Here is a 72,089-nt window from a genome sequence, read left to right as displayed (position 1 = left end):
TTAGCTAGTGATGTTAGTGGCAGTGGTTGTAATTTATAGTTTTTGTTATGTCATCTTTTGTAAAATGCATAATTTTATTTATTACAAATAGGTCAACGGTGACTGTTTTGGGATTTCAAAATTGTTCATTGACCTATTTGTAATTTTGAAATGTTTTATTGACTTTTTTGTAAATAGCTCTTTTTTTTTATTGAAACGATATTTACTTTGGACATGTGTCAGCTTCTGATTAGTTGTTGACTTTTTTTTTGTAATTTTTAAAATTAGGATATATTGCTGACATCATCGATGAGTAAGCATTGATTGACCTTTTTGTAATTTATTGAAATTTTCATACGTTAGTTAGTGATGTTAGTGGCAGTGGTTGTAATTTATAGTTTTTGTTATGTCATTTTTGTAAAATGCATAATTTTATTTATTACAAATAGGTCAATGGTGACTGTTTTGGGATTTCAAAATTGTTCATTGACCTATTTGTAATTTTGAAATGTTTTATTGACTTTTTGTAAATAGCTCTTTTTTTTTATTGAAACGATATTATTATTAATTACTTGTTTCAACTTTGAACATTTAAAAAAAAAAATTAGTTTTGCTATATCATATTTAATATCAAATCTATATAATATTAATAATAGAAAACTACTGAAAAAAGAATATAAGATTAGCGAAGATACTTGTTTTGTGCACCTACTAGCTTTTTGTGTGTTTATTTTGTACACCTACTGATTTTTTCATGTTTATTTCGTGCACCTACTAGTTTTTTTAATAATAATAACCTAGACAAATTAATGAACCTATATGAATTAAAACACCTACATTATAATGAACCTACAAACAATTTTTAGCTGTAGGTTCCTTATTTGACTCAATTATATATATCACACGCCTTACATTAACTGTTTTAATGAATTTTAGGGGATTCATTTTCTAGGAAAATTGGAGAATTAATGACAATTAAGGAGTGACACAATTTGAAAACAAATATTAATTACATAATGGCATAATTTGTAAATAGTAGAAATCTAATGGAATATTGTTTTCCTACGTGGAATAAGATTTTAAATATGAGCTTTAATTATTAAAAAAAAAGTAATGGTGTTAGACTCTAAAAAAATGCAATTTAATGGACTAATATCGAAATCACAAAAAAAAAAAAAAAAGACTAAGAGATTTTTCAATACCATAAAAACAAACAAGAGATTTTTGTTAACTCATAACAAGCTGCATGCCAATAGATATTTTTTTATGAGCACTGCTTAGGTACTCAACTTTGAGTACCACTTTTTACTCATTACCAATCATATGAGTTCATAATGGGGTCCATCATGAGAGAGAAGATGATGGACCCCATCATAAACTTATGTGATTGGTGATGAGAACAAAGTTGGTAGTCAAAGTTGAGTACCTCAAGCATTTTCCTTTTTTTATTAGTCATATAAACTCAAAGAAAACAAAAAAAAAAGGTACAATACCTAATCTAAATGGTAATTAGTAATTGCTTAGATTTTGGCCACTGTTTATTATTATTTTTTTTTAACAAATGATATTGTTAGTGGTTCCTCTTTTTTTGGCATGTTTTGTTAGAACATGTTGTTAGTACGGGCTAGACATGAGTTTTTTTGAGGTCGTGGCTTATTAATAAAGATCTCAAAATCTAAAGAGTTCTTTTTTTAAGGTAAACAAAAAAAAAAAATAGCAGAATAGGCTAGCCCAATTACAAAAACACGGTGATAAGTCCATCCACTTTAATGAGCTGAGCACTCAACACAAACCTCGAGCAATTTTTTACTAAATTAATTGGAGACCCACTTTTTAAAAGATTTTAACTTGTAATACAACTGATATACATATTAAGTTCTAGCCCATTCTATTAGTGTTTTACTCTCTCGTTTTATCTGTTCACCCCCTCTCTCTCTCTCTCTCTATTAAAAGATCGAATAAAATTGATACTTATAGATATACTTTTTTACTTATCCTTGCATAAACATGTCAAATGTTAATAAACTAACATAACAGTATAAAACACAAATTCAAGCTTATGGAATTCTCACGTCCCAAAATCCCGATATGTGACAGTGGCACGTACCTTAAGGATCCGAGAGTACAACACCTGATCGACAAGGCATTTTAGTCACAAGTTCCCTAGAATATGTTAAGCCATTTTTAATTAAAAAAGTGTTGGATCAGCTAGAGTTTGATTAGCAGCGGAAGAACAAAATTGTAAATTTAAAACATTTACATCAACCAACCCCACAAGGCTACTTAATGCTTAAGTACGAACCTTGTAGTATTTATACAAACAATTGTTATCATAATCCACTAAAATAATATTTACTTGAATTTTACACGGGCTCACATGAGTCACATCAACCATAGTTTTATCAGCAACAATAGTTTGATTACATTTGTGCCCAGATGTAATAATGGTTGTTACCGCTGAATAGTGACTATTTGCCCAGTACATAAAAAGAAATAATAAAGGACAAGCCGAGTGTTCAACATTCTCAGTTATAACTAACTTATAACGCATGCTTCTTTATCTTCATTTTTAAAAAGGATGGTTAACATTGCAAAATTTAAGTAGATTGATTTATTATTAGTGGGGTAAAATGGATATGCTTTTAAAATTGCCATAAACGCTTCAAATCAATAAAAGTCCTTTTAGTAGCATTTGATAGAAAAAATTAAAAGTGTTTTTGGATTATAAAAACATTTTTAAGTGATATTTTGAGAAACATCCGTTTTTATGTCAAATGTTTCCTCATATTGCACTTATAAGTTATAAAAATTTGTGTCGGCTTCTAACAAAGGCTATTCCAGAAAAATCGCTTCCTATAAAAGTAGTACTAAACATGCACTTATTCATCATTGTTTGAAATTTACTCATTTTCAGTGAAATTTTAATTAACTATGAGTAATGTATAAAATTTTACTTGGGAGTATTTGTTTTATTTATATAGATATAAGAGTAATAATGTAAGGGCTTGTTTGGATTAAAGGATTTTCCCAAATCCAAATCTTCGTATTTGGTTCAATTTCAAAAAAGTGATTTGAATTTGGCTCAAATCCATTAATTCAGGTGGAATTTAGAGGCCAAAATCTATGGTTTTCAAATGACTTATGCAACTAGTTATTTGAAATCTCACCACCACTTTCTATCTCTCTCTCTCTTAATCATATTTCATATTATGTTTAAATTCCTAAACTATAAAAAATATATAATATATATATTCTTAATTTGAAATCCTCAATGAAATTCTCACATTATAAATTTTTTTTATCCAAACAATAAAATTTTAAATTTAAGGATTTCGAATGTATAGATTTGAAATCCAAATCCAAATTCATAAATCTAAATGGGCACGAGTTGGACTAACAAGACAAAATTTAGAAGATAAAAAGACTTTTTTTTTTGTAATTAAAAAGACGATGCTTTTTAATATAGTTGCATATTAATATGGTGTCATGGATCCTTGTGTCAAAAATATAGCATACTAATATATGATTTTTAATATACTCATTGAAACTTATATCAAAATTTTGTAAAAAATATGGTGTCATATATCTTTCTCCTAAATGGAATTCTATAACTAAACTCAATCATTGGAGGCTTTCCTTCTTGTTAATGCTGAGGTGATTGTTTGGCAGCGAAAGGAGTTTTAGTAGAGGTTTGCCATTGTCTATTAGATAGATCATTTTTTGTTCAAGAGAGTGTAATGGTCTGGCTAATAATTTAGGTGTTTTGCTCTTTAGAAAACGTAGGTGAATATTTGGCTAGAAGAAGGTCCAGTGTGGCTCTTTTTCTTTTTGAAGTGAAACAGAAATTTATTGAACTGAAATAGGGCTACAAAGATCATCAAACCAAGTGTCTTGAATAATATTAGTAGAATCCTCATATCAAAAACACAAATAAAACCACTCCATTAACCACACGAAGACACTGGGTGGCTATTAGATTCTATAGGCAATGATGTAATTTCCATTGCCTAAAGGTTTTATTTTTTTTATTTTTAAGGCTGGGCTTAAAGTTTAACTGAATTGTACGACTATAGGTCAAGTGCTCAACTTGGTATAAGATCATGATTCCATGATGTACAATAACTATAGAGGTTGAGTCTTGATTGCTTCATAGAAGGTTTTCTTTTCTTTTAATGTACAATATTATATTATTATACATTATAGTGCAATATTGTATTATTATACATAAGATGCCACAATACATGTAGAACACTACAGGAATGTCCATTGACTTTCATAAAATACCACAACAAAATCATGTCTGTTAAAAAATATGCTTATGTACTAAAATTATATACATACTTCCATAAACATAAAAAAAAATTATATACATACTTTAGAGTTAGGTTTGTACCTCCCACACGACCAAATGAATCAAGATCAGCGCATTCAATAAGTATAAGGAGGTGGTGATGCTCACTTCCTTAATTGTGAGAAAATTTGGTCTCAACAAGACAATCTGAAACCAATCATTCCCTTATGAGCAATGTTAAGGATTCCAAATTTGTATCCCAAATTTAAATCTCAAATGATGTGTCAGTATTTCATTGATTCATACATAACTCACCGTAAGAATTATTTATTTCACAGCAAGTAAAACACTAATATGTGTCATGACAGATCATTTGGGATCCCTAGCATTATTGTTCCCTTATATTTAAAAGCTCAAATCACCATAACGACCCAAGAACTCACAGCATATAAATTTGACACTTCCATTAGGTGCATTCATTGACTTTGCTCTTCAAGTTCTCAACAGACTTCAACTTTTTAACCACAAGAGCACCCCAAATTTACACTATCAACTCTTGGGTCCTTTCACATTTAAATACTTAATTTTCACCAAATCAAATTCTCAATCCCTTCTAAACACCCTCCTAGAAAACCACTAGAACCCCTATTTTTCCAATGCCTAGAATTCCAACTCAGCCCGAAAACCGCCCAATAGCCATATTTTTGTCTTTCAATTGATATTTGGGATTACAATGATGAGTATACCTCAAAATGGTGTCATATGCTTGACATGTGACCATTTTCAATGGAGAATATAACAAATCTCACGACAATGGTCATTTTACTAGTGGAAATGAAGTTCAAGGAGGAATATGAGTGAAATTTGAAGTTGGGGACCAAAATGAACACATACCAAAGTTTAGGGGAGGCCTTCACAAACCAAGTGAATACAAACCAGGAGTGATTAGTAAATAGAAAGTTGAGAAAAGCAAATTATAAGTTGTGATGAAGGATTAGGTTGCTAGACTAACAAGGTTTTCCAACCAACATATAACTCAGAAATTACACATGTTACACAATACATGTACAAACACAGAAGATATATAAACATGTCTGTATTGATAACTTTCATGACATAAAGTAGACGCTTCACATGTAAATTTAATTCTGAATTCTATGTTTATATTACAGGTTGAATAAACACAGCAAGTACAAAACCTAAAGAATCATCTAAGAGGGTCTATATAATTTCCAGGAAAATTACAATAACATATAAGCATTATATCCAAACAACATATGAAAGGAGCTTGAACATCAAATTATATATATAAATAAGTAAACACCCACTTTACCTTCCTCCTTTTGTTGAGTTGGAAACCTCTCTCTATTGGAAAGCATTTGAAACAGAATAAATAAAGTCCAAGAAGCCAGTTCCCTTAAGCAGGCCTTTACCAGTCAAGAGTTCAAAATCTAACAACAATAGGAAGCCAATAACAGCTGCCTTCCCATTTATTATTTCATTCCTCCCAGTGAAACCGAAGGACTCTTCTAAACCCTCATCCACAACCATTTTCACCTGAATCAATTAACAGGTACACAAATCAAACCAAACCAAACCAAACCAAACCAACAGGTTACTGGAATTATATATGTAGTAGCTAGCTACTTACCTCATCCACATTGACATCAGAAGCAGTGACACCAGGTTGAGCCTTCCCACTGAAGAGAATCTCAGCAGCTGCATCGGATGTGACACTGTCTTGCAGGTTGATGTAAATGTTCTGCTCATCAGTTTTGACAGGATAAATGAAAAGGGTCCTGAGAGCAGGAGTCAGAACTCTGAGAACTGGGTTTTTGGGGTACCATTCTTTAATTTTTCCAGTGCGGAGATCGAATGTGCTATCTGTTGTTGGGCAGACTATGCACCCATCTTGTGTGAGCTTGGCATTGAGAAGGCCTTCACTGTAAGCCCCTTCAGCAGGGGACCTATTCTCAATCGCAAACACCTCGTCCTTGTACCACAGCAACAGTATGTTCTCGCCGTCCTGAATTATCACGCGCCGCTCCCCCTTCGGCAGCGCCGCCAGCGGCACCACCGGAACCCAGTTCTCTCCTCCTCCTCCGCCGCCAGACGCCGACGACTCTTCTGCTACTGACACCTCCATCGCCTTGCACCGAGTCGTGCTCCTCATTCTACCATGGGCAGAATGGCAATTTCGCACAACGAATGGTGAAGCAGCAGCATGGTGGAAATTGTAGGGTGGTTTGCGGGAGGTTAGCAGAGGCCGGGAAGATGCCGCAGGGGTAGGAGTGGCATAGAAATTTCGGGGTAATGTGGGGGAGAAAGGTGAGGTGTTGGCCATGGAAGAGTGTTTGGGTAGAGGAGGATAGAGAAAAGAGTAAGGGAGGCGAGGAGGGAGAGAAAGTGATGAAGGGTCAGCATCGTTCGCGATCCACGGCAAGTGGATATTGGATAATGGAGGTAGAACAAAGGTATGGTCCTTGTTCGACCCACAAAACCTAATTTGCCTTTTTTTTTTTTTCGATCAACTCTGTTTTCAATGGATAAGAGAAAAATTAAAAGAAGAATTCGAATCTATTATCAAAGAATTATGGTTTTTAGGATCTATTACCTTGATCTGTATTCAATGGATAAGAGGAAAATTTAAAGGGAGAATTCAAATCTACTATAAAAGAATTAGGCATAAATTCAATTTAAACACATAACTATATATGGCATTTCAACGGGGTCCACAAACTTTAAAATATTTCAAATATACACTCGATTTACTATCTAAATTGAAAAATAGATTTCCGTCTATTGATTTGTTGAGAAATCAGTTAAATGCCAGCTTGGTTTTGCTGATTAGAATCACTTGGAGACGTGTCGGTATTTCAGCAAACCTTTCCCGCCAAATGAGCGACACGGCGACAATTCGACACTTGTCCACCTAACCCCTGACACAGGCCTATAAACCCATCATCTCTTTCTCGCTCGTCGAATACAGGTGAGGGATTTATATTCGAATTTGGGGGAAAACGTGATATTTTTGGGAGACTAAATGGTCAAGAGAGCATTTGACGAGCGGGAAAAAGGTGATGAGTGTATGGGCCTGTGTCAGGTGGACATGTGTCGCTCATTTGGCGGGAAATGTATGCTGAGTTGGAGCCACGTCACCAATTAATCCTAGTCAGCAAAAGCCAAGTTGACATTTAACTGATCTCTCAACAAATCGATCGACGGAAGTCCATTTTCAATTTAGATAATAAATCGGGTGTATATTTGAAATATTTTAAAGTTCGTGGACCCTGTTGAAATGACATATATAGTTATGTGTCTAAATTAAATTTATGCCAAAGAATTATGATTTTTAGGATCTATTACCAAACTTCTAATTTAGGACAAAGCTTTTTAGCTTATTCACATGGTGTCCTTGTTTATTGATAAAGTGATCTATGCTTTTCTAAATGGTGGAGATGTTTTACTTTTGAAATCATGTGAAGCTTTTGTTTTGCCAAAGTTGGATGTATGCAAGGAGTGAAATTTCGAAAATTTAGGAGAAATTTTGCCGAAATTTTCATTTTTTTGGGATCCCGAAATTTTATCACATAACCCTTAATTTTCGGTAATTTTTCGGCGAAATTTCGGCGAAATTTCGATCCCCCTTCAAGTGCATTTCTGTGAAATTTCGTCGAAATTTCGCTGTAAATATTGAAATTTTGTTGTACGACTGTATAGCCTGTACCTCTGTCTTCTCATTTTTCACTCGGATCTCTCTCTCTTTTTCATTTCTCTCTGTCTTCTCCCCTGCCAAAGATTTCTCGCCCCTTGCCTCCTTCTCCGGCGTGACTCTCTCTCTATCTTCACTCTGTAACTTTCTTCCCCGGCGGCAAGACCCTTGCATGGTTTGTACTTTGTACTAATTCATACTTCAATTAATGATGCATTATGGGCAAGACTGCGCATACATCTATAATGGTTCTTGTATCAGTATATATATGCGTGTGTGGTCAGACACTCAGACCAAGCCAAAGCCACACAAGAGTGGATGTCGATCTACTGCAAATTTCTACTCGCATCTTCAATTTTATTATGATATTACAAATACCGTGTATATGTTTTCTTCTTGATGATAATATTGGGCTGATGAAATGCTTAATTATGTTTTTACCACCCAAAGTTTGGGGTGATTCTCACTTTACCACTCAAAACTTTATTTGTCCCACTTTACCACCCAAAGTTTACATTGATTCTCACTTTACCACCCAGAACTTTATCTGTCCTACTTTACCACCCAAAGTTTATATTGATTCCCACTTTACCACCCAAAGTTTACATTGATTCCTACTTTACCTCCTGAATCTAGAGTGACAAAATAGACGGAAAAATGTTAACTGGGACACGAAAAATAGTTTTGAGTGGTAAAGTGGAAATCAATGTAAACTTTGGGTGGTAAAGTGAGACAAATAAATTTCTGGGTGGTAAAGTGAGAATCAATGTAAATTTTGGGTGGTAAAGTGGGACAAATAAAGTTCTGGGTGGTAAAGTGGGAATCAATGTAAACTTTAGGTGGTAAAAACACAATTAAGCCTTTTTAAAATTCAATTACTTCAAGCATTAGATGAACATGGCTGGTCTAGTTTATAGATGATTTCCCTTTTATACATAATTCAGTGACCCTATTGGATAATGGAATAAAAAAAAAGTCAACCGTTATTACTTTTTCAGTATATTCGAAATTTATAAGGCATGAAATTTTTCCTGCCAGTTTTTTGTTTTTTGCTAGAAAATTTTTCTGCCAGTTTTATTATGGTAAAAGGTGCATTTAAATTTGTTGCTAAAATGCTAAGTTCCATGATGTTGGAGAAAAAAAAAAACACGGAAATTTCTATTGAGCACCTAAACTTAAGATAAATTATATAATAATCTAAAACTCTCGATCTAAATTATACTTTTGGCTATTGTAGTTGTTAGTTTAGGGTCAATTATATCCTTATATCTTTAGTTTCAATATATTTTCATTTTTCAATATAAATTTATTTAATACTTATTTAATTCATGATTTAAACCTGCTAGAAACTCTATGTGGTATTGAATACTTATTTAATTCATGATTTAAAATTGTAATATAAATAAATTTGAGGTGTTATTTATATAATTATTAATTAGTGACCCATTTTTTTAACAGTATTTACCACCAGCGCGCATTATATTCATCTTATATTACATAAAACTTACTATATAATTTGGTTTCTTCAATGTTTTTTTATCAATATAGTAAATAATATGTTAAATAAGCATATGGTCAAGTTTCATTCAAAATTTCCGTATTTTGATAGCAATTTCCGTCGTTTTTATCTAATTTTGTTAAAATCGAAATTTTAATCGAAATTTCCACAAAAATTTCCGTCGAAATTTCCATCGAAAATTTCCTCGAAACCGAAATTTTACTCCTTGGATGTATGTGCATGGTATAGCCTTTGTTGCTAAAGAATCAATCTAGTTGTGTTGATAAGATTCCTGCTGAGACTATTATTGCTTGAGTCTGTAGGTGAAAATGCTCCACTATTAGAAGTTGAAAATGTTGGAATATATCCTAATGCAAATCATTTTAATAAACGTATAGTGTATATTTCTAACATTACGGGCAAACTTGTCTTTTATGTTTCATTCTTCATATACAACTATATCCTAATATATGTGTGTATGCATAAAAGAAGTCCAAGATTTGTAGTTAAGAGAATAATGTTTGTTTGTGGATAAATCCACATGGATTCATCAACCAATTACAATCCAACACGTAGCGTATCGAGCCCAATGTTCTACTTTGACCTTTCAACGGTTGACTTGGTCGAATCGTGTCATCCATGTCATCATGCCAACTCAGCAATACGACAGTATATACCATTGGGCTCAACACCAGTGTTCGGATTACACCATCTGATTTGAATCGATATCATGATAGTTCATCAAACTCAAAAGATCATCTTTTAGATATCTTCGGCTCGGCTCAAATCTAAGTGTTATCCTAACGGCTTAACTCTCCAAGCATAGCCATTTCACACTTAGGAGTATTTACAACTTTACATGATTGGTTCGGTTCGGCTCATTCTGATCGCCCCAAAGATCCAACCACTCAAAGGCTTTATATTGACAAATGAAGGTATTAGCATGTATATTCGGCTCAGCTTCATCACTTCACTGCTATTCTAGAAGATCCAATTGAGATGAACCGCCATACTCAAGTACACTTGACATGACATCTGTCAGGTCTGACAATCCAGCTTTTATCCATAACTATTAGGGCATTCCACCATACCAAGCCATGCTTGCATTCAATGCAGCATTGAATGAAAAAGGGGCTTGGTAGTTGTGCTTGCTATTGTTCCTAACCGGTGACGTGACCTCTTATTCTCCTTTCATTTTCATTATAATATCTTTTACCTTATCTTTGTATATATAAACCAACTTATATACATGAAGAATGGGTTCACAAAAACCCTAACTATTACACACAAACACTTGAGAATAACCTAAAAGATCTTACCTTGCTCTTCCATATCCTCCCAAGTTCATTATTTGTTCTTGCTCAAACACTTTCACCTATACTTCACTAATTTTATCATCGGAGCATAGTTAGCTGGTACCACACTGGTGCTACTTTCTTTGATCTTTGTTTATGCAGGAAGACCTCATCAAAGCCAATCAGCAACTCAACAAGTTTTGTTCATTACAAGTCATCATTCTAATCATTTTTCAATAGGGCTTACTCATCAACCAGCTCATCTATTTTAAGTTGTTGCATCACAAGCTGATTTTTGCATCAACAGATTGGCATCGTCTGTGGGAAAAACATTGACAATCATCGTGTTCATTAACTTTATCGCTAAGCTTTTCCCTCTCCCAACAATCTTTACTTGTCCTTTTTCGACAACATGAGTATATTTCAATATGGCAGTTCTTTTTGATATGAGTCGGAGGATGGTCCATGGCTGTCTATCAGTCCCAACACTCCCGGCAAGGAGAAGGCCAATGCAGCTAAACAAGCCAAGATCAATGAGGATTCAACCAAGATCAAAGTTGCAAACAAACTCTTGAAAATGGAAAATCAACAACACCTAGCTGCTAAGAATGAACTCCTTAAGCGGAACAACGAACTCTTGTCCAAACAGGTAGAGCAAGCTGCTGAAATGCAGCGCATCCAAGCTAAGTAGGAAACAAGCGTTCGGATCGGCTACCATACACGGATGATCCGAGCCGTGATAGAGGTTCGCTCTTCAATAAATTCCCCTCAAATCACTCAAACTAACATCGACAATCACCTTGTTCGGCAGAATATTGATTGTGCATTTCCTGGTTTCGAGAATATACTCATGACTGAACAGCTCGAGTTCTAAATGCCACCCAGAAGCAACTGTGTTGAGCCGAGCGGAGAATATGGGACACTAATCATATCCAGACTTGGAACTTCGCTTGAGATTCCAATACTAACTGAACCTATCGAGCAGAGAGCTCCAACCGGGAGCAGACTTGGCTCGCAACCAAATATGGCGGCTGATGAAGAGCCCGAACACTCATCTTCAAGAACACAGATTGGCAGACGATCCGCAAGGAGCCGGCTGGGAGCCACTATGATCATGTCTACTTGTCAACCGGCAAGTGGCATGCTCGCTCGTCCACCTACGAGCCAACGTTTCGGTGATCGAGCTAGAGGATTGGCAAAAACCACTCCAGCCCAAACAACTCCAAATGTGGAGAACTTGGTCTGAGATTTGGTTCAGAACCAAATTCGAAGTGTCCATGGTACACTAGCAGGGAGATTACAATGATTACAATGAATAACTTCTCCTTCTATATACTAATTGGCTACTAAACGCCGAGGTCTCCAGGGACATCAAGCCTCCTATAAAGGATTAGTATAATGGTGTCAAGGATCCATACGACCACCTAGACAGTTTCAGATACGCCATGGAAGCTTGAAGAGCATTTGAAGCTACCAAGTGCAGGATCTTTTCTTCAACTCTGAAGGGATCGGCTAGGGGATGGTTCAGAACCTTGAAACCAAACTCTATTGACTCATTTGCCAACCTTAGAAAAGCCTTCCTGTCAGGATACCAAGTTGTATCCGCACGACTATATAACCTTAACAATCTATCTTTGATCAAACAACAGGAAAGTAAGAGTCTGAAGACTTATCTCATTCGCTTCAATGTTGAGTACACGAAGTGCGATGAGTACGACGATAAAGCCATCCAGAACGCCCTGATGCAAGGGCTGCTAGGTGGTGATCTTAGGTCACATTTGATGAAGAACCTTTTTTCTACTTACGACGAACTTTCTACTGAGGCCACAAAGTGGGCCTGAGCTGAAGAGTGGAACGTTCAGGTGGAATCACTAAAAGACTAACCAAGCGACTTGTAAGAAAAAGGAGGGAAAGACCTCAAGTCCTAAGCCCCAATCTTAGGGAAGAAGACAAAGGCGAAAAAGCCACACTAACTCTTGGGTCAAAAAACCAGATATGTTCAGTACACGGAGTATTCTCCACTGATCGCCAGCCTGGACACGGTCATCTCCAAGATCAAGGACCAATTCCCGGTTGCCAGGAAAATCCGAGGTCCCCTTCCAAATCAGATTAAGGAGGATATCTAATGTAAGTATCATTCTAACCATTGTCATGTCACGAACAACTGCTACTCTCTTCGTGACGTACTGGAAACTCTTGCTCGAGTGGTAAAATCAACAAATTCCTGACTGAGGCCCCAAATATACCTAGGGCTGAGCCAAAAAGGTTCACCAACATTGTTGATACTCGAGATGCTAACGTTGGTTCAATTGGTGGAGGACCAAGCTTTGTTGGGAGTTCTAATCGAGCTCAAAAGGGATATGTTAGATAGGCCGCCCACACCCATGAATCTCACTCAATTCAAGTGGGTAAGCCGAGCATATCCAAAAGGCAACAGAAGGACTAAGCTTCGATTGTCTTTGAGGCTAACAAATACAGCTAGGTCATCTTCCCACACTATGATCCAGTAGTCATAGTCTCTGAAGTAGCAGGGACCACCATCACTCATACCTTTGTTAATGGAGGAAGCTCAGTCAATGTCCTTTACTATTCTACATTTAAGCATATGGGAATTGGCGAGGATAAGATGTTGACTGACACCCCAACTCTGATCGAATTTGGAGGAGAGGTAGTCAGACCTTTGGGGAACATATACCTGTCCCTCTCACTTGGATGAGAACCGATAAAGCTGACTTGCATGACGTACTTCATAGTTTTCAAGAGATCGTCATCTTACAACATCATCATGGGAAAACCAGCCTTGTTTGATATGGATTTTATCATCTATTATGTCAACTTTCTCATCAAATGCCTCATCGACGATGAGTGTGTGGTCATTCAAAAAGTTCATTTGGGGCACATATACCTCTCCCTCTCACTTGGATGAGAACCGATAAAGCTGACTTGCATGACGTACTTCATAGTTTTCAAGAGATCGTCATCTTACAACATCATCATGGGAAAACCAGCCCTGTTTGATATGGATTTTATCATCTATTATGTCAACTTTCTCATCAAATGCCCCATCGACGATCGGTGTGTGGTCATTCAAAGAGTTTAATGCTCGACTCGGTCATGCTATGCTGCTTCTATCAGATAGAAGGGTCAGCTACCAGATTCCCAAAAGCTTGATCCTATAGCAGATGCTAGTAGGTGGCCAAGGGCTGAAACCATTAACTTTGCCCTGATCTGAACTCATCTGCCCGATCTCTTCCTGTCGAAGCTAGATTGGGAAGAAGTCTTAATCTCAGAGGATAGACCAGATCGGCTCATCCGTGGGGACTCGGCTCACCCCTGCTCATCGATTAGCCATACCCGTTTTCCTCCGTGCAAATACTGAGGTGTTTGCCTAGTGTTTTGATGACATTCCAGGCATTGCGTCTGACGTGATCACCCACATGCTTAAGATAGATCCTGACTGCTAACTCGTTTGCCAGAAGAGGAGATCCTGCGATCCCGTGTGAAAAGGATCGAGGCTAAACCTGAGAAGATTAAAGCCTTGATTTATATGAAATCCCCGCGAACAAGCAAGTAGATCCAAAGCCTAACTGGAAGAGTTGCAGCTCTGAACCGGGTATATACTTTAGGGTAGAGATAAATGGTAGAGGATAACACAACATTCTTGATTGTGGACTAGGGTAGAGATGCAGTAGCATCACTAAGGGAAGAACTGTAGACGCGAGAATTAGGATTAAGTTTTTTTTTTTTTTTTTTTTTTTCTACTAGACAAATGATTAGTTTTTTTTCCTGCTCTGATACCAAGTTAGAATCAGGCAGAATCTCTTTCTCCTTTCATTGAATTTATAAACATATTACAATATTCATAATAAAGAAAGTATGAAAGTCAACTGTACTAATAGCTAATATATTACAGCTATCATACAACTAATAGCCAAATTACAGCAGCTAATATACAGCTAATTAACTAATTAGTCTATTCTAGTCTTCACATGCTAACACTATAACTCTAAATTAATTATACAACTCAGATCCCTTTTCACAAGGTTCATATACAGGGTTGTCAAACAATTAGAAGGGGAAAGGTTGAAATTGCTCCGAACTGTCACGACCTGGCAACATAGTTCTTTCTTCAAAATCAACCAAGTTGAATTAATTAAAAAAAAGAAGACATAATATGATGAGCTATATTTGACATACCTTTCAAATCCTGAAGCTTATTAAACAATTTGTGATTTTCTAATTCTAGGCCTTTAACTTTCAGGGCTATCCGAGGTAAAAAAAACATAGATTAGATACCCAACTCAAGAAAAAAGTAAACGTCAAAATCTATTAAGTATCAGTCTTACCTAGACGCTTAACTTCTTGTTTAAGTATTGAAACTTCCTGCAAGCAACAAATAATTGTTCTTAAACAATGAATTGAATTAGGGTAAATTACAATTTAATACCTCAACTTTACCTCGGATTTCAAGTTAGTACCTCAAGTTTAAAAAGTTGCATTTCAGTACCTCAACTTTCATTTTGTTGCAATTACATACCTCCGTTAGCTTTTCCGTCTATCAGACCGTTAAGCGCTTACGTGGCACGGTGACGTGGCTTTAAAAAATGCCACATAGACAAAAAAATAATAAAAAAATAATAAACTTTTTAAAAATAAAATAAATAATTATAAAAAACCCTAATAATTAAATTATAAAAAACCAAAAAAAATTTATTTTATTTATTTCATTTCTCTCCTCTCTCAGCCGCCCCCCCCGACGATTCTGTCACTCAGCCGCCCCCCCTCCCGTTTCTGTCACTCTTTCTCCGGCGCCCATCTCCGGCGAGACCACCCCCCATCTTCTTCCTCTCTCTTTCTCCTGTGACTGGTGGGTCTCGGGTTCCCCCCCTCCGCGATTGTCTCTTCTCTCTCTTCCCGATCTCTTTCTCCGGCGCCTATCTCCAGTGAGACCACCCTCATCTTCTTCCTCTCTCTTTCTCCGGTGACTGGTGGGTCTCGGTTGCTCGGGTTTTGGGGTTTCGGGTGGTGGGTTGATTTGTGTGGCTGGGAGGGAGGGTTGCTTGGGTGGTGGTTCGGCGGCAGGGTGTGTGGCGGGGAAGGAGGAGGGTTGCTCGAGTGGGTCTCAGGTGGTGCCGTTGATTTATGTGGCTGGGAGGGAGGGTTGCTTGGGTGGTGGTTCGGCGGCAGGGTGTGTGGCTGGGAGGGAGGAGGATTGTTCGAGTGGGTCTCGGGTGGTGCGTTGTGGGTCTCTGGTTTTGAGTTGCAGAAGCACAATGGAGGGAGGAGGGTTGATTTATGTGGGTCTCAGGTGGTGGGTTTGGGTTGTGGTTTGGCGGCGGGGTGTGTGGCTGGGAGGGAGGAGGGTTGCTCGGGTTTTGGGGAGTGGATGTTGGTTGGGGCAGGAGAAGGGGTTGCTGGGTGGGGAAGAAGGAGGGGTTGTGGGTTTGGGTGTACTGGAAATGGATTTTGGGTTGATTTGTGTTGATTTATTTTGATGATTTTTGTTGATTTTTTTTATGGTTTTGGGTTGATTTGTTGGGAAAGAAGAAGATTGGGGGGGGAAGGGCGGCGGCGGCTGAGAGACGAGAGAAATGAAATAAATAAAATAAATGTTTTTTGGTTTTTTATAATTTAATTATTAGGGTTTTATAATTATTTATTTTATTTTTAAAAAGTTTTTTATTTTTTTATTTTTTTATTTTTGTCTATGTGGCATTTTTTAAAGCCACGTCACCATGCCACGTAAGCGCTTAACGGTCTGACAGACACAAAACCTAACAGAGGTATGTAATTGCAACAAAATGAAAGTTGAGGTACTGAAATGCAACTTTTTAAACTTGAGGTACTAACTTGAAATCCAAGGTAAAGTTGAGGTATTAAATTGTAATTTACCCATTGAATTATAACTATGCATGGATTCGTGAATGCTTTAACTGTATGACACCACCCATTTATCCTTGTCAACAAACTACCTCTCTTGATTGGATAGGCTCTAGTATGTTATATTCAGGAGGATCTTTCTGAGTGACCTTCGATGCCCTTGAGGAAGAGCTAGGATCACGTCTTTGCTTACTTGGAGTAGCAACCTTCATATGTTTTTTTTTCTTCTAAAATGTCTTCTCAAGCTACTGAATTCTAGGGAGTTGGATTTGAAGTTAAAACTCACTTTGAAATGTTTCTTACAAGCATTGCACTCCCAATTTTTACCATATTTGTCTGGAGACTCAAGCTCCATAAATTCCTTGTAGATATAAGAATCATTCACTAATAGAATTTGTTACATGAAAATGTGATGAACGGACTGAAATGCCTCTGAAAATGTGGTTACTTGCTGTGCATATGACCAGTTTCCATTAAATTTTTCAATAGAAGTTAATGTTTGTACTGTTTTGATACAACTTAAAAAGTTCGTGGACCAAATTGATACTTTTTATAATTAGTGGACCAAATTGAAGTTCACTATAAAGTTTATAAACCATTTATGTATTTAAGCCTATTTTAAAATGTCATCTCTATTGTCATTCCTTAAATAAATAATAGATGAAGTTATAACTGGAAAATTGACACTTTTCATTTCCAATTTCTGCACAACCCAAACATGAGAATGAAAATAAAAAACTAATTTCTGATTTACTTTTTTATGATTACCAAACACAGGAAAAGAAATTTCACATTATTCCCATCTCTCCGGAAAATGCAAAGGAATTAATTTCCTAGGAAATCAATTCCTGTGAACCAAACGGTAATTTATCTTTCTCCCAGAAAATGCAAAGGAATGAACCAAACGGACCTTTAGTGAATATACATTAAGAATGAAGCATATGAAATTTATTAGATGTGAAAAAGGTACATTAATTGAGCAAAATAACATATATTTCATTTATTTTGATTATCCAGCTTTTTAATCCCGAAAAGCACCAAACGTGAGATATTATTTAGTCGACTTATTCAGGCCAGCACAATCTAACATATTACTTAGTAATAGTGCAATCTAACATAATCCAACGTAACAAACCGAGCTCAGAGGTTTATTATTCCCCAAAATTACCTAAACTTGGGGGGAAAGTAAATTAAAGCCATTGATTCACCTATTTGTCAATTAGAGAGAATAGAGAAGGGGGAAACCTTCGAAACCAGGACACCTGGACTCACACACTTGGAACAAAGATCCAGCTCACAAACAAATTCCACCTACAACTCTCTTCCCTCTATTTCTTAAACCCACGACTGTTCTGTTCCTCTAAGCCAAGGCTTGAACTCCAAAGTCCTTACTCTTCCAGACCGGTGCCTTTCTTGAGTTTCTTGAATGTAAGGGGGAGAGAACACCATTGAGAGGTGGTGTGTAGAATAATCACCACTGCTCTACTGCCCTCTTAGAGTACCTACGCTATAAGAGAAAAACTCAATTACTTTGTCCTGTTGATCAACGAATTTAAAAAATAATAATAATAATTTAAAAGTAGAGCAAATTATAATTTACACCTTTGAAGTTTAGGGTGTGTTTGTGAATAAACCCACACCAATCCAACAACCAATCATAGCTCGACACGTGGCTGATCCGATCCATCTTTAGATTTGACTTTTCAAACGGTCAAAACTCGGGTCTCCACGTCACCACATCATCACACAGCTCGGCACCTTCTTTGCCAGCTCGGATTGGCTCGTCATGACGAATCCCTCGCACCTGGTCCGACCCGATTTGAGGATCTTCCAAATGATTGAGTGTTCATCTTTCCTCGGTTATCAGTTCGGTTCGGCTCGGACTTGGGCGAGCATCCTTTCAAACTCTAGTCATAGCCAACTACGACTTGAAAGGATCACTACCTACCGGATCGGCTCGGTTTGGTTGTCCATGTCCAATCCGATCACGCATGGGATTCATGTCTATACATGAAGACATATGTTCGGATCGGCTCGACCTCCCACCGTCATTCTGAGAAGATCACGTTGGGACGAACCGTCATACTCAAGTGTACCTGACATGATCATCTGACAGATGGGATATTCCAGCCCACAGCCATGATTATTGGGGCATTTCACCTGATCTTCCATCCTTGCATTCAATGCAGCATTAAATGCAAAGGAGGTGGGTAGCTGTGCATGCCACTGCTCATGACCGAACGTGTGGATTTTTCTCAACCACTCATCCACATGCAGGTAACTTACTCCCCACAACTTTCTTTATCTATATAAACCAACTTATATGCACAAAATCAGGATCTATCTATCACCAAGCAAACACATACACCAATTTTCATTCACAAAAGGCTTACCAAATACATACTCAACTTGCTGAGAATAAACCCAGAACATTTTACCTTGTTCTTCTCTATTCTCCCAAGTTCATCATCTGTTCTTCATCACTTTCATTCAAACACCTCCAGACATACATCACTGATTTCATCATCGGAGCGTGTTTGGCTGGTACCACACCGGTCCATCTCCTTTGATCTTGTATTTCATACAGGAAGAACTTAAGTCGACATCCACGTCATCATCCAACAAGGCTTCTGATCAGCCAGATCATTATCTCTAAGTTGTTGCATCTATCTTAAGGAAATTTGCATCAACAGATTGGCGTCGTCTGTGGGAAGATCGTCTTCAGCCGTTGTGTTCATCACTACAAATGCTAAGCTCTTCCTTCAAACAAGTCACCATGACTACTATCTTTCATGACAGCAGCTCTTCCTCAGAAGGATCCCAGAATAATGAACAACATGGGCCTGAGACACTTGAGAAGACGAGAAGAGCGCAACCTCCCAAAGCAGCAAAATCCGAAAGTTCCTTGAAGATCTAGGCTCACAAACTCCTCAGGGAGAACCAACGCCACTTAGCCGTTGAGAATGCACTTCTCAAGCAAAACAATGAGCTGCTCGCCAAACAAGCCTAACTGGCTGAGGAGCTCGCGCGTCATCGCGCTCAACTAGAAGTCAGCGGAAGATCGGGATTCCGATCACGTCAGACTCGAACCGAACAAGAGGTTCTTTCACCATCCCCTTCTCGGCAAAATACTCCGGCCGATTTGGACGACCAACCCGCTCGGCAGGACCTGGATTGCACCTTCCCAGGCTTCGAGGACATGCCCCCGGCTGAACAGGCTGAGTTCCTGAACGCCCACCGTCTCCTTCAGCAAAAGCAGGCGGCCTTCAGAAAACATTCTCCCAAAAGCTTGGGGGGAAATCAATCCGAACCCATTGCGGATCGGCGATCTTCAGTACGATCCAGATTGGGGACTGTCAACCCAACTGGCTCAACCGAACCCAGGGTCCCAGCCAGAAGCAGGCTCGGCCCTATCACCGGCCGCAATGCCGGGACCACCTCAAACCTCTCCACGTCGGGAACACATTTGGGGAGACGATCCGTGGGGGACCGACTAGGACCTACCATGGTCATGTCTGACCCGCGTCCGGTATGCGAGAGGATCACTTGTCAACCGATGAACGAGAGACTCGGTGACTGAACCGAGTGCTCAGCAGAGACTGCACCCGAGCCGACCACACCCGACTTGGAAAATCTTGTCCGAACTTTGGTCCAAAACCAAATTTGGAGTGTCCATGATTAGCTCGGCCAGGTCGAAGTCTCCAGAGGATACCTCGGCAGAACTGATCACAGGGAAGAACTCCCCCTCCCATATACCAGCAGGATCATGAATACTGAAGTCTCTCGGGACACCAAACCCCCGAAGATGGATCAGTACGATGGGACTAAGGATCTATATGACCACCTTGACAGCTTCAGAAATGCCATGGAAGCCCGCCAGGCATCTGAAGCAACAAAATGCAGAATTTTCCCTTCGACCTTGAAGGGATCGGCACGGGGTTGGTTCCGCACCCTTCAGCCGAACTCCATCGACTCCTTCTCTGACCTCCGGAGGGCTTTCCTGACGAGATATCGGGTTGTATCTGAACGACTCTACAACTTGAACGATATGTCGCTGATCAAACAACAGGAAGGAGAAAGTCTCAAAACCTATCTGATCCGCTTCAACATTGAATATACGAAGTGCGATGATTGCGACGACCGATCAGCCAAAAATGCTCTCATGCAAGGTCTGCTCGCCGGGGGACTTCGCTTCCATCTGATAAGGAACCCTACTTCCACTTACGACGAGCTCTCCGCCGAAGCCACCAAGTGGGCACGGGCTGAAGATTGGGATGCTCAGGTGGAAGCCTTAAATTCCAAGCCGACCTCGGCCAAGAGGAAGGAGGGAGAGGTTGCAAGCCCCAAGCCTAAGGTCCAAACCTAAAAGACTAGAACTAAGAAACCACGCCAACTTCTGAGCAAGGGGCCTAAATTTGTCCAATACACGGAGTACACCTCTCTTAACGCCAGTCTGGAGACAATCTTCTCCAATGTCAAGGATCAACTCCCAGCTGCTAGGGAGATCAAGGGGCCGCCTCCAGATCAGATCAATGAGGGCATCTTCTGTAAGTACCATTCCAATCATGGCCATGTCACGTGCGATTGCTACGCCCTCCGCGACAGAATTGAAACTCTTGCCCGGGAGGGTAAGATCAATCAATTCCTGACCGGCGGGCCGAGAATACCTAAGGCCGCGCTGAAGAAACCCACCAACACTATTGACGTCCGGGACGCCGCCATCGGATCGATCCCTAAATATTAAAAATTAGGGATTTAAAAATTTTCGTTAATAATATTTTTTTATTTTAGGGCGTAGGGTATCCATTTTATTTAACTTAACTAACACTAACAATGGTGTTTTTCGTAGTTTATTAATGTATGCTCTCCTAAAACTAAAATTGGCATATTCTTCGTATAATTATCTAAAAATGTAAAGGAGGCTTTTATTAATTTAATTGTGTTAAGAGTTAGGAGTTTATATAGTGATAATAATAAAGTTATAAAACACATTTTAAACTTAATCAATTAGTTTAGTTTAAACAACCTCTTCTTTTTTTTCTTTTTATATTTATTAATATAATAAATAATATAATATATAATAATATATTATATTATTTAATAATATTTATAATTTTGTAATATTTATAATTTTGATAACTTATAAATATAATAAAAAAAATTAGACTACTTTTCAAATTAGTCAAATTAGACCCATTCAGATTATTTATTCTATTGTTTGATTATAATTATTTATTTGTCACTATTTGTCACACAAAAAAAAATTTTTGAACTCCCGGTAGAAAGAGATTTCGCTAACGAAAAAGCTTTCAACGCTGCCCAATATCCCTTCCTTTTCCAAATATTTTTACGAATCCGTTTTTTTGAAATAGAGGTGCGTTTTTTTGGAACTGCCATTAAAAAATTATAATAGGTTCTTTAGTTGGATGTGAAAGACATCTATTGTTCAAAATTAATTGTTCTTTACTATCTATTTATTCTCTAAATTATACTCCCTTCATAAAAAAAGGGGGGGTATGAAAAAATCGCATAAAATATTACTAAGAACAATAAGATTTACTATGCAAAATAGAATAGATTGAAATTGATATTGAAATTGATAAAATAAAAAAAAATACAAACAAAAAAGATTGTGCGTTTTCTTTTTATTTTCGTCGTGTTATAGTTATACATGTAATAAAATACATCAAAAATTTAATAACCCAACCAACTACTTTCCCGCTTAATAAAAAAAAACTTCATTTTTTTTTTTACGTAAAATGAAGTCTTGGATATCATAACATTTCCTAAAAATAACCTTTATTGTAATTGTAATGGAAGACAATCAATTAGTTCAAAAATTAATTGGTTAATGATTCTGAATAACCGAACTACAATAAATAGTTTTTATGGGTCAAGTTATGGGCTTTATGATTCATATCAAATATTCTTTTTTGGGGTGTAATTATTTATCCTTGCTCTATAGATTTATAGATATAAATAAATTATTGTAATACTTAATAATTATAATGAAAATTAAATTTTTCATTTTTTATATCTTCATAAAATTTTACTGAAAAATTTAATTTAATATTAACAATTCAATATTCAATAAAAAAATTACGTATTTATTTTTCGCTAGTAACTTGTTCATACCATTTGACCAATTCTAACCTCGTGATTTGAAATATTTAAAGTAGTTTGGAAAAATTCAGAATAATTAAGGCTAGAAATTTATATTTAAGTTTTGTTTATATATCTTAATTTTTTTTTATTAACCGACCCCTTTCAAAAGAAATAAGAACGAGTGAATCAGAAAAAATTAATTAATATAATTTTTTTTTTTTATGGAATATACATATCAATATTCATGGATCATACCTTTCATTCCACTTCCAGTTCCAATGTTAATAGGAGCAGGACTTCTACTTTTTCCAACGTCAACAAAAAATCTTCGCCGTATGTGGGCTTTTCCTAGTGTTTTATTGTTAAGTATAGTTATGATTTTTTCAACCCATTTTTTTACTCAGCAAATAAATAACAATTCTGTCTATCAATATGTATGGTCTTGGACCATCAATAATGATTTTTCTTTAGAATTTGGCTGCTTGGTTGATCCACTTACTTCTATTATGTCAATCTTAATTACTACTGTTGGAATTATGGTTCTTATTTATAGTGACAATTATATGTCTCATGATCAGGGATATTTGAGATTTTTTGCTTATATGAGTTTTTCTAATACTTCGATATTGGGATTAGTTACTAGTTCTAATTTGATACAAATTTATATTTTTTGGGAATTGGTTGGAATGTGTTCTTATCTATTAATAGGTTTTTGGTTCACACGGCCCAGTGCGGCGAATGCTTGTCAAAAAGCGTTTGTAACTAATCGTGTCGGGGATTTTGGTTTATTATTAGGAATTTTAGGTTTTTATTGGATAACGGGTAGTTTAGAATTTAGGGATTTATTTGAAATATTCAATAACTTGGTTTATAATAATCAGGTTAATTTTTTATTTGTTACTTTATGCGCCTTCCTATTATTTGCCGGCGCAGTTGCTAAATCCGCCCAATTTCCCCTTCATGTATGGTTACCTGATGCCATGGAAGGGCCTACTCCTATTTCGGCTCTTATACATGCTGCTACTATGGTAGCAGTGGGAATTTTTCTTGTAGCTCGGCTTCTTCTTCTTTTCATAGTTATACCTTACATAATAAATCTAATAGCTTTGATAGGTATAATAACATTATTTTTAGGAGCCACTTTAGCTCTTGCTCAAAAAGATATTAAGAGAAGCTTGGCTTATTCTACAATATTTAGGGATTTAAAAATCCCTGTCGGATCGATCGCCCATCGGATCGATCGGCGGAGGCCCAACCTTCGTGGGGAGTTCGAACTGATCGCAGAAGGAGTACGTCAGACAGGCGGCGGCCCATGCCCACGAATCCCTGTCGATCCAAGCGGGTCAACCCAGCACTTGCAAAAGACAACGGAAAGACTGGGCACCGGTCACTTTCGAGCCGAACGAATCAAATGAGATCATCTTCCCATACTATGATCCGGTGGTCGGGTTCAGGGGTGAAGTGGTCCAACCCCTCGGACATATCTACATTTCCCTTTCCGATGAAATATGTCATGCAAGTCTTTTTGATCGGCCCTTTCCGGAGCGAAAGGGAAAGGGCCGATCAAAAAGACTTGCATGACATATTTCATCGTCATCAAGCGACCGTCAGCTTACAACATCATCCTGGGCAGACCAGCTCTGGTCGACCTCGACTGCATCGTCCACTACGCCAACCTCCTCATCAAGTGTCCGGTGGGCGATGATTGCATTGTTATCCAAGGAGACCAGTGCCAAACTCCCAGGAACTGGACTCCATTGCTGATTCGGGCAGATGGCCGAAGGCGGAGACGTTCGACTTCACCGCCGAGTTGAACTCAGACTCCTGGCCTCTCCCGGCCGAGGCTTGGGAAGAGGTGCCGATCTCAGAGGACAGCCCGGTTCGGCTCGTCCGAGTGGGGACTCAGCTCACCCCAGCTCAGCGGTCGGCCATACTCGACTTCCTCCGTGCAAATGCGGAAGTGTTCGCCTGGTCTTATGATGACATGCCAGACATATCGTCTGACGTGATCACCCACAGGCTGAACATTGATCCGGGATGCAAACCGGTCCGTCAAAAGAGGAGGTCGTACGATCCGGTTCGGTACACATCCATGGCCGAAGAGGTGACCAAACTACAAAAGAACGGGTTCATCCGGGAAGTCAACTATCCCAACTGGCTCGCCAACGTAGTCATGGTAAAGAAGAACAATGGCAAGTGGATGATGTGTGTGGATTTCACCGATCTGAATAGGGCATGTCCCAAGGACAGTTTCCTACTACCTAGGATAGATCAACTTGTCGATGCGACGGCAAGACACAAGTTCCTTAGCTTCATGGACGCCTATTCTAGGTACAATCAGATCCTCATGCACAAATTTGACCAGGAGAACACATCTTTCATAACCGATCGCGGCATGTACTGCTAAAAAGTTATGCCCTTCGGTCTCAAAAATGCTGGAGCCACCTACCCAAGGTTGGTCAATCACATGTTCAGATTTTCCATAGGCAAATTAGTGGAAGTCTATGTGGATGATATGCTAGTCATGAGCATTAAGGCGGATGAGCACGTCAAAGACCTCTCGGACATGTTCGGAGTCCTAAAGGAATATCAGATGCGGCTAAACCCAGCCAAATGTGTCTTTCAGGTTCGCTCAGTCAAATTTCTTGGCTACCTGGTCAGCCAGAGGGGAATCGAGGCCAATCCGGAGAAGATCCAGGCCCTAATCAACATGAAGTCCCCAAGGACACGTAAGGAAATCCAGAGCTTGACTGGAAGAGTTGCCGCCCTGAACCGGTTCATATCAACATCAACTGACCGGTGCCTCCTTTTTTTCAAAGCTCTGAAGGGAGCAGGGAAGAGCATAGAATGGACCCCCTAATGCGAGCAGGCCTTTCAAGATCTGAAGAGGCACATGGGGGAACCTCTCATCTTATCTAAACTAGAAGAAGGTGAAGAACTTTTTCTTTTATACGAGCCGAGCTCTCGTCGACGCTGAGACCTGATATCCCAAGCTCGAAAAGACGACCCTCGCCTTGGTCAGCTCGGCTCGAAAACTAAGGCCATACTTTCAGGCCCATTCGATCATCGTCTTGACCGACTAGCCACTCAGGCAAATTTTGGCCAAACCCGAGACTTTGAGTCGGCTCATCAAGTGGTCAATCGAACTCGGCGAGTTCGACATTACCTATCGTCCCAGCGGCCGTCAAGGGCCAGGCCATGTCATACTTTATTTATGAGTCCACCATAACAGCGGAAGATCTACTCGGCACCAACGTTACATCAACCACGTCCGATCCGAATGCAAATGGTGCTCGTACCCAAGCTGATCTCTTCACTTGGACCCTGTCTGTAGATGGATCTTCCAACGCGATGGAAAGCGGAGCCGGACTTGTTTTGATCTCCCCAGAACAAATCGTGATGGAGTATGCTCTTCGCTTCAGATTTCAAGCTTCCAATAATGAAGCAGAGTATAAAGCACTTATCGCCGGCCTCAGACTGGCAAAGGAGCTCGGAGCAACCAAGCTAAACATCTTCAGCGACTCTCAACTCATCGTCAATCAGACATTGGGAGAATATGAGACTCGAGAGCCAAGCATGACAGCCTACCTTAAGAAAACCCGCTTACTGCTCGGGAGTTTCCAAGAGTACAAGCTGTCCCAAATCCCGAGGGCAGAAAACTGCAGAGCTGATGCTTTGGCGCGCTTGGCCTCGGCCACAGATACAGAATCTGCTAGGCATGTCCCAATTGAAATCTTGGACAGGCCTAGCACCGCCGATAAAGAGGCTGCCATCATGCAGACCGATGCCGAATCGAACTGGATGACGCCGATCACCAACTACTTGGCCTCCGGGATTCTCCCCCCGGAAAGGGACAAGGCACGTCTCATCAAAACCAGATCGGCTCGGTTTAGCATCATTGACGGTTAGCTCTATAAGAGAAGTTTTTCCTTACCTTACTTACGGTGTATCACACCTCAGGAAGGTCAGGATGTACTAAGAGAAATCCATGAAGGGATATGCGAAAACCATTCCGGAGGAAGAGCCCTTGCCTACAAGACAATCAGACAGGGTTACTTCTGGCCTACGCTGAACAAAGATGTAGATCATATGTCTCGCACTTGTGTTAAATGCCAGCAGTTCGCCTCGGTTCCCTATCAGCCTCCTCAATTACTGACCTCCATATCCAGTCCATGGTCATTCGCGCAGTGGGACTCGATCTAATCGGCCCAATGCCGAAGGCGAAAGGACAAGTCACAATGGCCGTAATAGCAGTCGACTACTTCACCAAGTGGACTGAGGCTGAACCCTTAGCCACTACCACAGCTGAACGGATGAAAACTTTTGTTTGGAAGAACATCATATGTCGGTTCGGCATGCCACACACCATCATCGCGGACAATGGCAAGCAGTTTGACTGCAAAAAATTCAGGAGTTTTTGTTCACGTTTGAACATCAATTTGCGCTTCGCCGCCCTTTACCATCCACAATCAAACGGACAGGTCGAAGCCGTCAACAAGATCATTAAGAAGACCTTGAAGTCCAAACTTGACAATGCCAAGGGAAATTGGCCAGAACTCTTGCCAGAGGTATTATGGTCCTACCGAACTTCCTATCGCAACTCTACGAAGGAAACACCGTACGCACTGGCGTTCGGCGTCGATGCTGTTGTTCCGGTCGAGATGGGGACTCCTTCATTCCGGACCGGAACATACAACCCAGAGGCCAACAACACCGGACTTCGGCTCGGCCTGGACATGATCGAAGAAAGGCGAACCGATGCCAATCTCTGCCGAGCCGCCTACCAACAGAGGGTAGCCAAATACTACAACCAAAGGGTCAAACCCAGAAGCTTCGGACTGGGCAGTCTCGTCATGAAGAACTATCTTGCCATCAAAGAGAGCTCGTTCAATCCGAACTGGACCGGACCCTATAAAATCACAGGCATAGTCAAGCTTGGCACTTACAACTTGGCCACTCTGGCTGGGAAGCCTCTCAAACACAGCTGGAATGCCGAACACCTCAAGACTTATTACCAGTAAATATAGTTAGGATAGGGGATTGTCCGACCTAACATCCTTATAATCAATAAAGAAGAGCACCCTTTTTGACTCATCCACTCTTATTTTTCCAAGTAAACACTGAGAACTCTACTCCTATGCACCCCCAACAAGAGGTAAAGACCTAAGTGTTTCCTTCGAAAAAATAACAAACTGACAGACTCATCAAATCTATAAACTCATGTGCCGAGCTGGCGCGCCATTTTCGGCCCGATGCTCGGCATATTACAGACTCATCAGGTCTATAAACTCATGTGCCGATCTGGCGCGCCATTTTCGGCCCAATGCTCGGCATAGTACAGACTTATCAGGTCTATAAAAATCTATGTCCGAGCCGAAGTGACTTCCTACAGTTCTAACGTTCGACATGATATTTCTAAAAAAGAAAAATGTCTTCAAACTCAAACTCTCATCGTGCATGCCGAGCCGATCTGATAGTAAGTTTGAATATTTTTCTCAAAAACAAAATTCCTAATATCTCAATGGATATACCAAGCTCATCTGGGATCATTAAGGGTTTCTAATTTCTGCTTATTTTCATTATGCTTATCAGGCTGGTCTGAAAAAGTTGTAAATTATCATTACATTTTATTTCATTGCGATCTTCAAGTCAAGCCGATCTCGAAATACCTTTGTTTTTATGATCTATTTTTATTCTTCATCATTTTCTTGCTCATTATTACTTGTTAGTTGTTGCAGATTTAGCCTCATTTCCGAGCTGAACTAACAAACAAATCGAAATAGAAGAAAATACTGAATAAATTCATTACAAGGGATTCAAAAACAAATTGTTCAGAAATATACCAAACCCCAAGCCACACTTTGGCTCGGGGAACAAAACAAAAATAAACAAAACACAGGCTCAGGCGGATCTCTCAGCTGGCCCCTCCAAGATCGGTTCAGTAGACTACTCAGGTGTCTCTTCACCAAGCTGCACCACTTCGACCCCTCCAATCTGCATCTCAGCGTTGAAATCGGCTTCTGGGACCGGAAGGATCGGGATCGGCTCGGCTGTAAGGATCGGGGGATCCTCCTGGATCTGCTCGGCTACAGGCGCAATCACTTCAGCTTCGGCAAGGTGGTCGGGGGCGGGGGAGCTCTTCTTGCTGACCCTCCTAGGTGTCCTCCTCGTCGTCCAGCTCGGCAAGAAAAGACACGTCCCAGTCCGACCTCTTCGCCCTAATTACCCCTAGAAGCTCCTGGTACCCCTCGAACTGGGCTTCACCCAATGCCTGGACGCTCGGAAGCCCAGCTTGACGCCAAGCCTCAATAGCTCTCCGCTCAGCCGCCTCAACGTCTCGCTGGAGCTCATCGGCAATCTGGCCTAAGTTGGTCACCTTCTGCTCTACGACCAGGAGCTCCTTCTCGAGCCGAGCGACTTCTACCTCCCGCTCAGCCAGCTGGGTCCGCAGACTGGTGGACCGCTCGCGCTCTACCCTGACCAAGCGCTCGGCCTCAGTCAGCTTCTCCCTCAGCTCCTGGTTTCTCTCCCGAAGCCGTTTCATTTTCTCCTTGGCATCGACAGCGGCTTGGGCCGCTTCAAACTGCTTAAGGGCGAGCTGCAAAAAACAACAAAAAGAGAAATCATTATTCTGAGCCGAGCGGGTAAACATAAAAATCTGAAACGGAAGATACTTACCACCATGGCCTGGCGGGACGCATTTAGGGCCTTGCTGCCGAAGCTCAGTGCCTCCTGACCAGCCCAGAGCCCCTCCACGATCCTCGGCGTGACCACACGCTTGAAGCCCGCAATGAACGGCTCGATGGAGGGATCCACCTCCACCACTCTGGTAGGAGCCGAGCCAGAGACATCGGCACTGGCACCCCCGGGCTCAGTCCGAGCCCTTTTCTCCACTCGGGCCTCAACCTAGGGACCCTTCCTCTTCTCAGTTTGCCGAGCCGATCTCGGCACAGAGGGCCCAGCCTAGGCTGCAGTCGGAACAGGTGCCTAGACCGGCTCGGCAAGGGCCCGAGCTCTGGCCTTCCTTTGGGCGCTCCTCGCCCCGTTGTTCCTCAAGCAGGCTTCCAGTTCGGCGGGGTCCATTCCTTTCTCAGTCCTTGGGTTCCACCTGGGCACAAATTAGGAGATCCCACTCGATCTGATCTGCGTGGGCCCGAGCAGAAACTTGGTTGACAGATACTCCGGCGGCGACTCTCTTACCGAGGTGATCTGATCCCTGAGCTCGCCCCAAAACTTGTACTTTCCTCAGCTAACTGCAAAAATAGAACAGAAAGAGTTAGTTTTTTCCAAAAAAGAAAATATATATACATATATCATCACAACAATAAAGTATAAGTCATATCCGGATCGGCTCTCCCAGACATCCAATGCCCACCTGGAATCCTAAAAGCTCTAGGGACCCGAGCTGGAGGAGGACTGTTCGGATCAGCGAACTCTCAATTCCTAGAAACAAAGAAGTATCTTCTCTTCCAAGTCTTCTGGGATGAGGGATTCCCAGTGAACAACGGCCCCGAGTACGCCTGGAGGTTGTAGAATCCGAGCTCGGTCTTCTGCTTCGACCTCAACGCATAGGAGTAGATCAGCAGATCCTTGTCTGGCACACACTTGTGCACTTTGTGCCACAAAATGTGCATGGACATGATGATCTTATACACATTCGGATTGAGCTGGTGTGGAGCCGCGCCGATCATCGCTAGCCAGTCCTGCAGAAATGGGTGTATGGGAAGCCGAACCCCATTTTCGAACATCTCGGGGTACATTGTCACTCATCTCTTGGGGGGTCGGCTCGACTTCTCTCCACTATTCGGCAGTCTGGTCAGCACCGAACTCGGGAATCTATACCTTACTCTCAAATCCCTGAGATGAAACTCGGTCATCTCGTTGAGGATCTGGTCAACCTTCCACGCCAACTCCTCGTAGTAGTCTAGGTCGATCAGACACCTTTCACTTGCCGAGCCGAGGTTGATGCATCGTGACCCCTGTCCCTTTCCTCCAAACCCGAGGTGAGCCTTCTTGGAACACTCGAGCTCGGCTCGGCATCTGTGTCTTCTTCGTCATCTTCTTCACCCTATTCTTGTTCCCGATCGGAACTCAATACCTGGGGATCTTCCTCATCCCCTCGAGGTCTGCGTTCCTCTCCTAGATTGTGCTCTAACGCCGAGCCGACCTCGCCCAACTCCTCGGATAGCTCGTCCCAATTTGCCTCACCCCCCGGTGGGCTCCTGCTCAGCTCGGCATCACTGTCCCCTTCAAAAGTATCTCCCGAGCCGAGTCGACCACTCGAATCGGTGGTTGACATCACAAACACTTTTCTATCTTCCCTCTCTTACCTTTTTGGATCAAAAAGCGACTTTTTGAAGAACACTCAAGAACACACACCCAGAAACCCGAAAACACAGAAAACTCAAAAATGAACAGAATCACTTACTGATTTTTCTCCGGCCAAACTCTCCGCCCCCTACGCACTCGGGACCACCTCGCCTACAACCGTGCCTGGTCAAAATCACGACCGGACCGCCACTCAAGCCGCGGGGAGAGAGAGAGAGAGAGAGAGAGAGATTTTTCGGTGAGAGAGGATTTGGAAAGTTTCTGAAAGTAGAGAATGAAAGGAAAAAAATACACTTATGTAATAAAAGCTAATATTACATAGCAGGAGTGGTCAATAAAAGTATGTATAAATATTTATACGAACATATTTTTTTTTCGGCAATAAGTTTTATGTGAATTAAATGACCTTATAAAAATATGTTCGTATAAATATTTATACATACTTTTATTGACCACTCCTGCTATGTAATATTAGCTTTTATTACATAAGTGTATTTAAGAGAAAACACCTTTTATATCCCCATGCAAACTAATCCCAGCCATTCAAAAGTGGCACTTCGGAACCCAGATCATGCCACATGTCTATGTTCAAAATACCCATAAATAAGGTGACCCTTACGTTCCCCCATGCAGACACCAAACGTCCATTCGCATTTTCCCAAGATATTTGGCCAAACACAAGTCATCATTTGTTCGGATCTTTGGGAAAACGGACCTGCCCGGGTCGGACATGGGTATCAGTTCGGCTCGGATCAGGCAACATATCATTTTCCGCAGACCATCACTTTTCAACTTCCAATCCATCATTGTCCATTCGGATTGGAAGCTGGGGGACTCTTGTTTGTGGATAAACCCACACCGATCCAACAGCCAATCATAGCTCGACACGTGGCTGATCCGATCCATTTTCAGGTTTGACTTTTCAAACGGTCAAAACTCGGGTCTCCACATCACCACATCATCACACAGCTCGACACCTTCTTTGCCAGCTCGAATCAGCTCGTCATGACGAATCCTTCGCACCCGGTCCGACCCGATCTGAGGATCTTCCAAAGGATTGAGTGTTCATCTTTCCTCGGTTATCAGTTCGGTTCGGCTTGGACTTGGGCGAGCATCCTTTCAAACTCTAGTCACAGCCAACTATGACTTGAAGGGATCACTACCTACCGGATCGGCTCGGTTCGGTTGTCCATGTCCGATCCGATCATGCATGGGATTCATGTCTACACATGAAGACATATGTTCGGATCGGCTCGACCTCCCATCGCCATTCTGAGAAGATCACGTTGGGACGAACCATCATACTCAAGTGTACCTGACATGATCCTCTGACAGATGGGATATTCCAGCCCACAGCCATGACTATTGGGGCATTCCACCTGATCTTCCATCCTTGCATTCAATGCAGCATTAAATGCAAAGGAGGTGGGTAGCTGTGCATGCCACTGCTCATGATCGAACGTGTGGATTTTCTCAACCACTCATCCACATGCATGTAACTTACTCCCCACAACTTCTTTTGTCTATATAAACCAACTTATATGCATAAAATCAGGATCTTTCTATCACCAAGCAAACGCATACACCAATTTTCATTCACAAAAGGCTTACCAAAGACATACTCAACTTGCTGAGAATAAACCCAGAATATTTTACCTTGTTCTTCTCTATTCTCCGAAGTTCATCATGTGTTCTTCCTCACTTTCATTCAAACACCTCCAAACATACATCACTGATTTCATCATCAGAGCGTGTTTGGCTGGTACCACATCGGTCCATCTCCTTTGATCTTGTATTTCATACAGGAAGAACTCAAGTAGACATCCACGTCATCATCCAACAAGGCTTCTGCTCAGCCAGATCATCATCTCTAAGTTGTTGCATCTATCTTACGGAAATTTGCATCAACATGGTGTTTTACAACTTGCACCCTATAGTTTCAATTTTTTCAATTTTGTATCTAACGTTTTGATTTACTTACAATTCACTACTGTCATATTTTTTTACTGTCCGATTATACGTTAATTGATGACTTAATACTTGCAGATCCCACATTTATGGCAATCTATAAGGCCGAATGACCTCTCTGCATGTGCATTTTCAGACTTTCAGTACATCAAAATTGATATGGATTTTGAGAGGTCATTAAAATATCAAAAATTCATATCAAAATGTGGGACTCGTAACTGTCATGTCAACAATCAATGTTTGATTAAACAGTCAGATAAATAAAAGTAGTGAATTATAAATAAATTAAAATATTAAGTACTAAATTAAAAAAATTGAATCAATATGCTGCAAATTATTAAACCCCAAAAACCTAAAGGTATAAGTTATAATTTGCTCATAAGAGTATGTGTGCCATGAAGCTCAGGGTAATCCAAGCACATCACGAAGCACAACTCTTGAACGAATTGAGCCAACCCGCGGTTGTACACCTCCAAAAGTGAGTGTACAAAAAAATATGGTGTTCAAAAACAAGTATTAGGCGTCTTCCTCTCTTTGAATCCAAGGAGGGAAATCAGTACTTTGCAGCTAATCTGCACCATTTCACCCTGCATTTCAGCTTCACTCTCCACAGTAACAATAAAAGCTATTTACATGTGTTTTATTATTTGACATAGGGTTTAGAAAGGTTTTGGGTCTAGTGGTCTGGGTCTTGGTTTTGTACATTGGATTGTTGGAGCATCTTTTTTGACATTTAACGAGAGATGGGACGGAGCGTATCGAAGTCACCGTCCTATAGCAGAGGGAGAAGCCGAAGGGATCGAAGCCGCTCACCCTACTCCAGGTTAATTCTCAACTCAACTATCTGCTATTTATTTACATGAAATTTCCAATTTTATAAATTTATGGAAAAAATAATCTAATGGGTAATAATTTTTTTTTTTTTTTTTTTTTCTGATTTATTGGGTAAAATTTGGTTTGGGATGTCGACAATTTTGTTGGGAAATGCAGAAGAAATCGTTCTAGTGCCTCCCCACGTCGCCATAGACGCCGTAAGAGTCGTTCTCCGACACCTAGACGACATAGACGACACAGAAGTAGAAGTAGGAGTAGCTCTTTGTCTCCTCCTTTACCCAAGTCTCCTAGTCCACGTCTCACATCAACTGAACGCAAAAATGCTGCTGACAAACTCAAGAAAGAGGAGGAAGAAAAAGCCAGGTAACTTTATCATCTCCCCAATCATTTGTAATTGATAATAAACATTTGTTGGTGTTTATGAGCTATGCTTTCATGTTATAAGGATTACATGGGATGTAGTGTTCTGCATAACATTTCATTTGGGTAGTTTGCGATTTTTTGCTGCCCCATAGATTTTTCTATGGTCTGTTTATTGTCCATTTGGAATGTGATCACCTATCAGGCGTCAACAGGAGGCAGAGCTGAAAAAATTGGAAGAAGAGACTGCAAGGAGACTAGAGGAAGCGATTCGGAAAAATGTAGAGGAGAGGTTGAGTTCCGATGAAGTTAAGTTAGAGATAGAGAGGCGTATAGAAGAAGGGCAGAAGAAATTGTTTGATGATGTCAAAGCTCAACTTGAAAAAGAAAGGGAAGCTGCTCTTGTTGAAGCAAGACAGAAAGAAGTAAGCAACTTAACTTATGGTCATTGTCTTCTCTGTTTTGATCTGGGTCACTATATGCACACAAAATGGAGTCTCAAGGATGGTGTTTATTGCTATATTTGTTTGATCATTGCTTGAATTTTTATGTACTTAGGGTTCATTTGATGATGTTTTTGTTTTTTGTTTTTTATTTTTCTTTTAATTGAGAAAAGAGAGGGAAAGGAAGATGGGAAAGTGAAATCGATGAAAGAGTTGAGAGAGAAGAGAAATAGTACATGGAATTAAAACAAAAATTAAAAACTAAAAACAGTTTTAACTGGTCTTTAGTTTTAAATTTTTAATTGTGTTTATTCTCATTCCTCTGTTTCTCACTTCTCTCGTACTTATTCTTTTTCTCATAAGCAAATGAAAAGAGAAAAGAATAAAAGACCTTATCGAATGGGTCTTTTCTGTTTCTAATGACATAAATGTGTTAACAGAAATTCACTTAGTTGAAGATTCTTTTAGCTTGGACAATGTGACTTTTTGAAGAACATAAAAGAAAGACAAAACAAAATAAAAGACCCAATGAGGTAGTAGAGGAGGTGACGGAAAGGAAGCAGGAATGCTTAGTGTTCAAGATAGACTTTGAGAAAGCACATGATCATGTAGATTGGGAATTTTAGATTTTGTATATGAAGAAAGGGGTTTGGAGCTGTTTGGAGAAAATGGATACTGAGGTGTTTGAAAACAGCAAATTTTTCAATTTTTATTAATGGTAGTAGGAGAAATTTGGAGCCACAAGAGGGTTAAGGGAAGGAGACCCACTTTCACCTTTTTTATTCAGATTAGTGGTGGATGGTTTGAGCAGGTTGATGGAAAGAACAAAGGAGAGGCAATTGATTCATGGTTTGGTTGTTGGGAGAGAAGAGGTAGATCTCACACTTACAGTTTGCGGATGATACTATATTTTTCCTAGCTGGGGAGGAACAACATCTGGGAAACTTACTGATGATATTGGAGGTGTTCTGAACTGAAAATAAACAGGCAGAAATGTTCAGTTGCTGGGATTAATATTCAGGAAGGAAAGATAAAGGAGCTAGCAGAGATTCTGGGGTGTGAGGTGGGAAGCTGGCCTTTAAAGTATTTGGGGCTACCATTAGGGGTTAATCCAAGAGCAGCTGCTTTTTTGGAATCCGGTGGTGGAAAAGGTGGAGAGAAGATTGACGCTTGTTCAATCAGTTTTGAGCAGTTTGCCGATTTATTATTTGTCATTGTTTAAGATTCCTATAAGCTTGGCAAAAAGGTTAGAAGGTTTGATGAGAAACTTTTTGTGGGAAGGGGTGGAGGAAGGTAGGAAGGACCATATGGTGAGATGGGAGGTGGTATTGCAAGTTAAAGAGAAGGTGGCCTAGGAACTGAGAACTTGGTGAAGATAAACCAAGCTCTGCTGGGCAAATGGCTATGGTGGTTTCAGATGGAAACATATACTCTTTGGTATGCTGTCATCAAAAGCAAATATGGACTGCATGATAATGGCTGCGATTCTAACATTGTGATTAGAGGTTCAAGTCGATGCCCTTGGAATGACATCTCCCAAGGCCTAATTCATTTTCAATCATTCTGCAAATTTGGGATGGGGAATGGAGAGAGGGTGAGGTTTTGGGAATAGAGTTGGGTGGGGAACAAAATTTTCTTCTCTATTTCCTAGATTATACAGATTATCACAATCTCATATTGCTTCAGTTGCTAGTTTGTGTATGAATCAATCCTTTCCCTTTTCTTTTCATTTATCTAGGGATTTTGGTTTTCAAAGAAATCTGAATGATCAAGAGGCAGGGGAGTTGGCTGAACTTCTAGTCATTTTTGAAAATGTGGTATTTCCCATCTAGAAAGGATAAAATGATTTGGAAATTGGAATATTCTTGTGCGAGTCTTATTTGTGGCAGTTAGTGGAAGAAAATTCTCTTTCCTTTTTTAATCCCTCAGGCAATTTGGAAGGCTAAAGTACCACCTTAAGTAAAGGTTCTAGCTTGGGTCATTGCTCATGGGATAGTGAATACTTGTGACATGGTGCAAAAGAGGAGACCTAATTGGTGCTTATCTCCTCAATGGTGTGTGATGTGCAGAACAGATGCAGAAAGTGTGAATCATTTATTTCTACATTGTTCTATTGTACATTCCTTGTGGTGGAGGCTGTTTAGGAGGGTGGGTTGAGGTGGGAGACTCCGGATTCTTGTGCTGCTTTGCTGTCGCAGAGATTGAAGTTCTTTGAGGGGAAGAAGAGGGGTGTGGTGTTGGGGAGGTGTGCAGTGATGGCTGTTTTGTGGGTAATCTGGTTGGAGACAAATAGAAGGTTTTTTTATGATGTTGGGGGGGAAGAGGTAGATAATCTGTGGGAGAGAGTTCGTTTTTGGGCTTCATTGTGAACATCAATCACTCCAGCATTCAGGGACTACTCGTTTTATACAATTCTGTCTAATTGAGGGCTGTTGCGTGTTAGGGCTTCATTATTAATGTTGTACTAGGGTCTATTGTTGTACATTGGTCTGGTCTGTATAATATCCTAGAGCTTGTTATTTATGAACTTTTAAGAAGGTGGACACCTTGTCCACTGTATTGTACTATTTACTTATTTATTTTCATTTAATGAAATCATGTTTCTTATAAAAAAAAATTAATAAAAAAAAAACAAAAACAAAAAAAAACTTATTATACCTGAGATGGTCAAAGAATATTAATTTTCAACCAAGATGGCTTCACCTATTTGGTATCCGTTTACAAGCTCTGCTTGTGATGAGTCCCATGCTGCTTACATATGGTGTGCTATTGTTTTGGAAACTTTCCCCCTGGAATGCTTACATCTAATGATTAAACTGGATACAAGTTATCAATGTTGTAATATTCTCTCAGTTAGTTTATCTCTAGTTATATGAATCACTTCTGTTGTCAAAGTGAAGGTTTCTTCTTGTTGCCACAGTGAAGATTCTCTAGCTATATAAATCACTGGTTGTCTCAGTTAGCTAGACCTATGAATACACACACACACGCAGACACATGGATGCAAACATTTTATGTTTTTACTTTTGTAATCACTAAGACCCTTTGATATGGCTCACTACATCACTCAGGAACAAGCTCGGAAAGAGAGAGAAGAGCTTGACAAGATGCTAGAGGAGAATCAGAGGAGGGTGGAAGAGGCTCAGAGAAGAGAAGCTTTGGAACTGCAGAGCAAAGAGGAAGAACGGTATCGGGAGTTGGAGCTGATTCGGAGACAGAAAGAAGAGAATGCAAGGAGAAAAATGCTGGAAGAGGAAGAAGAACAAATGAAGTTGTCAAGTAAGAATAAATCTCGGCCAAAGTCTTTTGGTATTGGTTTTTAATGGCGATTTGTGCCAATGTTTTCCTAGCACTACTACTTGAGGCCATTGACTAGAACTCTGATATTAGACAACTATTAGTGAAATATGTTTTGTTCTGCTACATATCAGTGTTTCTGTCTTTGATTGCTTCAGGATATGAAGGCCCTCAAGTTGGTCAGTTGTTGATGTATCTTGATTGGGTTGTGGCACTAGGGCATTGAACTGATTTCTTTAATTGAAAGTCTTTTAAAAAATTCCATCTTGATAGTTCAAATTCTTGGTTATATTTCCTTATTAGAGAACTTACAACAATAAATAAATCCTTCAAACAACCCACTATCGCGCGTGCAACCCACCATTCGCACACTGTCGTGTGTGCAGCACAAGCAATGGTGGGTTGGCTATTGTGTTTGGCTGACAAGCACATGATGTTGATCGTACCTTCAATATCTGATAATAATTCCTGTTAGACAAAGAAGGGATTTAAGGTAGAGAAAAGAGAGAAATAGAATTGGGAGGGAGGGAGAGACTTGTATACAATCGCATTATATGGTGAACATATTTGATGAATAAATTTGGTAGGCCTAGCAATTGTGATATTGTTGTCATTACTACATTAGTTTGCTGGCTTGTATATGATTTTATTTCTTTCTTTGGGATATATAACCGGATCTGAAATTAACACATATTAGGAATGAGAGCATGCTCCCCCGGCCAGGTCCATGTACTTCTGCAACTACATATAAACCTCCAGTACATATTTTGTGCTATCTATTCATCTACCAGATGAGCAAACCATCTGCATTTGAGCTTTTCTAGTCATCTACCAAAGGCTTAACAAGCTTGGTTCATTTTGTATTCATCACCAACTCTAACCTTTAACTTTGATACTAATTTGTTATGTCAACGGAAGCATAACGAATATTATGTGAAAAAAGATTTAACATTAGACTGCAAACAAAATACAAGGTTCAAAAGGTTCTATTAATTTATGCGACTTGGATAGGTGAGGATGATAAAAAATTCACTCCCAATATCTGACAATGAAGAAAATTCAGTGTCAACTTTGGCATGTAATTCCTTGGAAGGGGAATAATGGTCATCTGTTATTTCTGATTAGACATCATCAAGTGGAAGAATTCTGCAGGATAATCAAGTTAATGTATTGAGCAGCAAAACTTTGGCAGAGGAATATGAAATTAATATCTTAAAAAGTAATCACACTCTTAACAGTGAACTTTAGCACGAGTTAGAAGAAACCATGTACCCCATGCCACTAAAGATAGGATGCAACAAAAGAGCTCTATGCACCTAAAATTCTAGATCAATTTTACATGCTTATTATTGTGTGTGTGTGTGTGCGCGTCTGTAATTGTCTGTCTTTTAAGCCATTTTGTTCCAAATCTTTTTATAGATTGTTTTAGATGCTACATGAAATTCTGTTAGAACTTCCACTAGGTCCGTCCATGGTAGCTGGTATGGTTTTGCTTCCTACACAATCATCTATTCATTGTTTAAGGTGACACCTGTTTTAATTTTTTTTTTTTTAAAGAAGAAAAATGTGGCACCTGTTTTACATGAATACAACATCACCATCCTATATTCAGGAACTCCATATTCTTTGAAATAATTTTCTTTTGAAACACTTCCACGAGCTCTACCTATTAAAGCATAAGTAATCATAATTTTCCGTCTTATTATTCTAATTTGTCTTCATTTTTAATTCCAAAGCATATCTTTTCTCTTTCGCTACATTTGTCCATCATTTGACATGTGTATTTCTAACGGTTTAAAAGTTATTTATTTGACGTATGACATCCTATTTTAGGATAAAGAGGAAATTACAGATTTGGTCAACTTATTTTATACCTAGTTCAATTTTAGTTCACGATATTTTTTAAATTCTGTTTTGGTCCACTAATTGTTCCACTTGTTCAATAAAGGTCCAGATTTGTTTTCTCAAATTTGTCCAGCCTTTTACCCTATCAAATCTCAGCCAAATTCAGCAAACATATACTTGTTTTAAAGTTATGTATCTCATCTTTACAACCATATAAAGATCATTTAAATCGAAGTTCTAAAACTTAAAATAATTGGCTTCAAAGTTGGGTACCTAAAACTACTAATTTTTCCTAGAAAATTTTTAGATTTTTCAAGCTTCACCAAACTCTAATTATCTTTGATTCTAATACTCCAAATTGGTTTCTATGACTAAGAAATGATGAAATATAATTTATACTTTAATTATAATTGAAGAAAATACAACAAAAATGATTTAAAATCATAACTTAAAAAGAGTGTTGCTATTTGCACATCCTTTTTTTTTTTTTTTGCACACCCCTACCAACTTATTTTGTGAAATTACTTAATTGACACAAAGAGAAATTACCTTAAAGGACAACCCACATCATTTGAAAAAAAAAAAAACTTTTCTTACACACCCCAAACCCAACACTCCTAAACCATAACTACACACTCCACCCTCAACCTCACCTCCAACCACAACCAAAACACACCCCACCTGTGACCCTACCTCCATCCCAAAATTGCCGATACCCACCTTCCGCCATCAACCCGCCTTCATCACCGCCCATGCATCTTTTCTCCACCATAGTCATTGGAAGTTGGAGGCATGCCCTAACCTAAAATTTTTGGATTTGAATGTCAATCTAATGCTTTCTTATCTAATTTCAATTGGTTAATTAATCTTAATACTTTTTTCGTCTGTTTGCGATGATTTGGAGTGAGGTTTTTTAGAGTGCAAGAGTGAATTTTTTGGTTATTCATTTTCAGATTCGCAGATCGTTCGGCACTGGTTTGCTGAATATTTCGATTTCGTTCGATAGTAAGTTGTTGAACCTTTCAGTTTCGTTCGATAGTAAGCTGCTGAACAAAACTGAAAAGTTCAATAGCTTACTACCGAATGAAACCGAAATGTTCAGTAGCTTACTACCGAACAAAACCGAAATGTTCGGTAGACCAGTGCTGAATGACCTGTGAAACCCTATAACTCAAACTCGAAATTTCAATCTTGAAACCCAGAAAACCCACACTCCAAATTATTTCAAATAGAAAAAAAATAGGTCTTGGGATAGATTAACCAATTTAAATTTGATAAAAAAAACCTAGATTTGCATATGAATTAAAATAATTTAGCTTAAGGCATAACTATAAGTTGACAACAATGGCTATGGTGTTGTAGTAAGGTGGTGAGACCACCAACGGCGGATTGACAGTAATTAGTTGACGGTGACTTCGACGGCTGAGTTGATCGGCGGTGGTGACGGCTCTGATGATGATGTTGGTATACAGGGGTGTGTTCTTGGCTAGAATTAGGTGAGCGTGAGGTTGGGGATGGGGGTGTGTATTGTCTGAAAGGGTTGAGTGAGTGTGTATTGTTTGAATAGATTGGGTGGGTGTGTAAGAGAAATTTGGTAAGATTAATGAAATTAGGGGTATTTTGGTAATGAGAGGGGTGTGTTAAAGATAAATTTTACATTTAAAAAATGATAAGAGGTGTGTAGGAGAAAAGTGTGTGCAAAAAGAAAAAAAATGATATGCAAATAACAGCTCTCCTTAAAAAAGATCGTGGACCAAAATTGAACTCCAAAGCGATCTTCAGCTTTGGAGCCTTGGAAGAAGCTTCTAGTGGTCGCCTTGTTCTATACAAACCCGATCAAGTCCGAGTGCGCCATAGGGAGGTTATGCCGATAGAAGGTCTCAGCTTAGGAGGTCTACAACCGGATAAGGGTTCTTAACCTTTTAAAGATTATAAGTTTAATTCATATATACATGATTAATTATAATTAGAATTAAGATTTTTATAATATAATTAGGGAAAATTAAAAGAGACATTTTGGGGGTCGACTCATTATTAATGGAGGGGGTCCATTAAGAATTTCTCTTCACAATTTAGTATATTTAAACTTCAAATATATATTCAAATTCTTAGAAAATCAATTTGGTTCTGTAACATATTTAAGTAGTGCCATAAATGAATTCTTAAAATGCATAATTTAAAACAGGAGTTCTTAAAACATCTAGAATAGTTATTCATCAAATATTATAGGTTTTGCTTCATAGTTGTAGAAACTGTAGTTTATTTTGATATATAGGGCTAATTACACAAGCGCCCCTTGAAGTTTGGTGTGTTTTGACATAACCCCCTGCATTTTAAAATTTCACACCAAGAGTCTGAGACTACTTTTCACACAATACACAATTATTTAATTCAATCACATAGGATATATGTTCTTATCTCCCAGAAATTGGTTGCATCTTCAAGTATAGGCTCCTCAGTGATTAAATTCCATGACAGAGAACTCATACAAATATATGCACTGTCACAGTACACTTAAAATGCATATCCACAGCTCATTTACACTTTTACATTGAAAACAGAGAACCAAATAAACTCTGAATCATATAAATGAAGTTCTATGAAGTTTCTTTGCAAGACAGGAAAAATAATGAATTAATAATAAGCATAAACAAGATACAACAAAATTATGTTGTGTGAGCACCATGTGTCCGCGATGCCCAAATACCAAAGACAAGAAACCAAAAGACAAATAATATTGCCCAGTAGCGTGCAGGTCCATACTTGATTCTTGTGAGCACAAACTGCGACATTTAAAAGCAAAAGATTATTCCTGTCATTTATACATATGATTCGTTGTTGTGTTCATTGTTGTATAGTGATTCATGAAAACTTCCAACTCTTACTTGCAGAAATGAAATTGAGTTAAACATATGACTACATTCAAATTGAAGCAACATGTGAATAATCAGAATTCCATTGAAACTTCTTCAGAGCATAACTTTTCTTAATACGTCTAATTAGCTGAAGTTTTTTTTTTTTTCTTCTTTTTGAAGAGAAACAAAAGTGTATTAACTCAAAATACATGTACAAAGTACAAAGTTGTACAGGGAATCCACAACCAGAATACACCAAGTCAAGGGAACAATAGACTGAAATCTATCAAGATAAGTCAAAACATTGAAAACAAAACTTCCAACTGTCAACCGGCTAAATGTCCAAAAATCAATTAATTCCAAGCAAATTCAGACTTGATAGATAAATCCTGATACCCAACAGGATAAAGGATGGGAAGGACAAAGGACAAAAAACTTCCAACCCCCCCCCCCCCCCCCAAAAAAAAAAGGAATTAAAAACTACTTATCTTATAGTCTCGGAAAACAGGACAAAGGCAAAGAAAATTTTGAGCATACATTTCATTCTCTTCTCTTTTTACCAGTTATAAACATAATAGTTGCAGGTTGCTAAGTCAATTGCTAAAGCAGGAAGCAGATTTGGTGCTTTTAGAGTGATGCAGCAAAGTCAAGTTATGGGCTACGGGCCTACCCTCCCAGGAGGACAGTATGTGCACTTATCTGAAAGGGAGGCCATGCAATCCCACCTAACAAGTCCTTGGCAAGCTGAGCAACCACCACCCCTATCCACAGGAAAGGCCGGCGCCACAAAGTATCGACGACATGTAGTGGGATCCCACAACACGCTTTATCTAAATTCAATTCACAAATCAGTGTCTAGCAACAATGAAAGACAAAGTCAACAAGAACTGAGCAAGCTCGTAGGCTGGAACTTATCCAAGTTACCCCACGTTTAGGCACTAGATACATGTTCTCCCCTCTCAAGAAGTCCCAATGCCCAAAAATTTCAAGTGCCTCTCTATTCCACTCCTTGTCTCCTTATGGGAGGTTCAAAATCAACCCATCACTGCTACGGGGATGATAGCATACCCATCGCCTCCCACGTGCCCCACTTGGTAGACAACAAATTTGGTCCATGCCAAGCTGAAGCTTGAATCTCCGATGGAAGGCTTGCTGGGCCAAAAGAATTCTAAAGCTCGTAGATTGAAATTGGAACCCAAAATATATGTAAATAGGGTGAAATTTGATAGGGTAACTGTTTGGGTCTGGAAAAGGCATAGCTTCCTACTCAAATATTTGGTAGTGAAGGAAGCATTCAGAACATTGGCTGAGGCTTCTTGATGAGCCTTAAGAAGCTCCATAAATTCCTCAGAGGTTTTACAAATGAAGGGGAGATTGGACCAATAACCTTGTCAGAAGAGTACTCACCCTCATTCTGGGTGTCCTCACTGACAATGTGTTTCTCTGCATGAGCCATTACACTCAAAAACTGAAAAATGCAAGAGAAATGGAAGACAATAATTAGGTGAGATGAAGTTGAAAACATTCTATCTGTGGGAAATCACACCTTTTAAATTTCTAAACCTCAAAAGGTACAATCGTTGAAAACGAGATTCACAGCCGTTATGAAAAAGGGCGCCTCATTAATGCAACATTCTTTCTGCTTTCTTGAGTGAGGGACAGGGAGCAATTGTGGGATCATAAATAAACCAACTAGTTTGTTGAGCATCACGTATCCCACTATCACATTCCGAGAAGGGGAAATCTCTTATATGTTTTGATGCGTGTAATTCTTCTACAACCACCACTTGAATTCACTCCTGCTTCAGATTTGAAGCATGTTAATGCAAGGCTCAGGGTTTTATTAATCAACTCCAAGACATTTCTGCAGCCATAAAGGCACTTGGATGAAGCGTGCACCATATGGGAAGAGATAACATATGGAGTTTGATGTGAGTGACTCTATTTGGAAAATAATTAACCAAAGATAAATTCACTACTAGTGAGTATAATAGATGTGCAGCGACGAAGAGCGGGAAAAAGATTGGACATGTGGAAATTATTGAGAAGATTAATCCCAATGCCTAAAGCTTGAATCATCAGGCATATTCATACCTATCTCAAACGTGTTCAATGTTAAACATCCCATTCCTTATCGAGGAGATTACAGTTAGAAAATTCTTTCAACTTGAAGAGGATGATGTGGTCGATAAAGCTAATTCCTATATGAAGTTACATAACTCCTAAAAGGTGAAATGATGTGAGTCATAAGTGTGCTTCATTACTAAGTGTGTTTCATTTACTAAATTCTCACGAACTTCCTAGTAGGATGACCACTTTTCTTTTTTCTTTTTTATCAAGAAACAATTTTATTAATTCTCATCAAAGTCCACCAAAATACACACATCACAATACAGGATAATAAAACTTTACATACTAGCCTATCAGCTACAGTCAGAAAAACACATTTTCATACATTAGAAGCAGACCACTGCAGCTCTCCAATTAGACTAACGAAGTATTCCTAAATTTTGAAGATATTGATGAGAGGTCCAAAACCTGACCCTCTCCCAAAGCTCCTCCTCACCTACACCTCCATAATCTACAAACATTTTATTATTTCTCTCACACCAAACTACCCAAACAATAGCTAGCACACAAAAATCACCCAATACCTTAGCTTTCCTTCCCTTTCCAGAAAACTTGTGCCTCTCTCCTAGCAAAGCAGCGCATCCTGCTGGATAACCCAGCTAACATTTCCCTCCTTACACAACTTCAGCCACAAACTCAACGCTTCCAGACAATGAATAACAAATGATCACCAGTTTCATATCCAGCTCTGCACATAACACAACATTGAGGTGATAGGCACATAAGTGGTCTTCACCTTTGGATTCTATCATCTGTGGTTATCTTACCAGATAGAATAATGATTAAAAACAAAAAAACAAAAAAAGAAAGAAGAAAGAAAGAAAAGAATTGAGTCGCCTACATTACTGCATAACCTTCTAAAATAATAATTAACTGAAAATTTCCCCGAAGAGCCCAGAAGCCATCTTCTGCCGGTATGTATCATGATTCCCTCCAATATATGCAACAACTCAGCCAATTACCCACTTTCCACTTCTCTTAAATTCCTTCTCAATCCAAATTCCTGACTTAAAGGTGAAGTAGTATTGGCTGCCATCCTTGCAATAACCTCATCACGAAATCTAGATAGATTGTACGGCCAAGAAACCTAGTAGGACTACCATCAATATAAAGAATTTCAAGGTTGTTTAGAAAGGTCTAACAAACATGTCAAATCTATCAACCAACTTTCCCAATCCCATTTCCTCGGATAAATTGAATAAATATGTCAAATCTATCAACCATGAGTTTCCAAGAAAATCAAGAATCAACTATAGAATGGAACCATATTTGCAAATATGCAATCAATAAAATGATGGATACTCAAGTGCCTAGTGACTCGTAAAAAAGAAAACAAAAAACAAAAAATTAACTTTGCGATATTAAACTTGAATGTCTATATATGTATCAATGAAAATGAATTAAATTGAATGCAAGCAAGCATGATAAATGGAGTATAGAAAGAAAAAGATATAAGCTACTTACAAAACGAAAGAAAACCACAACTGTTAAAGCACAAATTCCTCCGAGGAGAATATGAAGACCGCTTCTGGCGGTTTTCTGCACATCAAATAAGAGTTCGTCAAATAAAACATGTAGTGAGAGCATGCATGGTGATGAGAGGATAAAAACATAGCATAAAGGTTTTGATAAAAAAGAATGCCCTAATAGGCAAAGATGAGGAAGTTGATTGAGTTAGACTTGGGAACGTGTCGTGTTTATGTCACGTCATGTTTGCATCATGTGAAATTATCCTAAACCAAGCTTGACCTGTTAACTTATCATGTTTAAGAGAGTTTGTGTCCACTCATGTTAACCTTATCAAGAAAAATGAAAAGAGAGTACTTTCATGTCCAAATTTTACTAAACCATCACCTAGAATGTTGATTGTGATCACGAGCTTATGTTTGTAAAAAAATTTAAATTTGACCTGCATGTAAAGATAAGTCAATAATCCTATAAATTAAGATTCCACATCATGCTTGCAGGCTTTTAAAAGAGATACTTTCTTATGTATACCATCTTTTTTTAAACAAAAATAATATCAAATCTGACATACCTTCCCAACACGAGGAGCTATAAGCCACGCAAGAGTCACAGTAAGCAGCCCTGTAGCAAGCAGAATCCCAGTACCTTCCACAGCCCACTTAGTTGCAGGATTTTCAGCAGGGACAATCACTGTATTCAGAGGTTGTTCTGATACAACTTGTGAAATTGTAGCAGAATTAGCATTTGCAGCATTATTACTGTTACTATTATTATGTGGACTAAACCACAGTGAAATCTCACTCAGCCTTTGCCTTCGGATAGCAGCTACAGCATCAGGATCTACACCTGTACTTGTATTGACTTGTGTGGGTTCGGGTTCCCCACTAGCAGTTCTTTCCCTTAATGTTTCATACTCCTTCAAGGAACTCACAACCCTTTTGAAGTCTGAAGTTCTGATATTTTTTGCAACACATCCACAAATTTCACAATCAGTGGATCCATGGTTGACAAACCATTTGAGTGCACACGCATAGTGTACTAGAGCAAGGTCATTTTTGCAAGAGCAACCAAGCTCAACTAAACTGTCTTGATGGTGACATGAACCTGTTTCTAGATCAGCACTACAAATGAAAACCTCTCCATCAGGGCCTATAAACTCCAAAAACCCAGATTCTTTTCCAACATTTTTCCTGACAGAAATATTGCTTTCAGCATCTTTCAAGGCTACCTTGTTATTCGGTAAAGGAGGAGTGATACCTAAAAACCCTAATGCTACATCTCCCCTTTTTTCAGATTCAGCACATTGGCACACACGACAAGTTGGCAAGCCGACATCTGTGTCAAGACTATGGCGTGAGTGAGTCCCTAAATAATCACTCTGTCTAGGTGAGCCACCTTCCTCACTGACTCCAATGTCAGCTTCTGTAAATTTTTCCTTGCCCATCAAATCAGTTGAGGATTTAATTTCAAGAGTGCAATTTGTGCTTTTGAGCTATTGCACCACTTTACTTTGTCATAATTCAATCATTTGAATTTTGAACTAATGAGGCCAATTCATCCATTGTGCAACTATAAGAAACATAAGACAAGCACTACAGTTCCAATAAAAAACTGGCAGTAACAAAACTTTTGTTCCACCAGTAAAAGGAGGTAAAACCTTCAAGCATAATATAAGGCCTTTGTGTAAGAGAAGGAGCTGGTAAAGACACTGAAGAATACAGAAATATCCAACTTTCTATCTCTCTGTGGCTTCTAATGAGACTTGCTAATGGTTGTTCCAATGTAAAATGATTATAAACCTTGTACTGTTGGATCCATTGACATGCAAAAACAATACCACCATGAGAACTATGTCAGAAAGGCATGCGCAAGACCCAATTTAACAACATAAGATAAGAGCATGCTATATCTACTCAACAGAACCAAACATAAAGATATAACCAAACATGTAAGATAAGAAGGATTTCTGTACAAAGATATTAAGATGAAAAGCATGTGACTGTAAACATATAGATAGAACCAAACACCATGACATGCAACCATGTTTCAGAAAATACAGAAAAAATAAAGTAAAATAATATATTAATTCAGTGACCTGCAAAGATAACCAACCCACAACTATAAATCTCCGTGGTCATGCAAGGTAAATTTAGCAGTAGACCAAAATGGAGAAATCATATATATTACAGACCATTTAGCTTACCATTTATCATCAGAATTTATTATTCAAGTTTATTAACTCAAAAGAGAGTTATTTTTTCTATTGGCAGGTTTAACAAAGTTTAAAACTTTTCTGGGCACAAAGGAACCCTTTTGTCTGCTCAACAGAGCTCCATAAGCAGACCTGATAACTTATTAACAAACTCGACGAAAATACAGGAGAACTAGAAAAATGCTAAGATTTATGTTCCATAAGATAAATGAGTCTAATACAATTTTTTACTCACAAAGTTCAGATTGTAATATGCTGTTCAACCTATGACAGAGAGAAAAATATATTGGTGGTGGTAGTGTATATTGAAGCATTTAAGACAGCAATGAAAGCAAACATCAAAATATCTACCAAGCATCACATATATAAACCAGATACACTTTAGCACACATGAAAAAGGATTATTTGCCACAGGTCATTAGAGAACACAAAAAACAAGAAATTTCTCAGTGTACACACCCATCCTTATATGAATATTTGCACCAGTATAAATGTTGTATGCTAAATGCACCATGAAAAATCAGAATAGAAGACAAACAGTAAAAAATGATATATGGCAATGGGGCTATAAATCAAACAGATAAACAAAGAGTATAAAACAAAAAAAAAGAAAGGAAGAAAGTATCATGAATAAATCAGTGAAGAGCAAACAATAACAGTAATAAAGAAATCATGTATAAAGCTAAGTATACATTCAAGTAGTCTCAAATTAAGCACAACTTGGATTAAACAAATAAACCACATGGCCCTCCCTTCACTCTCCAAAAATCCATAACCCAACAGACTCCTCCAAATCCCACACCCAGAAATCCAAACCCATAGTTAAATATTAACAAAATAAAGGATCAAACAAAATCCTACACTGTCTCAGCTCATGATCTATTGAAAAAAATAAACCCAAATGATTTGAAATTCAAAACCTAAAAACAGCAAAAAAATACAACTATGTATAAAATTCATAAAAATAAGCATAAATTCAACATAGCAAGAAATAAATAAAGAGATTTAAAAGCAAGAGAGAACGAAACGGTACTTACATTGTCATAAGTGTGATTAAAACGCTTTCCCCTTTCAGTTCTTATCAGCTCTGCCACAGTACACTGAAGAATCAGAACACAAAAATTAGGGCAGATAGATACACTGTATGTTCAAGAGAGAGCAAGAGAGAGCCAGAAAGGGTTGAAATTTAGGTGTACCAGAAGCAATTGATGGAGTAGTAGCTGCAAAGATTGAGAGCTAAATAGAGGGAAGAGGAGAGATAAGCAACTAGGGTTTCGGATTGAGAAAACGAAATGCGAGAGCCGACGCGAGGAAGAGGAAACCGTCGGAGAAGTTAGGAAGCCGTCGGAGAAGGAGAGGAAAGAGACATAAGATTGTGAGAGAGGTGGACTGATGGACTGGTTCTGGACACGGTTTTTTTTTGGTAGGGGTGGCACGGGTCGGTTTGGTTTGGTTTTAGACCCAAACCGTAGACCAAACCAATGCATTTGGTTTGGTGAATTTTCAAACCAATTAAAGTGAAAAACGGAACCAATTCAAACCAATTAAAATCAGTTTGGGTTGATCGGTTTGAACAGTTTGAGTTTGGCCCAAAAAAAAAAAAACATGTAGATTTATGCTCAAAGTCAAGTTTAAGACTCAATAACAAGTAACATTTAAATTCACCACCCCATTATGCATATACAACATATATGTAATGTCAAGTAAGAACTACAATAAGCCAAAAACTAACAATCGGTTTTGATCGATTATTTGAGAGCCCAACCCATTAACCAACCCATTGGTGGTCGAATTGGTCGAATTATAAACTGACTTCCATTTTTTGGGTGTATTAGAAACCGAACCAATCCATCTATAAGAAGTTGGATGATAGGAAATGGGAGGCTTGTGAATACACTGTCATGTGGTCTGGAGGCCCTCAATATCAGGTAAATGGTGGTTACGAAGAGCATATCTCTATTAATTTGGATAAGTTGACATGTGCATGTAAAAAATGGGACTTGTCAGGTGTCTCATGCAAGCATGCAGTGGCAGCAATAATATATAAGGGAGGGAAGCCTGTGGAGGAGTATGTTCATGAGTGCAATTGGACCAAGACATATTTAAGGCTTATTATAATCTAATTCTGCCAATGAATGGGTAGACTATGTGGAAAAAAACTGGATACACACATATGCTGCCTCCAACCTATACAAGACAGCCTGGTAGGCCAAGGAAGTTAAGAAAAAAGCAAGACGATGAGACACCTTCATAGACAAAGCTGGGGAAGAAGGGTTCTGTCATGAAATGTGGCAATTTTAGGAATACTGGCCAAAATCCAAGGACATGCAATAGGCATCTCCCACCAAGACCAGCTGCAAAGAGAGGGAGGCCCAAAAAGACCAATGCATCAGCACCACAACCATCCCAGAGAGAATCTCAGGTTAATGTTATTTTTCATTGTTGATTTAGCAAGTATTTATAAAACATGTTATGTTTCCTTGGGATGCAGACTAGTGTCTACTACTACAAAATCTTTCATCAGGCACACCCTCCAAATAGTGCCGATTAATCTCAAAGGACACAATTTGCAGTGCCTATTGTTGTTATATTCACGGTTTGTGTGGTGGTGCGATTAAGAGGGGTCTTTATTGTTACAATGTCACGGTTTACCTAACTGTGACTCCATTCAGATTGGGTCTCATGCCATTCTTATTGACTTACTTGAGCCAAGCTGATAGCTAGACAAGCGACTTGGCAGGAAAGAAGCCACTCAACACTGCCTTTTCATGTTCTCATGGTTGTGTAACCGTGAAACACTAAATAATATTAAAATATGGCATAACATTGACATGAAAAACATATAAATATTGTATACGAATTATTTATGTATTATTTTATTAAATGACCTTTGCCTTTCACCTTCTTGTATGTGTCATACTTCCATTAAATATATAAAATTAATATATATACAATTGCTCATACATTGTTTCATATGATTTAATATTATCAAATAATATATATAATTAATGCTTCTTTATTGAACAATTAATTATTAATAAACTGTAATTTTTGCCATAAAAAGGTTTAAATTGCAATGATAAACAAAACATTCAACTTTCACACGTTTACTTCACAATACTGGTGAGTCTACAATTATATAGTTTGTTCAACAAAATAACTTGCTCATTTACATCCAAAATATACCCAATCTAAGATCACGAATATGATTTCAACCCCTTTCCTACAAGCAATTCACAATCTAACTATTATGAAAGGGTTGGAGTCCAAAGCATCATCTGCCACATATTAATTCCAAAATAACATATTTACTCAACATCTAAGCCAGTAAGTTCCTAAACTCATCATATCAGTTCTAGCAATATAAACTATACTTAAGTCTCCACCATCATTTTCACAAAATAGGCTATAATTCACCTATTTTTACCAAAATGCTACCAACACTTAACAAAAAATTCTAACCATACTTGGATCCATTCATGGGCTGAGAAACTCATCATTTGCTGTGTTTGCATTATCCACGGCCATATCAGAGACATTGGAACCTATCATCGACATTGGATTGACACTAACTGGTGGGGTTACTTGAGTTTCTTTGGTGGCTGAAGCTTTAGACAACATCTATGCCAAAGTCTACACATCCAGCCCTTGGAGTGCCTGTACCCCTGCACCTAAAATGGCAGCAATTAAAGGATTGTTCAAACGGGCTTCAAATTCAGCCATCTTGTTCCGAAAATATTCATCTCTCTCTCTTGCTTCTTGTTCCTTCTTAGTTGCATGAACTTTGATTCTTTCAACTTCTGCATGTGCGTCTTCTACTGCTTTACGTCCTTCTTTTGCAGCAATCCGTTGTTGGTTACATTGAGCTTGTAATACTTCGACTTGACATGACAATCCCCTTTTCTATGTAACGATTCCAGGTACATCTTTCCATTCAACTCCAACCCCATAGCCGCGAACAATATTGCATTTTTCAAGCCCAAAGTGTTCTACATACAATTCATCACGAACGTTTGGCGTAATTTCTTTCCCTTCTCCTGCTCCCTCTGCTCAAGAGCAGTCAAGTCATCCTGCATTAAAACAAAATAGACAACACCTTAATTACAGTTTAGTAGTATTGACATGTGTATATACTATAATCGAATTACTAAGGCACTTACAAAATGTTTAGCGGCTTCTTCATTAACCGACTTGAGTTGATTTTTCACTTTGCGGCTGTAGATGAATTTGAAAAATGTTATACGGTCAAGCACTTCACCAGGGTGATCACATTTCTACACAAAATCAGCCTAGTAAATTAATAGATCCAAGTACTTAATGAATAATGAAAACATGAATCTAATAGATAAATGCAAATTTTTTTTTTTTTTCAACCAGTACTATCTGCCAATATATAAGATTTTCAAAATTAGACAAAGCATCACTATCAAATAAACAAGAAATGTACTCAATTTACATCTATCAATATATGAGTGACATGTCCTAGTGAAAAATCAACAGTCTCATCCTTATCATAATTGTAATCATTATGTAGATAAATGTTAGCATCGATCACTAGTGGCTAGCTCAAAGCATAAGCAACCTTAGGATAATTACGTACTCAGTATAATAATGTGTGTATGTGATCTTTCTTTTGAGGCCATATAATTTTGCCTTTGTAAACTATTATGGATTTGAAGCAGCAAATAAACATGATCATGAAAAAATTATAAGTACTTTGGTCCATGCATATGTAATATATATATTAATTAAGCAAGCATCACTAAAGTTAACTATCCTATATGAAAGTAGAACAAAATAATATAGTGCCAAGACTAGTATAAATTAAGCTTACAATGATCAAAATGTTAATCCCCATAATTGGCTGATCAATCTTATAGTCAGAGAAATTGCTAAATTCTTTCACACTAAACCTTAACATTAGGTAATGTATTAAAAACTCACTCATTCATGTCGCTTTTGAGCAAAGGTTTGTGTACCAGTGGTGTGATGCAGCCTCAATTACCTTCGATTCCTCTTGTTTATTCTTGAGTATTTCTATGTACAAAAATCCAAATGACAATGTCAATTTTTTACACATACATGAGAATGTCGAAATTATGAATTGAACTATTAAGCCTTAATTTACCTCTTTCTCTATGTCCCAATCAGCCACCAACAAGCACCATTGGTTAATGTTAACACGATTATCATTGCAAATCCACCTAGCATTTGTACCGACATTTGGGTAATACCATTTCATCTTAAGATCATGCTTAAATTTCTTCCTAACGGTCATTCAACTTTGCCTTTGTTATCTTTTCAATTGCTGCCTCTTTAGCTAATGTATCCGGATCTGACCAATCAAGAGGTTCCTACATAATGTGTTTGTACATACGCATCATACATGATCACATTAATAAATTTATAATACGCGATACATTGAGATACCTTCTAATTGGCCTGGTGAAAGAGATCCTTACCTTCACATCCTTCCATGCTTTCTTCACTCTGGTTCCCTTTTTAAACAATCTAAACAACTTCACATTGATTGGAAAGTAAGAGGCATCCGTTTCTATTATCCCCACAAATCTCGAAAACTTTGCACATAGTTCATCCGGTTCAACTGCCTACCCATGTTCATTGAATACCAACTTCTCCAGTTTGGTTAAAACAAATTTTCTCTTATTTTCGCCTCTTCCTAATCTCTTGCGCTTACCTAGCTAGTTGCAAATGAGTGTCCGTTTCATTCCCCACATCATTTGTTGCCCTCAATGATTCACCATTTTCAACCAATATTTCATTTGGTTGCTGGGTTGAGAAACCCACTACATTGCTCGATCCATTGGTTTGATTTGGTGTTTAGACACCTATCTTATTGTCAGTTTCATTAACATTGTGTGTGGTATCATCATTCACACCGCTAAGCAATGTATACATAATATCATCGCTATGTCGTATATCATAGCCGTTTAGTGGAGGTTGGGTCTCATGGTCTTGTGCTAGGTTAGTGAACAAAGGTCTAGTATCAAGTACGTAGTGATTAAGCATTTGTACTAATAAAGAACATAAAAATCAAATAAATTGCAAGGACCTGAACATACATAACTTATGGAAATTCACCATAGATAAAGCTATATATAATAATGAATGAGACAAAAATTGCAGAAAACAAAGCGAGTGTGACCATGAATATTAGCCTACCCAACAGCACCAATGCGTTATCCAATCAATATAAGCAAGTGAACATTAAAAATCAAATAATTTGAATAACTTAGAGTCTTAGACGCAAGGATACTAACTTGTCATTTCAAGCTTTCCTTTTCATTATTCGAGTTTATATCAAAATAAAAAGCAAAATAGTGTGGTGTAAAGTTACAAACCTTTTGTGCCCACCAAACAACAAAGGTGCGGATCATGTCGCTTCTCTTAGTTTTCTACCACAACAATTGATATTGTGCAAATTCTATTGGGTTTATGGTATAATAGATAGCACTAATTGTTAAAAAAAAAAAAGTTGCATGCATGATGTTGAAGTTGAGCATAACTTGATTCAATTTATGCTTAAGGTAAAGTTCCCAATTAAGCTTCAATTTTGCAATAATGCAACGCATTCAAATAATCATGACTTGCCCAGAAAACATTGAAAGCCAAATTCTTCAAATTTATACAAGGGGCTAATTAATTAGTTAAAAATTGCAGAAAACAAAGCCAGTATGACCATAAATATTAGCCTAGACAACAGCACCAATACTAAATAGTCAATATAAGCAAGCATATATGAAAAATCAAATAAATTGCAAGGACCCAAAGATACATAACTCTTGGAAATTCACCATACATGAAGCTATATATAAGGGCGAATGAGATATTTAGAGAGACATAGAGAGCTAGCGACATGAGGTTATACAAAGAGAGCGAAAGAGAGTGTGTGAGAGTATTATCTACCTTCAAGAATGGCAAACAAACATAGTCTTGAATTTACAATGACTTTTTAAGCTCCAGCTGACCTAGAAATTCGCCCACTGTGGACGATGATCAGCAAGAACACAAACCTTGAGTTTAGCGGTGGAACTGAATAGGGAACATTGGAGTTTAGATTAAAATGGTGTTCTTAATCAAGGATATGGGCTTATAATGGGCTCCTACAAACAAATTTGGCTTATAATGGAAAAAAAAAAAACCTAATTCCACTTAAATTACAATAAAATAATCTCACCCAATATAAAATGATAAAAATTAATAAAATATCTGAAATAATTGAAGGGAGAATGTAACTAATGGAGGGATAATGATTTTTAGAGGTCTTAAAAATAAAGCGGCAAATTTCAAAACCTTCATTTAGAAAAAAAAATATATCACCCTGCTATTATTGAAAAAATAAACTCTTGCACTTTATTTTCCATATTTCACAGTTTTCAATTAGTGTCATAATCCATTTTTCAATGACTCACACCACACAAAACAGTGTCAATTTTTTTCACTGTTTATCCATCTGACAATCTGACATGCTGATATAAAAACTTGTGACCACTCTCTTACCAAGTCAGTAATTTCATGATATTCAAGACTATCGTAATTCAATTCATACATTATTGGTCTGTACTTAAACCATATATAATCCATTATTTGCCTTGTGTGTTATGACATAAGACTATCACCCAATTGTCCATTTCACAATAATGAACTCCATACCCATCTATTTTGTCTAGGCTCATCAGTGTTTCAATTATTTTTCTTTGTTAGAAGTGTTTCAATAATTGGAACCCTATAAATATGTGATCTCTACATAGAGTGATAGAAAATCATATGAGTTGCTACATTTGCGTTTAAAATAAACAATCATGAGGCAAGATAGTAGTTCATCCAGTAAGTCCAATCATCCCTTAGATAATGGAGAGTCATCATCTGCTCATTTGCATCCACTGCATTCATATGCTAATCCTTCTGATGGCATTGTTCGAGATCCAATGGATTTCAATAATTTTAAGCAAGAGCTAGTTGCATTTTATCTCCCCAATGGTATAGAGGCGTCGACACCATACCCACCGCTCAATGAAGGCCGTAATATTACGAGTCCTAGTCCTTCGAGGAGCATATTTAGTTCCCCAAGAGGTATGCTATTTGGTCCTCAATGATCACCATTGGTGGAAACTCCTACACCTTACATTGAGGTTAGGGAGGTGTATAACCACAACACAGAATTGAAAAATTGTAGATCAAAAGCCTTGTGAAGGATCCAAAAATAGCATACCTGATCTACAATTGCATCAAATACTTTAAATACGAGCCTTATTGCATATATTGTCCATCGTATGTTATTTTGATGATCATCTTAAGGTTACCAAATAAATCCATGTAGATAGGCAACCATCAATGATGACCAAGATAACATTCTTTTTGACTTGCATTCAACCTTAGGGAATATGTCCCATATACACATTGTAGGCATGCCTTCTTCCCTTTAGTGCTCCAACCTGATAGCATCGCATATGCTGAAAAATTCATTAATTGTCCACAATATAGCATCACGCATGATAAAAGTCTCATTTTTTACTACATCAAATGTCGGTAACCCATGTTCCCAAAGAGTCTTCAACTCGTCCACTAAAAGTTGAAGATAAATATATATATATTATTACCGGGACTCTTAGGACCAGGAATAAGCAATGGAAACATTAAGTATGGGTGTTTCATGCATAGCCACGATGGAAGATTATAAACTGAAATTATCACTAGCCAAGTATTGTGGGATAATTAAGCTCATCATACCAAAAGGGTTAAATCAATCACTAGCCAACCCTAAGCGCACATTATGTGGTTCTAAACCAAAAGATGGATACAAACTATCTAATTTTTCTCACGCTGGTGAGTCAGCAGGATGCCTAAGCACATCATCCACCTATCTGCGTTCGGCATGTCATACCATGGAATCAGCAGTATGATGTGACATAAAAAGTGGTTGGAGTTGTGGTCCTAAAGGAAAGTAACATAACACCTTATTAGCAACTTTAGTACGAGTAACATGTTCGGCCTATATGTTTTCCTTGTAACGTGGTTTGCCACACACATGACATGATGTATCATTGGCATGCTCTTTCCAATATAACATGCAATCTTTTGGGCATGCATCAATCTTTTCATAATTCAAACCCAAGTCAGTAATGAACTTCTTGGTCTTATAAAAACAATGTGGCAAATTCACCTCTTTCGGAAACCAATCCTGTAGCAAAGTCAGCAATTCTGTAAAAGATGTGTTGGTCCAAGAATGCAAGCACTTGATCTGATTAATGTCACCAAGAAGGAAAGCTTAGTTCTGCCACAGCCTGGGTACAACTCTACTTTAGCATCCTCCATCACACGGTAAAAGTGTTCAACATCATAAGTGGGCCCAAAGGGAGAGGAGGTATCATCATTAGTTCTTGTCCCATATTCAAACCTATGCATTCCAAAGGTATCATGCAACATACCAGTCATATCTTCATTCTCATCATGGGTTGCTTCAGTGTTAACCATAGGCAACTGCTCCCCATGTGATGTCCATGGTGCATTAACATAATCTTTGTACATACCATCAACAAAAATGTGTTCTTCAACTTCTGCAGGCGACTTCCAATATCGGTTAAAGCATTGACTAGACATGCACTTAATGTCACAATCAAAGCGGATACTCTTAATGCGTGGGCGATGAATGCACGTAGCCTTGTCAAATATTCACCACTCATACGATCCAAAAATACCCAATATTTGTTCATTAATAATTCACTCTCTACTTAGTAATTAGAAGAAAACTAAGTCAATTTCCATAAAATCCAAAAAAAAATAGCAAATGTGAAGCCCATAAAGATTTAAAATAAAAATGTACGATGTATGAACAAAAGCAAATTCAATAAATAATTTTAATTTGTATTGTTATACCTGCTTTTAGTTCATTTGCTTGTACTCAAAACTGCCAAGGCCAATATAGAGAGAGAGAAATAAAAACACTGGTTGGGAGGAAGAAGGACAACTAAATGGGATCAGAAAATTTCATTTTATTCACAACTTTTGCTGATAACAATTATATCTACATGTAAAAAGAAGTTGAGCCCACAACAAACTTGATTTCATTTGTGAAAGCGCACTACAAGCTTCAAGTTTTCTTGTTTGTTCTGTATTTAGAGTCTTACAAAAAACTGCAGTAATATAGGTCGGATCAAATATACAATTAGGTATTGTAATATCATTAAAAATGCAATACTAAAAATTAAATGATTGCTAAATTAAAATGTCAAACAAAATACATACTTATGGGAATTCTTCTTCTCATCACGCAAGTGACAAACCAAATGCATACTCATATACTATATTCATGCCATATATTATAAGTAAATCAACTTAAAAATTGTGAATTCCTAGATTGCAATCAAACTCAATATTTCTATTATTCTAAATCAATCATATATAGAGCATAAATGATAAATTTAACATGTAATAATTCAAGTTTAATTTGCCAAATTGTATTTGTCAATTCCTCAATATATCATTAATCTAATCCTACCTTTTTCTTTGTTGAACTTCACAGCCAACATCCCGTTATGATTTCAATAAATTTATACCTAACAAAACATAATGGGAATCAAGTATAAGAAGACTACCATTACAGACTTAATTAGCCAAATTCGGGATATGGGCATACTAAATAAACTCATACCTTGCCTAATTCAATCTCTGTGCACTTAAAAATTTCTCAACCGGGGAGGAGAGGAGAAGGGGGTATTGCTTCTGCGCGCGGTGGGTATTGCAAAGTCGTAGTCGATCTGTATCTCCTATTTTGCGTGGTAAAATAGAGAGGGAAAGAGGAGGGGGTATTACTTTTGCCCATGACACAGTATGGAATCAGTGAGTGATAATTAAAATATAAAGCAAACCGTGAGAGTTTAGAAAGTTGCCAGCGGCAATTTATTGGATGACACGGTTTGGTCATCTGTGAATTACTATATGGCACGGTTTCCTCATCTTTGATTTACTACATAGCACAGTTTGGTCATCTGTGAATTTATTCATTTCTTAATTGGCTTTCAGCAGCTCCACGCAGCCCAATGCTCGGACTTGTAATAAATACTCATAGTTTACAATGAATAATAACTAATTACTCACACTTTCTCCATGTCAACTAATTTGGAGTCACTAATTACTCCTAACCATGTGTTAAAATTTTATAATCTCACTCTTAGCTAATTGTGAGTCAATATTTAGTGCCTACTGCCCATTGTTCCAGTACTGGTCATTTACCAAACTTATATGAAAATGTGATTTTATGCAAACAAGCCATGATGCATCCACTTCAGCTCCAAGGAGATCACTTAGGAGGAAGGATCTAGGCAGAAGGAAGAATCCACCAAGCTCTTGATGACATGCTCGGGTTTTGGGCTGAATGTCAAATGTAATTTCATTTTTTTGAGTAATATGCATATTCTCTTGGGTTTACTAACCAAAATAAGGGTCATGATGCAGGTAAATGAAGGACAGTCTGCCCCAGCAAGTTCAGGTGATGCAAAACATTTATGTTAGAGTTGAAGCAAGACCCCTATTTTGTGGAGCCCTAATTCTAAAGTTTTTGTACTGTCTATTATTGTGGTTTGACTGTGAAATGACATTTTTTTATTGGTTTGAAGACTTATTTCTGCCTAAAGTGAATTCAAGGATGTACTATTTTTTGCATATTAGTTGTATTAGGGGCATGCTTTGGACATGGAATTTCAACCTAGCATATTTGCATATTTTGGTGTGTAAGGGGCATTATTTCTTTTTGATTATTGTACCACAACTAATAATTTTGGCTCATTATTATCAAACTCTCTATTACAAATGGTAATGGTAATACTTATTATCAACATTTTAGCAAACTCTCTATTGATAAAGTAATGGTAATTATTATTGTGCACAATGAAATTTAAATGGCAATAATTATAGCCAATTTCCATAATTAAGATAGTGTACTTGCAATCCCTTACTGAATGCACATATAAGCATTACAGACCTTACAAAGTCTCCATTTCCAAAAATAAAGGTACATAATTCCTTTCTACAAACCTACCATAAAGCCAACTACAAAAAAGAGGGATAAATATTAATCTAATCTCAATATTTTAGACCAAAGGAATAAAAAAATCCAAACTTTTTGAAACCCAAAACACGACAAAAATTCCAAGACACAGATTTAAAAATTATTGTACATAGGCGTCCCTTCACCACGAGGACGAAGCAACCACGAGCTTATCCTTCCAGAAATCTGATTTTATTCTGTGTCCTTCGATTTGCAGATGATGGGAGAGAAAAAGTTGAAGAGAAAGTGAAAACACATGGATTATTTTGTTTGAAACTGAGTTGGAATCGAAAAGTCATGGGTTTGAAAGATAAAGGTGATTAGGGCTCCTTGGGAAACGTTCAGCTGAGAATGAAGGGTGTTAGATGGTAGGTTCCGAGGTGTCGCAATTATGGCGAGAAATTTATGCCACATCGGCAAAAAAAATCTAAGCTGGATGCGTCCACGATGGTGCTTAACGGAGATCCTAACAGATCTCTAGATGGAAGTGAATTTTGCAAGGTTTTTGAATCTTCGTGGACATGCTTGAAATTTTTATTCTTTCATGAACCCACTTGAAATTCTGCTCATAGTTCGTTGGCAAATATGTAATTTAGCCAATAAAAAATGTGTAAGGGTAATTTTGAGACCAACCTTCATCATAACGTAACTAGAAGGCTTTTATACCAACTTTAAAAATCTCAACTAATCATACCATATACGATATACATAATTTAAAATAAAAGAACAAATTATACATTCTTTTGTTCTTCTTCAATGAAGTTTTCTTTGTTCATGGTAGTTTCATCTTATTGACTAGTTCACCAATAACGCCACAAGTGTCGTACCTCTAAGGCTTAGTTTGGTATTGCTGTGAGAAAAAACTGTTGTGAAGTAAATTCAGCTGTAAAGTAAAATTGTTGAGTGTTTGGTAAATTATGTTTTTAAAAGTGTTGTGAATACAAAAAGTAGTATAAAGATGTTTGGTAAATTGTAATGTAAAACTATTGTGACTGTTTATAATTACTAAAATAAACATGATGCTGAAAGTGCTTTTGATTTATTTGTTTGATAAAAAAAAACATTTACTAGATTATAATTTTTGGTCTACAAATTTATATTAGAATTAAAATTGCTAAACCTCAAATAGTGAGTCATTATAGTTTTTGGGTTTGTTACCAAACACCAAAACTGTTGTGAGTGACCTAGAATTGTCATTTACAACAGATTTTGGGTGTCCAACAACAATCTCAAATGGGCCCTAAGAATAGTCTACTGAATAATGTAAACTATAGAAGAAGATATGAGAGGACTAGATATGCTAGCAAGCATTGAAGCTCTCTTCCTCCCTTATGGCTTGCGACACTAGCTAGCGTGTGTGGATAAGTTATTTTTTAGAATTTTTAAAAACGTGCTTGCATAACTTACCCAAATATTGGACCAACGTCTTATCACTTAACCATCAAATGGAAAACATTTATATTTAGAATAGGAGTGCAACAACCAACACCTATAAACACTAGCTCGGGTAGGTGACCTACATTATAGAGATTGGGTTGTTGAGATTTTATCACTTATTTATCCTAAATAAATAGAATAAATTAGCGTAGAATAATGCATGACAAGCATCCTACTTAACCTCTAATACACCTATTATTAAAATGTGACAATAAGGTAAGTTTTAGTTGTTTTGGTTAGTTGGCTTATTTAGTTTAGTTTCAGTTCATTTTTTTCAGGTTTGTTCGTTTTGAATTTTTTTCTCTCAAATCCTCTTAGTTTCTTTGGTATATAAAACTACATGTCAACTAATATATGTAACCATACACACCCTATGTTTTATTATGTAACAATTAGGTAATGTGTATTTAGCAATCAAGTACTCTTCCAACAAAAAAAAAAAAACAATCAAGTACTTCTTTTAGACATCAAGAACGGGCCAGCCATAAAATCACTCAAGCTCATCCAGATATCTCTTTCTCTCTCTCTCTCTCTCTCTCTCTCTCTCTCTCTCTCTCTCTCTATCTCTATCTCATTTCTCTCTCTTCACAAATCATGTGAGTTTGTAGAGTCGAGAATGAAAGACGGCCTTCAGATCTCTTTCTATCTCCATGCTCTCCATAAATCGCGTGAGTTTGCAGAGATCGAAAATGTGGATGGATGTGGATCACGACCTAGTACGTACTAGGCTCTGTCGCAGGCGGACGAGAGATCGTCGTCGGAGCTGAACTCGTTCTTTGAAGGAGAAGAAAGAGGAAAGTCGCCGCCCATTTTCGATGTGATATTTTCGAAGGCCATGAACTCGAGTGACGACTCAGATCCTCATGGTAAAGGTGTGGTGGCGTCGCAGTGGTAGATATCACACGAGGGACGTGTTGTTGGTGGTGAGATTGCTTTTTGAAATTACAGGTGTCGCTTTGTTTGTGGCCTCTGTTTACGTATTGATTTTGATTTTGAAAGAGATTTGTTTGGGCCATAAATTGGCATTTACCATGGCAAGATGATCGGAAAAGAGAATGGGTAAAATAGAGAAGCCGGCCTACATCTTTTAATTGAGTTTTCGGCAAGGAGGCCTAGATGAGGAATAAAATCAAACACTTAGCGGGCGTTGTTGTCTTTGAACTAAGAAAGCTCAAAGGGGCTGCTATGGGGTCCCAAAATCACAAGTTTCAATAGAGAAAATATGTTTCTAGCATGATTGTGTTGCTAGGGGGATGTGAGCAAAAATGACTAAAGCATGGGCTGCTGCATAAAGAACATGTAGGTGGTTGGTTTGTTTGGCATAAATGAGATAATATGATGAGTTTTTATGGCTGAATTTGTCTCAATATATCCAAGGCCAGCAAATAATATATATATATATTTGGTTAATCAAGTGGCTTTAGTGGAGAGATGGGCTTTGTTGTTGATTTGATATAGAGAGATCATTGAAGAAATGGGGGCTGCAGTGATACCTGCGTGAAGTAAAGGAAATAATGGCTGCAGTACGTGGTACTTCATGAATTGAGGAGAGAGGGAGGAATGGTTAACCTGGTAAGTGCCAAAGCCAATTGGAAAAGGCTACCCGTGTGTGTTGAATGCACATATATATATACATATATATATGTGTATGTACAATGCAAAAGAAAGATGGCAATAAAAGTGGTGTGGCCTTTTGTACTAATATATATTATATATATATATATATATATATACAAAGTAAAGTAGATATCATACATGTCTAGTTGGCCATATATATATTAGCTAGTATACACATGCAATTGAAAGAGATGGCAGTAAGTGGCGTTAATTGCATAAGTGTATGGGTATATATATATGTCTATATATATATACATGCAATTGAAAACCTACAGTAAGTGGCATGGCCTAATATATATATATATACATATATATATTATTTTATTAGATATTTGACTTAAAAATAAATATATGTATATTTATATATGCCTAGCCAAATACATATTTTTAAAGACCAAAAAGTGGTTTTATTTTTAAGTGGGCCCAAACTATTTTTGAAAAAGAGACATGGAAGTTGGCCACCCAAAGCCTCTAAATATTCTGTCCAGCCTCATTCTTCTTGTTTTGTCCGGCCTCCTTCTCCCTATTTTGTCCAGCCTCTCTCCTCTCCTTTTCTACTAAAATTTCTTCTAGGCTATCCAGGCTACTTCTACCCACAAAATATCCTATGATTAGCCTGGATTGCTTTTTTCCCATTATTTCTATCCACCCAATTACTCTATCATTTTTCACACCCAAATACCTTCTACATAGCCCGGGTAACTTTATTTCCCTATTTTTTATGATTTGATCACCCAATCTCTTTTCTTGATTATTTCGCCCAAATATCAACTATGTTGATCACCCAACTTTGTGAGCATGATGAAAGTGATCAATTAAAATCTACCCGGGCTACCTCGCCCTTGGTTTCAAAAGTGTTGTTCGCCCACTATAGGAGGCCGGGAGAAAATGCCTACAAGAGGCTGGGCGAAAATATTTTGTGAAGTAGCTTCAAAGGCCTAGAAGAGGCCGGATTTTGGCGAGGGATCATGAAAGTGGCTCGACTTGTGTGGGTGAAAGGCCAAAATATTTTATTGAGTGGCTCAATCCATTATGTCGTATCAAATAAGAGAGTAATTCCGGCCTATTGAGAGGCCGGGTCATCTCTTTCTCATGTTTTTAAGATGAGTTGGCCCAACTAAATGCAATTTGCTAGGCCATGTATAATTTCAAGCAAAGAAGAATAATTTTGGCCTAGTTTGAGGCCAGGTTATGTATTTAAAATAACAAAATCGGTCCAATCGAAGATAAAAATGGGCTGGACAGTTTTATTATTGGGTATAAAAACAAAAAGAGGTGGTTCCAGCCTAGTTTTGAGGCTGGGTCGTTTCATTTTATTTTAATTTTTTTAATTAAAGTTTGGGTCTCAGTATTTGGGCCGAATTTTTATTAAGCTTAAAACCTCAAAGAGTTTGATCGAGCCCGAAAGCTTCTTGATGAAATTTCTTAGCCAATAATGGCTCTGCCCAAGTCACATAAGGATTTCTCATCCACCAAGAAGTTCTACTTAAGCTAGAATTCCGTCCAAGTAAAGAGTTCAAATTTGGAAAGGATTCTCATCGACCATCAATGCTCAAGATCACGTGGTTATCAAAGAAGAATCCGGTCGAATCCTAATTTCAAGAGAGTTCAAATCTCATATGTACAAGGAGTCTAAGGGGAATTCCGGGCCAAGTAATGGCCCATTGCTATCTTAACCCTTATATATAGACGCATTCAGAAGAGAGAAAGGGACATTGAACACACAGCAATCAACTCACAAATTTCTCAAGCTTTCAAGAATTTCTCAAAGTTCTTTTGATTTCAATTTTACTTAGTTGCTACCGTTCAAGGCGCTTTTAGGTTTTCAATAGTTCTAGTTCACTAGGTTTGTAGCTCTGTCATCATCTTTCCCAAAGGCTTGTGGTATCGATTTAGTTTTGTTCTTTACTTTTCATGCAACTTTGTTTGTCTTGATTTCAACTTTAATGCAATTTTTCTTTCATTCGCCCTCAATCTAATGCCTGCTATTTTCATTGTTTCTTTGAATCTTGAAGTTAACTTGGTTGGTCAAGATCATATTGAGTTTCATTATATTTTTGTTATCTATAGTTTCTTTGTTTTGCTTGGGCACTTGCACCACTTTGTGCACGAGTTCGATCACGTAATTTTAAGGAGGCCAACTAGTGGGTCGGATTCCGATTCCGACTAGGCCTTTAAGAGCCTTGTCCCTGAGGCTAGAAAAGAACCTAGGTCAAGAGTGGTTCCTAGCTTGGCCGATCAATCGCTTGATAAGAATCAATTTAGGCGCAGTTACTCAACCCAATCACTATCACATTCCGATTGAGCCAAAACTTGGCTTGACGGTGGCACGCCCCGCACTTACACGAAAACGGACCAAAGTGTTGCTTTTGTCCAACCTTGGCTAAAAACGAGTGAACAAGATTTTGCACATTTTATTGTTGTTGTAGCTACAGTTTCAGTTGCAAGTTTAGGTGTTGTTTCAGTTGCAGGTTTAGGTGCAGTTTCAGATGCAGGTTTAGGTGCAGTTTCAGAATTCTTCAGGTTCAATTGCAATTTCAGTTGTAGTTTCAGAATTCGTAAATTTGTTATACCAATTTGAATATGAGAGGTCTCATAAATCTTAAATATTTTGTTATGTATCAGTTTCAATTTGATCTTGGAGATGAGATTGCAGTTTTCGGAGGTGGTTTCTAATTGTGGGTGATTTGTGCGCATTCAATTTGGTAAAGTGTAAATGAGTAGTGTTTGAGTAGTTTTTTTTTTTTTTTTTTCAAAATGGCTTCAATTGAGTCCGGTTTGGAGGGTTGGATTTGTTATTTTTGACCTGGATGCTTGGTCTTTTGGAAGGTGTCGCAAAGTTTTTTTTTTTTGGGTTGGTGGAAGGTGTCCACAAGTTAATAGTATTGGATTGGGTTTTTTTGGTTAAGTTTTTTCTTTGTTAGTACCTTATAATTAATGGACTCTAAAATTTATATTTTATCCAAAGCGTAGTGAAAATATGTCTACAGTAACAGTTTCAGTTTTTTGACGTAGTTTTAGTTTGCAATTTCAGTTTGACGCTTGTTGAAGCTGTTTTCAGTGGGTTGGGCTTGTGTTAGTTTCTTTTTTTTTTTTTGTGGGTTGAGCTTTTGAAGAAGGTGGTCCAATAGGGACACGATTAGTATTTTTATATTTGTTATGTTTTGTTTTGTTCTTTCGTTAGCTACTTTATCTTCGGTCTTCTATAAGGTTATCTGCAAAGTTAAATTTATATGTTAGGGTACGTGGTTTTGGTTAAGTTTTTAACTTATCAGAACCTTGAAATTAACGCACTCATAAATAGAATAATCAGTCAAATCTCATAAATTTGATATTTATTTATTGGCCAATTTAGACAACATTCAAAAAGTTTGGCTTATATATTTAATTTTATGATGCACATGGTTAATGTGGTCCATCCAATTATAAGCCTAATCTAAATATTATTTAGACTTAAAATAATTAATTTCACCTGATATTAAATAATTAAATAATTATTTACTTCATTTTCCATTCTGCTCGGTTAAGGATCTTCGATATAGAGTGTGTGACCTCTAAATTTCTAGTTTAGCCTTCCATTTGTTGATGTTCAAACCTAGAGTAGAATCAAGCAATGCATTCACCTCATTAATGGAACTTTATTCATCAAAGTCTAGGCCAAAGTGTTGTAGAAAAGTCTTAGAAGGATTATCTTGTCCCATGATTCTTTTTTGAAACATTCTCGGATATTCCTTCTAAGACTTTTCTACAAAAATTTGGAATGATGTTTCAAGAAAGAATCATGGAACAAAGTCCCAATCATTCAAACAACAAGAGAATCCGGAAAATTAGGGACTTGTTGACTTACTTTACACATATTGAATTCAGCGATCATGTCATCAACGGATAAAGTTAAAATTCCACTTTTACAAGCGGTAGCTAAGAATGAGCGCCCAAAGATAATAGGGATCTCATTACTCGAATTTTGGACAGTCTATATGTGCCTTAAACAATGAAGTCTACATCAAAAGTGAATGTCCGAAACTATACCAACACTTCCCTTAATAACTCCACGAGGAATATTCATAAACCTATCAGTCATGTGGAGTGTTATTGATGTCAGTTTCAATTCACCAAGGCCCAAATGCTCATAAACACAAAATGGCAGCAAAGTGACATTAGCTCTTTGATCAAGTAACGCCTTTTCAAATGTATGATCGTCAAACAAAAAGAATGGTGAGGCTGCCAGGATCTTTATATTTTCGGGTAGTCTTTGAATTACTGTACTAACTCTAGATTTTGGCAAGAAAAATATTTTCGTAGACATTTGACTTGCACTTCGATGTGCAAAGATCCTTAAGAAAATTGGCATATGTTGGAACATGCTGAATAACATCAAGTACTATAATAGTGATGTGAACTTGTTTGAATAATTCTAGAATCTAATTGTAATGAGAATTCTTCTTTAGTGCCTTCAACATTGAGAAAAAGGAACTTTGGGCATGGAAGATACCAATGGATCAGATCTTGATGAAAACGAATTTGTGTATTTTTGGAGAAGTGTCTTTACTTTGAGATGGACTTTCTTCATTCTCCTCTTCTTCTTCTTTATCCCTTGAAACAAGTTTTTCATCACTTTTAGGTACTCCCAGCTTGTTATTCACTTGTTTACCACTCCTAAGAATGATAACTGACTTTCTATTTGATTTACACTTGAACTTCATATTGCCCATTTGGATTAGCTACTGGTGGACTTGGAAATTTGTCTTTCTCCCTCTCACTTAATGTAGAAGATATTTGACTAATTTGAACTTCCAACTTAGCAATTGATTGTGTGTTGGCTTGAAAACCTTGCTGGTATGCTTGCAAGGTTTGTTGAGTATCATTTTGGAATTGCAGACAACTTTTCATAAACAAATGGAAAATAAATATCCTTTATTGATGGCATCTTTGGTTAAGCAAGGAATTGTTGAAATTGTTGCTGATAGAAGCTTGAGGATATATATATATATATATATATATGCTTGCATTTGGGAATTCCTAAATGGATCGAACTCCTTGATGTTGACCTTTAGACCAAGAGAAATTTGGATGCCTAACCCAACTTGGATTATAAGTGTTGGAGTAAGAATCATTCCTAGGCTTTTGGAATGAATGCAAAGCATTAATGAACTCGAGCTTGTTTAGAGAAATATTTTAGAAAAGATGAACTAGAAGGGTATGCTTGATTAATTTAGAAAACAACTCAAAATGATTAATTTTTATTTTATTTTAAGACATTAGGAAAAATAACATAAAACTAAATGATCCAAAACAATAAACAAGTTGGGTAAAGTCAAAACACTAAATCGAAAAAGGAAGAGGTTAGAGTGAATCACACCTGGACTAGAAATTGCACATATATATCAAGGTTTATATGTGCCTATCTTCTTTGTGTGGAGCAATCAACAACTTCATGCATCTTACCCACACCGTTCTTCAATTTCTTGTTTTGTGTCTACGAGAGAATTAGAAAAATTAAAAGAAAATAAACTATAAAATAAACTAAATAGTCATAATCAAATAATTATATATGATAAGAAAAAAATCACAAATTAAATTAAAATGACAGACAATCTCTAACAATGATGCCAAAAACTTGATATGAATTTAAATTAAACTAAATAATAGATTAACTAAACCAAATTTTACTCCCAAGCAAACGAATCAATTGTATAGAATAGATATGCAAGAACGAGATCACACCCACAAAGATTGACTATGACAACTTAATTCTAATCATCACCTAACTAACTCAACAATTGATTGGTCAATCTTAAAGGTATCAATAGAACATGAACATGATTGAATTCATTTTTTTTTCCTTTCAAAAACAAAAATTCAACATCAATCTTGAAAATTATAAAAAGTAGGCAATTAAATTTATAGAGTATTCAAAAAAGAGCTTCCTATTAGCCCTAGCTAAGAGTTTAGAAACCCATGACAATAAAATTCATGGCCAATCTAAGCTAAAATAACAGAGATTAAAGAACAAAAAACTAATATATGTAGTCTATTGCCTCCCAAAATTGCACGACCACCTAAGTGCACCCATATATTTAGGGCTGGGTTTTTGTACCACGAAACCGAAAATTACCGAGAACCGTCCGACACCGAGTCGAAAAACAACCGAAAATGCGGTATGCCGAACCCATGGCAGTGGTTCTCCTCTGAGCCGACCATTTTCGGTGGTGGTGGCGGTTTTGGAAATCCCAAACCGTCAGAGTACCGACATACCGATACGGCTCCGAGTTTGCTTTTTTTTTTTCTTTTTTTTTCTTCTTCTTCTTGTTTGCTTCTTTGGTTTTTGGTGCAGCTTCTTCTTCTTCTTCTTCTTCTTCTTCTTCTTCTTCTTCTTCCTAGAGCTGCGAGCTCCGGCCTGAGAGCTCCGACTTGCAAGCTCAACCACAGCCATGCTTCTTCTTCTTCTTCTTGCTTCTCTGGTTTTTTAGTGCAGCTTCTTCTTCTTCTTCTTGCGAGCTGCGAGCTCCGGCCTAAGAGCTTCGACTTGCAAGCTCAACCACAACCACCACCAACCCACATCCACCGATACCGCAGTGTACCGACCGGATACCGTCTGACACCAAAGTACTCGGTAACCGTCCACCGTCAGTACGGTGTCGGAGCTCAAAACCTCCCTCTCCGCCCCTATCGGTCGGCACTCGGTATTGGTGTTTTGGTACGGTTACCGTACCGAACCCACCCCTACATATATTATTGTAAAAAGTTTCTAAACCTATAGTAACAGAGTTAACAAAACAAAAAAAATCGCATTAAAACTGCAGTTTAATTCTTTAGTAGATCTAACTCTTCACTCACACTCTCTTCTCAGCTACCATAAACGGTCCACATAAGAAGTCTTCTCTTTAATTTTGAAGTTGTCAATTCCTTGCTTTTTCTATTTTATAAGACATTTATTTATTATTATTTTTTTTTGTTACATCGGAGGGAATCAAACTATGGACCTAGCCTAATCCACACCCACCCCACCACCCCACCCCACCCAACCCAACCCACCTACCTATCTATAAGACATTTATCTTTGCTTATGGATGAAAGTAGTCAAAATGAAAAAGCAAACAACTCCACAACATCATCATTGATCAATAAAGCTTCTCAACATTAAATCATTCTCATCCACAAGATCAAACAATTGATTGTACCAGCGAGAAATTAAAGTTCAACTCCTTCATCATACTTTTTGAAGGGATCATCCAAATAGATGATCATTCAAGCATATCTATCTGAATGTCAGAATCTAATTTTTGTGAAAATTCGTATGTCTCACGATGGACTCGACCTGGAGATCGTGCCACGAGCTCACCAAAGTAATCACATATTCTATAATCATATATTGGTTGCTTCCAAACATAATCCTTTTTAGAGCTTTCTAAAGTCCTTTTTGTCACTTGTGAAATTTGAGATTATTGTTGATTATTCTTTAAGATGCGTTACTTCTTGCAAGATATGGGAGGATTCACTTATAAAAGTTAATTACTTACATTGGGCAACAACAATTTTTGGAATGCATGCTAAATATTGTTGATGCTGGGTATGCATTTTTCATATTTTAAATAAAATTGTTGGTTGATTCTTTTTATTTTTATTTTTAATTTTTTGCCAGGAAATTGTTGGTTGATTCTAAACCATCTAGTGGATATGTGCATGAGGGTATGAGATACCCCTTTGTTTGCACACGTGATATATTTGCTGTGACGTGGCTCCTACTAACGTCTAGCTAAAAAGAAACTTGAATTTGTGTATAATGCTTTTGCAACTTTGCTACGTGGCAAACTATCCACGATTGAAGTTGATTCATGACAATTTTACGATGACCACGTTTTATAGGGTAAGCTTATTCTCCCAAATTTGTTCTGCAGCCAGGCATTCAATTTAACAATTGAACTTAATTATATGTCCATGCATTCTACTACCTGCAACAGTTAGAAAGGTACGAACATCATTAAGGCCAAAGGATTTTATCCATGTATATTATCATAAATAAATAAAAAAACATATATACTGGTTAGTAATGCATGCCACTTTCAATTTAAAAAAAAAAAAATTGAAAACATGTCACAACCATGTACAGAATTCAATGGAACTTGTTTTATTACGCATAAGAAATGGTTTCCTGGCGTGGTGTTACATTCATTGAAATCTCTCTCTTGGACAGAAACCAAATTATCTTTCCATCCTTACTGAAACTTGAATTATAAAAATATCAAATGAATATTATTATTCTATTTTTTTCTTTTATATATATATATATATATATAGTCTTACTTTCTTCTTAATGGTTAAATAATAACGTACCATATATATATATATATATATATATATATATATATAGGGAGCTTTAAGTGTGGGATCCCACATTTAGTGTTAAATGTAGAATGGGGCAGATGGGCCCAATTTATGTAATTTTTCAACAATCCAAAATGTCTATTT

The 72,089-nt window shown here is 37.8% G+C and overlaps 4 protein-coding genes across 4 annotated transcripts; 2 read left to right on the top strand and 2 right to left on the bottom strand.

Moving 5' to 3' along the window:
• Positions 1–5,351: 5,351 nt before the first annotated feature.
• On the bottom strand, positions 5,352–6,709 carry LOC147283697 (Rieske (2Fe-2S) domain-containing protein). The gene is made up of 2 exons (XM_086245876.1): positions 5,922–6,709; positions 5,352–5,827 (listed from the first exon to the last, which is right to left on the bottom strand). The coding sequence occupies exons 1-2, from the start codon at positions 6,612–6,614 to the stop codon at positions 5,636–5,638; spliced, it is 885 nt and encodes a 294-aa protein (XP_086102002.1). The 5' UTR covers positions 6,615–6,709; the 3' UTR covers positions 5,352–5,635.
• A 20,289-nt stretch (positions 6,710–26,998) lies between these two features.
• LOC147283696 (uncharacterized) lies at positions 26,999–28,373 on the top strand. Its single transcript, XM_086245568.1, has 2 exons — positions 26,999–27,328; positions 28,353–28,373. Exons 1-2 carry the CDS (start codon positions 26,999–27,001, stop codon positions 28,371–28,373), a joined length of 351 nt encoding a protein of 116 aa, XP_086101694.1.
• A 5,066-nt stretch (positions 28,374–33,439) lies between these two features.
• Positions 33,440–38,116, top strand: LOC147283695 (uncharacterized). The gene is made up of 4 exons (XM_086244731.1): positions 33,440–33,879; positions 34,047–34,253; positions 34,456–34,675; positions 37,765–38,116. Exons 1-4 carry the CDS (start codon positions 33,800–33,802, stop codon positions 38,014–38,016), a joined length of 759 nt encoding a protein of 252 aa, XP_086100857.1. The 5' UTR covers positions 33,440–33,799; the 3' UTR covers positions 38,017–38,116.
• Positions 38,117–42,290: 4,174 nt separating this feature from the next.
• On the bottom strand, positions 42,291–49,940 carry LOC147283694 (RING/FYVE/PHD zinc finger superfamily protein). The gene is made up of 5 exons (XM_086245878.1): positions 49,696–49,940; positions 49,537–49,599; positions 46,859–48,092; positions 46,285–46,359; positions 42,291–42,618 (listed from the first exon to the last, which is right to left on the bottom strand). Exons 3-5 carry the CDS (start codon positions 47,729–47,731, stop codon positions 42,502–42,504), a joined length of 1,065 nt encoding a protein of 354 aa, XP_086102004.1. The 5' UTR covers positions 47,732–48,092; positions 49,537–49,599; positions 49,696–49,940; the 3' UTR covers positions 42,291–42,501.
• Between the last annotated feature and the right edge of the window lie 22,149 nt (positions 49,941–72,089).

This window comes from Dryas octopetala, chromosome 5 (assembly GCF_963921425.1).
Source record: "Dryas octopetala chromosome 5, drDryOcto1.1, whole genome shotgun sequence".
Classification (NCBI taxonomy): Eukaryota; Viridiplantae; Streptophyta; class Magnoliopsida; order Rosales; family Rosaceae; genus Dryas; species Dryas octopetala.
The sequence above is the reverse complement of the archived record's forward strand: the minus strand, read 5'-3'. Positions and strand labels throughout refer to the sequence as shown.

Excerpts from the sequence above, each read along its gene's own strand:
- LOC147283697 (XM_086245876.1), bottom strand. The coding sequence starts at position 6,614 with ATGGCCAACACCTCACCTTTCTCCCCCACATTACCCCGAAATTTCTAT. Across the intron at positions 5,828-5,921 it reads CTGATGTCAATGTGGATGAG|GTGAAAATGGTTGTGGATGA; the intron begins GTAAGTAGCTAG and ends TAATTGATTCAG.
- LOC147283696 (XM_086245568.1), top strand. The coding sequence starts at position 26,999 with ATGGCCGTAATAGCAGTCGACTACTTCACCAAGTGGACTGAGGCTGAA. Across the intron at positions 27,329-28,352 it reads GGCCAGAACTCTTGCCAGAG|GCTGGTCTGAAAAAGTTGTA; the intron begins GTATTATGGTCC and ends TATGCTTATCAG.
- LOC147283695 (XM_086244731.1), top strand. The coding sequence starts at position 33,800 with ATGGGACGGAGCGTATCGAAGTCACCGTCCTATAGCAGAGGGAGAAGC. Across the intron at positions 33,880-34,046 it reads AGCCGCTCACCCTACTCCAG|AAGAAATCGTTCTAGTGCCT; the intron begins GTTAATTCTCAA and ends TGGGAAATGCAG. Across the intron at positions 34,254-34,455 it reads GAGGAGGAAGAAAAAGCCAG|GCGTCAACAGGAGGCAGAGC; the intron begins GTAACTTTATCA and ends ATCACCTATCAG.
- LOC147283694 (XM_086245878.1), bottom strand. The coding sequence starts at position 47,731 with ATGGGCAAGGAAAAATTTACAGAAGCTGACATTGGAGTCAGTGAGGAA. Across the intron at positions 46,360-46,858 it reads TAGCTCCTCGTGTTGGGAAG|AAAACCGCCAGAAGCGGTCT; the intron begins GTATGTCAGATT and ends TTTGATGTGCAG. Across the intron at positions 42,619-46,284 it reads TTGTGGTTTTCTTTCGTTTT|TTTGTGCTCACAAGAATCAA; the intron begins GTAAGTAGCTTA and ends TAAATGTCGCAG.